This window comes from Leopardus geoffroyi, chromosome B3 (genome assembly GCF_018350155.1).
Source record: "Leopardus geoffroyi isolate Oge1 chromosome B3, O.geoffroyi_Oge1_pat1.0, whole genome shotgun sequence".
NCBI lineage: Eukaryota > Metazoa > Chordata > Mammalia > Carnivora > Felidae > Leopardus > Leopardus geoffroyi.
In genome coordinates this window covers 11598354-11668729 of record NC_059337.1, presented here as the reverse complement: position 1 = coordinate 11668729, position 70376 = coordinate 11598354, and the positions used below count along the sequence as shown (strand labels likewise).

The 70376-nt window shown below is 49.9% G+C and overlaps 1 protein-coding gene and 1 long non-coding RNA gene across 2 annotated transcripts; one reads left to right on the top strand and one right to left on the bottom strand.

The window, feature by feature from the left end:
* The first annotated feature begins 22554 nt into the window (after positions 1-22554).
* Positions 22555-57206, top strand: FAM174B (family with sequence similarity 174 member B). Its single transcript, XM_045448731.1, has 3 exons — positions 22555-23069; positions 45151-45282; positions 56656-57206. Exons 1-3 carry the CDS (start codon positions 22705-22707, stop codon positions 56657-56659), a joined length of 501 nt encoding a protein of 166 aa, XP_045304687.1. The 5' UTR covers positions 22555-22704; the 3' UTR covers positions 56660-57206.
* A 10385-nt stretch (positions 57207-67591) lies between these two features.
* On the bottom strand, positions 67592-68632 carry LOC123582516. The gene is made up of 2 exons (XR_006704418.1): positions 67943-68632; positions 67592-67820 (listed from the first exon to the last, which is right to left on the bottom strand). It is a non-coding gene; the product is annotated as an uncharacterized LOC123582516 (long non-coding RNA).
* Positions 68633-70376: the final 1744 nt, after the last annotated feature.

Here is a 70376-nt window from a genome sequence, read left to right as displayed (position 1 = left end):
GGGTACCTGGGTGGCTCAGTCGGTTAAGTATCCAACTTCAGCTCAGGTCATGATCTCACAGTTCGTGGGTTTGAGCTCTATGTTGGGCTCTGTGCTGACTGCTCAGAGTCTGGAGCCTGCTTCAAATTCTGTGTCTCACTCTCTGTCTGCCCCTCCCCCGCTCACACCATCTCTCAAAAATAAACATTAAAAAAAATAATAAATGTTAATCGCATCTAATACCTTCACAGCAACATCTACACAGATGTATGGCCGAACAGCTGGACGCCATAGCCTAGTCAAGTTGATGCGTAAAAGTAACCATCATGGGGCACCTGGGTGGCTCAGTCAGTTCAGCGTCTGACTTTGGCTCAGGTCATGATCTCACGGTTAGTGAGTTCTAGCCCCGCATCAGGCTCTGTGCTGACAGCTCAGAGCCTGGAGCCTGCTTTGGATTCTGTCTCTCTCTCTCTCTCTCTGCCCCTCCCCTGCTCATGCTCTCTCTCTCTCTCTCAAAAATAAACGCTAACAAATCTTTTTAAAAAGTAATATAGGCTGTTATGCCTATATAATATAGGCATATTATAGGCATATTACTTTTAAAAAGTAATATAGGCTGAGTTGTGTCCCTGCCCCTCCAGCCCCCAACTCATATGTTGAAGTCCTAACCTCCTGTACCTCATTATCTCCAACCGTACTTGGAAAGAATGTCTTTAAAGAGGTAATTTAGTTAAAATGAGGTCTTTAGGGTGGGTCCTAATTCATTATGACCGGTGTTGTTAGGAGAGGATTTGGAAAAGACCTGTGCACGCACAGAGGAACAACTGAACCCCAAAGTGAATACAAAGTGAGGAGGCAGCCATCTGCCAGCGAAGGAGAGCAGCCTCAGAAGAGACCAGGCCTGCTGACACCTTGACCTTGGACTTCTGACCTCCAGACTGTGAGACAGTACATTTCTGCTGTCGAAGCCTCCCACTCTGTGCTACTGTGATACAACAGTGAACTAATATAATATCAGACAGAACTGAGAAGAGCTGATCTTTTATGCAGGATTTCCTGGAGCAGCTAGGAGGAGGTGAGGAGAACAGAAAATGGGGTTTGATATTCCAGACCCACTGGGTCCCCTCAGGGGTCCAGGTGACAGGAACTCTCTGCCAGGGAGGAGGGCTCACATTCTGGGGGTTCTGTGAATCCTGGCTGAATGGGAAGCCCCCTCCCACACACCCACCAGGTACTGGGAACCTGGGCTTGGAAAAACCTGGCGTCTCTGGGCTTAAGGCTGGGGCAGCCTCTTGCTTTCCAGAGTGGGAATTGCCTCTCCTTGCTGGGAGCGTAGGAGCAAGGGGCTTCTCCCCAGCCCAGGGCTGACCTTACGTGGGGAGGGACCCAGTAAATATTGCTCTCCCTGCCCACGTTTCCTGGGTGGGATTGAAGTCCACTAATTAGTTTCACATAGGTAAACAAGCATGGCAGACATGTGTACGTTTGATTAGTCATTTACACCTTACTGAAATAAAAATGCAAATCTAGTTTGCTTAGTTACAACTAGCTAAAAAGTGCACAGGAAAGGAGGGCCTCACCTCCAATGGCCTCGTGATGGGAGAAGTCCCTATTCCTGAGGGGAGCATGCTGTTTCTCTGTGCAGCAACAGGGCCAGCCCTGGGCCCCACCATTCCCCAGCCTCAGCCTGACCCCTCTTGCTCTGTTCCCCAAGGTTCCCCATCTCCCCTTGTGCATCCTGTGGTGAGCTATTCAGAAATCTAGAGAAGATTCAGGATGACCTTATGTGGACGAAAAGAGGTTATGGGCTGAGGTTAAAAACCAAAGCCCAAAAAACGTTCTCCTTCCCGGCTGGCCCAGAGCCCCCTGGGGGGATTTGTGGGAACTCTAATGGCGGCAGGGAATGTTCCCTGAGCAGTCCTCGGGAAGGGGCATGTTCTGTGCCTCCTAGAGAGTTCTCATCTTGTTTAGTCTAAGAAACACCTCATGACAACAGCCTTCTTCTCTCTGTTCTGCATTAAGGAACCTGAAGCTCAGAGAGCTTGTGTTCAAGGTCAGTGCCTGGATCAGAATTCTCAGTCGGGTCTGCCCCCAAACCCTTCTGGGCTTCATCCTCTACCTAGAGTTGTTGTGAGAGGATCACAGAGCCACTGGAAGGTGAGGTCTGGTGGGGATGGGTGGGGAGGGGAGGAGAGAGGGCTCCGTAGTGATGAAGTGACTTGGCCAAGGACCCATAGCCGTTAAGTGACAAAGTAGTCTCTACCTGTGTTGACAAAGCAGACTTCGAGCCCAGGGAGTGTCCCCCACTCCAAACTGCTGTTGCTGACCTCTGTATGACCAGGGCAGGACCTGACAGTGCCCCCAGATGATTCCGATCTATCACCACAAGTTTCCAAACCAGGAAGGAAAAGATCATGGAGGACAGACAACAAAGACTAGAATTATTTTTGTCGTCTCTTAATTAGGTATAAAATAAAACTAGATAAAACTGTTTATGCTTACAGCTCTTATACACCTATAACCTCCCCCACCCCGCTCCAAAGTTATAAATTAAAAGCAAAAGAAAGTGCATAGGCACAACATCTAAATAAACGGTATTATTTTGATGGGATTTATGGTCAGGCTCTACTAAAAATAAATCACGATTGCTGGCTTAATAATGGAAAGATGTAGCCTCGGGTCTAGTTTCTGTATTTCCACTTCATATTCCCAATGCAAAGACTCTCTCTTCTCATAAGAATAAGTCACAAATGGTATCAGTTGCACCCAAGCTGTATTTGCTAGTACTGGACAATCAGACACTGTATAACCACCAGTGAGCCAGTGAGCAATTCTCAATTGCTGATGGTAATGAGGTTTTAATGAAGTGAATCATTTTAATGATCTGTAGATCACTCACGTTCACTAAAAGATATGGTTAGCCTTACTAAAGTCTATTTTATTTTAGAGAGAGAGGGCATGAGCTGGGGAGAGGGGCAGAGAGAGAGAGCATCTTAAGCAGGCTCCCTGCTCAGCTCAGAGCCTGATGTGGGGCTCGATCCCACGACCCTGGGATCATGAACTGAGCCGAAATCAAGAGTCAGATGCTCAACCCACTGAGCCACCCAGAAGCCCTAAAATCTGCTTTAAATGGGAGGGGCGCCTGGGTGGCTCAGTCAGTTAAGCATCTGACTTCGGCTCAGGACATGATCTCACGGTTCATGGGGTTGAGCCCCACGTCAGGCTCTGTGCTGACAGCTCAGAGCCTGGAGCCTGCTTCAGATTCTGTTGTCTCCCTCTCTCTCTGCCCCGCCTCCACTCGTGCTCTGCCTGTCTCTCTCTTAAAAATAAACATTAATGAAAAAATTAAATGGGCTTTCTCTACCTAGGGTTTTGGAATGGGAAAAAAAGTATCCTAAATGTATCTTCAGTGCTAATTAGCCGCTGTGAACATTACGAAAAGCCACACACAAACTGGCTTTGTTTCTACAGCTGATTTGCCACTAAGGCTACTTCCTGGTCACTTTGAGTCTGTTTTGCTTCTACTGCCTGGTGCCATAGCAGGACTCAGTTTTCTGCCTTGCTCCCTCTGTTAAGACTATTCGGAATCTGTACGCGTGCACGGACTTTATGTTACAAAGCACAAACCCGGGCACTCAGTTCCTGCAGTGGGTCTCTTAAGACGGGCCGACCAGAGGATGTGCAGTGGTCACATTTTAGATTATCAGCAAGTCGAAAAAGCCAACGAAGCTTTTCTCACGCCAAACTGGTTGGTCCCTGAGAAGATGTCTGTGGAGCCCCTTTTGAGAAATGCTGGCTGGAAAAGAAAACCATCTGTACCCTTAGGGTAGACACAGATAAAGTGACCTCTTTTCATTTCTTTCTGTTCCTGAGAGATCATGAAGCTGTGAGGAGGCTGAGGGGAAGGGAGCAGCAGGGGCCAGGCCACGGCTTTAGAACCAGGTAGGGTACCAGCCTGGGATGGGTAACAGGAGAGGCCAATGCCTGCTCCCCTCAGGTCAGCTGGAAATTCTCCAGTTCTTGCCCTGAGGACAAGGGAGGGGGACAAAGGGAATTAAGCCCTTTTGGCTGCTGACAACAGCTACATTAGGGATAACTATTTGGAAAGACCCAGCCCAGCAATTAAGAGTTAAAGAGTGAGGAACCTGGTGCCCTAAGGCAGAACTTCTCAACCTGGCCGCCTATTAGAATCTCCAGGGGAGCCCTTTAAAGGGGCTGATGTGCAGATTCATCACTGGAGATTTGAATTAATTGGTAAGGGGTTGGGCATCAGTCTTTGTAAAAGTTCCCTAGGGGGTCCTAATGTGCAGCCAAGGTGGCTGACCACTGTTTTAAGGGCTGCTTTTTTTTTCTGTGGCATAATTACACTTAAGGCCACCTGCATTCATTTATTTAATGGCAGGAAGGGAGCAGCCTTTATTGAACGCACTGTGTTAACTCTTTAAATAATAATACATAGGACAATAGTAATAGCAGTTAGCATTTACTGAAAGCTTGTTATGTGCCGGGAGTTATTTGAACCACTTTACATCCATTTAATCTTTGCAACATCTCTATGAAATGGATATTATTATCTTCCATTGTACAAATGAGCAAACAGAGGCTCAGCGAGACCAAGAAATTTGCCTCGAATCATTTGGGGACAAACAAATAAATATATAAATGAAAGTAATAACTTGCCCAAGGTCATGCAGGAAGGGGGACAGGATTTGAGCCATGGCCAATAGCTCTTCTGCTGCCCCAATTAACTGTTATCTCAGTGAATACGTTTAGCAAATATTTATTGAATATGGACCATAAAATTATAAATGTGCCTGACACTAGTCTAGATGTTGGGGATATGAAGATAAGCAAGACAAAATTTGTGCTCTACAATCTTATCAGAAAGACAGCTAATTCCTAAACAATGTGATCGATGCTACTAGGGTGACCAAACGCCCCATTTGCGTAGGACTCTCTGGTTTTAGCACTAAAAGTCCTGCATTCTTCAAAACCCCTCAGTCCTGGGTGAGCTGGGAAGGTTGATCACCCTAGCTGCCATAGAGGGGTGTAACTGGGCTGTAGTAAGTTTGCATGGGATGGTGGGGGGGGCGTGTGTGAATGAGGGATGAGGAAAAGCTTCACAGAGGAGTCTATGTCTTATTTGTAGAATGATTAGGAGGGGAGAAGGGTAGAGAACATTTCTCCTAGAACTAGAGAATAGCTCAGACAATAGCCTGGAGGGGAGGGACAGCAAGTGGTTTAGTAGAGTTTAGGGTCCATGGGGTTGAGGGTAGATGAAGTTGGCGGTGGGAAAGCTGAGGCCAGACTATGGGATTTGGTCTCTAGAGGCGGAGTTCACCTACAGGGTTTCAGCAAAGGAGTATTATGCTCGATTTTGCATTTGTGAAGATAACTCTGGTTCTGAGAGTAGGGTTGAGGACTCACCTGAGGGGAGGAGTCTGGACTCTGAGGGACCAGTTTGGGAGATGATATGACACAGGTGGGATCTGAAGACAGGAAAGAATGACAACAATCATATCTAACGCCTACTGATGCCTTCACGTGTACCTGGCACCGGGATGAGCTCTTTACATGTGTTTTCTCATTTCATCCTGACAATGAACTCTTGAGTCATCTGCTATTTTTATGCCCGTATTAGAGATCAGGAAATTCAGACTCAGGGTAAGTTAATTCAGTTTAAAAAGTCACACAAAGAGTAAATGGCAGAGCCAAGACTCAAACTCTTGCCTTCTGAATTTAAATAGATATGCTTAACCACCATGTTACCTGACATAAACTCTCAGTCATTATGTATTTGTTCATTCAGTGGAGTGACATTTACTGAATATTCACTCTGTGCCAGGCATATTTCTGTCTGGTGGGGATATAGCTGTGAACAAAACAGTCAGTTCTGATTTGATGGCTATTGCATTTGTGTGTGTGTGTGTGTGTGTTGGAAAGACAGATAAGCAGATGAATGTGGGTGGCTTTGGACTTCATTTTGAGGGAGTAGAGACAGGGTTTGGCAATGTGGCAGTGAGCAGGGGGAAGAGTATGGGAGCCCCCCAGGTTGCCAGTAGAGCTAGGGCGTTCCAGAGGCAGGAGAGGTTGGGGGTGGGAAGATGAGAATCCAATTTTGGACATTTTTGAGGTTTCTGGAATCAGAAGATCTTTTATTTTATTTTTTTAAGTTTAGTTAGTTATTTTGAGAGAGAGGGAGAGAGGGAGCATGAGCGAGGGGGGAGGGGCAGAGAGAGAGGGAGAGAGAGAGAATCTCAAAAAGACTCCACACCATCAGCTCGGAGCCCAACGTGGGACTTGAACTCATGAACTGCGAGATCATGACCTGAGCCCAAATCAAGAGTCAGACCCTTAACAGACTGAGTCACCCAGGTGCCCCTGGAATCAGAAGATCTTAAGAATGGTCATGGGGCACATGGAGAGGGTGGTTTAAAGCCGGGGCCATGGTTGAGGACCCAGGGAGAGGGTGGGGAATGAGGAGAGGTCTCGGGTGGAAGCCCTGAGGACTGAGCTACAGGCAGAGGTGCCGGATGCAGAGAGGGAGACGGAAGGTCACAGGGAAGATGGGACACCTGGAGAGAAAGAGGGCCAGGCCCTCCACGGAGCAGAGACTTCCAAGGCAGGAAGCCCCAGCATCATTAAAGGCCACCTAGAGGTTCGGGGGAGGAATAGCAAGAGATATTGAGGGACGAAGGAGACAAAGCTCAGGGATTTTTTTTTTTTTTTTTCGAAAGCAGGGGTGTCTAGCAGAGGACTGAAGATCCTGGAGAAAGTAGAGGCAGTTGGTGGAACAAAAGCCTTTGAGGACACAGAGGAGACCGGATCTAGGGTCAAGGTGGAGGCGGGCCACAGCCCTGAGACCCCAGGGGAGCCCGGAAAGGTGGAGAAGGATGCGGAGTAGCCCTTCTTGGGAAGCAGGTGGCAAAGTCATTTTGGAGAAAGAAGGGTCCAGAGTGGAGCCGGGGAGGCATCCACAGAGGGCTGCAGGTTGGGAATTCGCAGTGTGGGGTTTGGGAGAGATGCCACCCGGGACCATCTCAAAACTTACCACTTCTCTGCCCCAGTCCTTCAAAGAGCTCTGCCTGGGAATCAAAACATGAACTTTCGCAAACGTGCAACCTAATTCGGGCCTCCGGCGGGAGGCTGATGATGCCAGTTGTGGGAATCACAGCAGGACAGGCCTGGAGGGGTGTCTCTGGACACAGGTGGGCGGGTTGGGGGGGGGGTGGCTCCCACTTGGAAGTGCAGACCCTGAAACACAGAGACAATAGCTGATGTGTTCTCGTCAAGCAGGCTGGAGTTGGCCTCACGATGTTCGCTATTTATTTTACAAACAGCCCCCCAGAGGGTGAGCTGCCCCCCTCCTCACCCTCCACTTGGCTGGAGAAAGAAGTCTGTGGCTTGTTTAGTTCTGCCCAGCTGGTCTTCCCCTCTCAGAATCTTCATTTTGAGAAGAAAGCGAATGGATGTGACCTTGACGTGTATGAGACCAGCACGGCAGTGCAAGACGAGCCGTGGACAGACGGTGCAGCCCGGGCTCAGAGGTGGGGGCCCCCCCACATCATGCCCCCAGGGCTTTGTGTCCTGTTGAAATCCCATAGAAAGTTCCTCACTGCATGGTACCTTCTGCTGCAGGGTGATTGGCCGGGAGGGCGCCATCAGCCAATGTTATGTCATCACCGGTTGTTGGGGGGTCTCCTAGGGGACACTGGAGAAACTTTGATAGAAATATTTCTCTTTGGCAACGGCCCACCGTTTCCATGGTTTGACAGTACTAACCAGATGGAGGCCAGCAAAGGAGAGGCCGGCCTCGGGGAGAGAAGGCCCGCAGGCACTCGTGTCCAGCCCCGGGCAAGTTACATGACCTCATCAGGCCTCTGTTCTCTCTCTCTTTTTTTTACTGTTTATTTTTGAGAGAGAGAGACAGAGAGACAGAGCACGAGTCGGGGAGGGGCAGAGAGAGAGGGAGACACAGATTCTGAAGCAGGCTCCAGGCTCTGAGCTGTCAGCATAGAACCTGACACAGGGCTTGAACTCACAATCTGTGACATCGTGAGCTGAGCCGAAGCCCGACGCTTAACCGACTGAACCACCCAGGCGCCCCTCTAATCTTTGAAATGGAACAACCACGAGAGCCCCACTTACCTTCCGGTGTTGTGAGAGTGAGTATTACAGAAGTTTGCACAATTTTGAGTTCTTTGGGTGAATCATGGTAAAGTCCCTTGGAGTATATATTTTAGGAACTAACGGAATAATAAAGGAAGCAGAACTTAAATGTAATAATGTTAATTTTGCATGGGTCTCGTAAACTATCGTTGGCCGTTTGTAGAGGTCTAACTCATTTTAGTAAAGAGCCCTCTCACCTGATAGTAACAGCACATTTTTAAACATGCTATTAAAACATTTTTATCGCACGTCCTGGTAGCACAGACTGCTGTGTGGGGGAAAGTTGGATGTGAAATAACCTTTGCTTCATTCGTTTCCATAATACTTCATAGATCCAGGCCTATACTTTCATTTTCAAAATGTATCATTTTTATTGTTACAAGGCAATACATACCCATTTCAGAAAGATCAGAAAATGCAGACAAGAAACAAAGATACTTTTTAAAAAAAAATTATGTTTATTTATTTTTGAGAGAGAGAGAGAGAGAGAGAGACAGTGTGAGTGGGGGAAGGGCAGAGAGAGAGAGGGAGACACAGAATCCTAAGCAGGCTCCAGGCTCTGAGCTGTCAGCACAGAGCCCGACGTGGGGCGTGAACCCATGAACCGTGAGATCATGACTTGAGTCGAAGTCGGATGCTTCACTGACTGAGCCACCCAGGCACCCCAGCACTTTAGTATTTTAGATTGTTTTCTGTTTCTTTTTAAATAAAAGTGAGATCAAAACATGCATAGTTTGTAACCTGCTTTTAATATATTTATTATTTAATGTATCCCTTAATATATCAGGAACATATTTCAGGATAAAAGATTCCTCTACAGCATCATTTCGGGCACCTGGCTGGCTTCTGTTGGCAGAGCATGTGAGTCGTGACCTTGGGGTTGTGAGTTCGAGTCCCATTGGGTATAGCAATTACTTAAAAAAATAAAATCCTTAAAATTGTTACATATTATTCTGTCTGGACATTCTATTATTTATGTTCGCAAGCTGCTATTGTTAGATATTTACGTTGTTTCTGTCTTTTTACAATCACTAACAATACTGCCACAGATGTTTTGGTTGCTAAATACCCAAGCTCATTCTTATTTCCTTACCACAAATTCCAAGAGGTGAAATCATGTAACATTTGAGATGTTTCACCTGTCATCAGATTTAGAGACAATGGCTTCAGTAGGTATCCGTCAGCTCAGTTGCTTTTTCGTGGTGCTGTGTTTTAGTCCTACCTAGCTGTGTGGATTAAACTTGATCAATGGAGCATATACCATGGGATGGAGTTTAATGGTTTGTACTCCTTTGGGCAGGCTCGAGAGTATCACCTTGCTGTAAAACACAGGATGGTGATTAGTTCTTAACAAAACATTTTTAACTTATTTTTTGGAACAAGTAATAAACTCACATGGTTCAATATTCCAAATGTGTGTAAGGGTGTATCGTCACCATTTTCTCCCTCGCCCAGGGTCCCAGTGATCCAGAGTCCCTCAGCATAGGTGGGATGTCCAACTGGTTCTGCTTTGCCTGGGACTTTCTGGCTTAGCCCTGAGAGTCCCGCGTTCCAGGAAAACCCTCAGTCACCAACCAAGTTGTTGGTTACCCTGTGTCACAGGCAACCAACATTATGAGTCTTTGTGTGTTCCCCTGAAGATAATATGGCAAGAGTAATCTTAGTATTTGAAAGATCATCACAGGTGGCAAAAATAAAGATCTTGTAAGAGACATGATGTCAAGGGGAAGGGAGGACCCATGGTCACACGGACGCCCAAATCTTATTGTCTGCCAGTTGTTTCTAAGCGTTTCCAACTCTGGAAATGCTGTCTCTGCAAAAGAACTCTCCCTGTCAGCCTTGGGAAAAAGGCTCACGTAAACATTAACAATCTGTGGCCCCATTTTCCATAGCTGTGGCTGACCCTAGACTCCATTATCCTTTTGTTTATGATTTATTTTTTTGTGGAGTTAAAAAAAGCATTTGTGTACCGGGGGCCTGGATTTTATAAATATGCTATTTGCCAAGTTGTCTTTTAGATTTCCCTCTGTGAATGTAACTGATTTGGGAAAGCCCGCATTCAGAGAAAGCATAACACTGCCCTTATCAAGTGTGAACTGAGAAAGACATCGGAAGGCCTTTTCCAGGCTAAAAATAGCCCCAGAACTCGGTGTATTTTAGCTTTGGGACTTTCACAAACTGTCTGGCAAACCAGCACATTATTATTTTATGAATAAGGCACCAACGTTCCTTTTAAATGTTCTGGCTTCAGGCTGTTTAACTTTTCGTGCAAAAAAAAAAGATGAATTATTTATAAAAATAGGCATGAATATCCTATGATAATATCCTCATTTCTAGCAGGGAGTAAAATGAGCTGCAGCTGGTGCTCTGTCAGCTCCCCCGGGAGAGCTGAGTGGGGAGCAAGTCGAGGATGGGGACCGAGTGCCTGCTTCGGAAGGGGTTGCCCAGATGCAGCATGTTCTCCGGGAGGATGATCAAGTCTCCCAACTCACTCCTGCTCTCTCTCTCTTACCCTCCTTCGTCTCTCCATCTTTCTTACATCTGTTCTCCCCCTTCCTTCCCTCTTCTCTTCCCTCCCTTCCTTCTGTCCAAACTTCTTTCCTTTCCTTCCTTCCTCCCTCCTTCCCATCCTTCCTTCTCCCTCCCTCCCTCCATCCCTCCCTCCCTTCCTTCCTTTCCCCTTTCCTTCCTTCCTTCCTTCCTTCCCTCCTTCCTTCCTTCCTTCCTTCCCTCCTTCCTTCCTTCTTTCCCTCCTCCCTTCCTCCCTTCCTTCCTCCCTCCCTTCCTTCCTTCCTTCCTTCCTTCCTTCCTTCCTTCCTCCCTCCTTTCCCTCCTTCCTTCCTTCCTTCCTTCCTTCCTTCCTTCCTTCCTTCCTTCCTCCTTTCCCTCCTCCCTCCCTTCCTCCCTCCCTTCCTCCCTCCCTTCCTCCCTTCCTTCCTTCCTTCCTTCCTTCCTTCCTTCCTTCCTCCCTTCCCTCCTCCCTTCCTTCCTTCCTTCCTTCCTTCCTTCCTCCTTTCCCTCCTCCCTCCCTTCCTCCCTCCCTTCCTCCCTCCCTTCCTCCCTTCCTTCCTTCCTTCCTTCCTTCCTTCCTTCCTTCCTCCCTTCCCTCCTCCCTTCCCTCCTCCCTTCCTTCCTCCCTCCCTTCCTTCCTTCCTTCCTTCCTTCCTTCCTTCCTTCCTCCTTTCCCTCCTCCCTTCCCTCCTCCCTTCCTTCCTCCCTTCCTTCCTTCCTTCCTTCCTTCCTTCCTTCCTTCCTTCCTTCCTCCTTTCCCTCCTCCCTTCCTTCCTCCCTTCCTTCCTCCCTCCCTTCCTCCCTTCCTTCCTTCCTTCCTTCCTTCCTTCCTTCCTTCCTCCTTTCCCTCCTCCCTCCCTTCCTCCCTCCCTTCCTCCCTCCCTTCCTCCCTCCCTCCCTTCCTTCCTTCCTTCCTTCCTTCCTTCCTTCCTTCCTTCCTTCCTTCCTAATGTCCTTCTTGAATCCTTCTTGACTTCCACCCTCCCTCCCTGTCACTCTGGCAAACTTCAGAAAGCAGAGTAAACTTGGTGGGCAGAAGCTGTTTTATGGAGCTATTTGTATATGCGTTGTTTACCTGTCTCAACCTCAGTTTCCTCATCTGTGAAAGGAGGTGATCATTGTAATTTCTCCCTGGTCCTGTGCCGAGGTTTAAATGACACAACTACATTAAGTGCCTGAGCCCGAGGAAACAGTGATGAGGGTGTTAGCTGTTAGCAAAGCCTACCCTCCGGGGACCACACGGAATGGGGCATTCACATGGCTGGGAAAGACAAGAGCAGGAGGTCACATTAGGAGAGGTTGGGTGAGGTGACCAACTTTTCTTGGTTTGTCCGGGACTAGCTTGACTTTAAAAGGCAAAATCCTGCCTGCTGAGTGCTCTCTGAGATGCCGGTGCCCTGGAGAGCTGGCCACCCTCCTGCGTTAGTTCGGATGCCCACTTTTATGTGCCCTCTCTTCTCAGCTGGAGAGTGTGGCAGTGCCAGAGCTGTGGCACGCATGCGGCCACCTGTCCTCCTGGTGACGAGGACACTGACTGCCCTGGCAAATGGAGGGGAAGGGGAGAGCCACCTTGCATGCCCCTCCGTCCCTCCCGGCCACTTGGTTGTGGGGCACAGGGACAGAATGGCTGTGAAGCCAGCTCCCTGTCCCCCAGCAGGCCCTCCAGGCCTCCTAACCCACCCACGAGAAGCGGGAGGAAACCGCAAGAACTCAACGGTGACAGAAGTATGATCCCTTTTATCACATGGGTGACGCAACTGTGCATAAAAGAGCTTATTGTCGACTCTGATTTGAGCGTGACATTTACTGGTATTCCAGGCGTGTGTTTTATACCATTGGCTGAGGCCTGTGCAACAGGGTTCCAGAAGCTTCTCCCACCACACCAGCATTACTCTCCTAAATGCACTCTGATACTCACAGCATGTTGGAGGCTCACAGGACATTTCTAATTGAGTAACAGACATCTGGAGAGGGTCTCAGACTTGATTAGGAGTCGGACAGACCGGGGGTAGGGATCGGGCTCTGCCCCTTGGTACCAACTGGTGTGGCTTCAGACAGTCGTCGGACCCCTCAGGGCTTCAGGTCCCCAGGGGGACCACAGGCCACGGAGGTTGCTGCGGGGACGGAAAGAGGGAGTGTGTGAAGTGGGTCTGGCACACAGCTAGCACTCTGTAAATGAGTTTCCTGTCCAAACTTCCCTAGCAGTGATTGTGTAGTACAGCCAAAACCTATTTATCGACTCTCCCTGACCCCTTTCTCTGAGGTCTGGAAACTTTGTTCACTAGTGATTAGATTAGTGGCTGATAGGTCTTGTCTGTGAATCGGAATGGCTTTCATTAAGGCCAAAGGCCACGTGTCACATGCTTCTTTGCTCCCTGCAGCGCCTAGCTCATAACAGCAGCACACGCAAAAAAGTCCATTGCCATGGAAAGAAGCTTCCAGATGACATGAGCTCTGCTGATGGAATAAGGAAAAATGAAAGACTGGCCGAGACAGCGTGGACTGCTCCCCTGGGTTTCTGGCCGAGGAGCGCCAGGCCTTCTCCAGTCCTTTGCTATGAGTGCCCTTCAGGAGGGTAGCTGGTCGCTGCTTCCCCAGCCTACAGGGGACCCCTCACCAGGCCAGACCTTTCTCCTACTGCCCGAGCACATGTGTCCCTCTTGAGTCCCTAAATTGAGAAGGCAGATGAGCCCCGGGTTCTTCATCTGTAAAACAGGGGTGCCGATGCTTATTTACCCCTGGGGTTGGATGGTTCGGTGCAGTCATGCATGCAAAGCTCAATGAACAGTGGCCATTATTATCTGGAACTCCTTTCTCCTCATGAAGTCTTTTGTTAAAAATTATTTTCAGTGGGCCTGGGTGGCTCAGTCTGTTAAGCATCTGACGTCGGCTCAGGTTGTGATCTCGTGGTTCGTGAGTTCGAGCCCCACGTCAGGCTGTCTGCTGTCAGCATAGAGCCCGCTTCTGATCCTCCGTCCGCCCCTTCCTTGTCCCTCCCCTGCTCTCGCTCTTTCTCTCTCTCAAACATAAACATTAAAAAAAATTATTTTCACTAACAGGCACCTGGCTGGCTCAGTCGGTGGAGCATGTGACTCTTAATCTCAGGGTTGTAAATTCAAGGCCCGTGTTGGGTATAGAGATTACCTAAAATAAAACCTTGAAAAAAGCGAGAGAAAAATTATTTTCACTAAAGAGTGTTGGGGGTTGAGCAGCCCTGTGGTTCCCAAGCCCACCTTTCACGTTTTCCTCATACACACACTCTGAAGTGTGATCTCAGGTCATCTGCATACACGTGTTCCCAAAGTCATATTAAAAAGAATGATCGAGGGGCACCTGGGTGGCTCCGTTGCTTAAGCCTCCGACTTCAGCTCAGGTCACGATCTCACGGTTTGTGAGTTCGAGCCCCGTGCTGGGCTCTGTGCTGACAGCTGGGAGCCTGGAGCCTGCTTTGGATTCTGTGACTCTCTTTCTCTCTGCCCCTCCCCTGCTCATGCTCTGTCTATCTCTGTCTCTCAAAAAATAAATAAACGTTAAAAAAAAAAAGAGTGATGTCATGATCAGTTTTAGACAAAATCATTAAAATATATAGTGTATATTTTAAATGTAATAAATAATATGTGAATACATAATTATATATTATTACACATAAAGATAACAAAATTAATATGTATTTATTTTAGAGACTAGAAAATTCTGGTAAGGAAAGGAAGAAAATACAAACGCCCCATGACAACACCCTTAGGGATAGTTACTATTAATATGTTGGTTAAAAATTATATAGATGTATATTTTCCTTCAAACTTTTCTCTCTGGTGGCCTGAGGACTGAGATCTGTCTTCTGAAGGTTTAGGGTACTTGCCTGAGACTCACTGCCTCTGGGCTGATAGGGAAATAGGTGAGAGCAAATAGGTGAGACACGTCCAGAAGTTGTCTTGCTCTGAGGTCAAAGGTGGCATCCATGCTGTTACCTAAGGTAACTAGTTTTGCTTCTCAGCTCCTGACCCTGGAGGTGTCCCCAGCAGGAAATCAGAAACTCCCCTCCTTGGCTATTGGTGAGCCTTGAAGGTTGAGAAAACAATTTTCAGTTAAATATATTCTGCCATGTCAGCGCGCCTGGGTGGCTCAGTCGGTTAAGGGTCTGACTCTTGATTTCGTCTCAGGTAATGATCTCGAGGTTCCTGAGTTTGAACCCCACGTCAGGCTCTATACTGACAGTGTGGAGCCTTGGGATTCTCTCTCTCCCCCTCTCTCTGCCCCTTCCCTCTCTCTAAATAAATAAATAAACTTAAAAATTTAAAAATATTTTCTGCCATGTCAATGTTCCTTCTTCACTGCTCTGGTATTAATAATGAACATTTCTAGACATTGTGCTAAGCATGTTACAAATACTTTAGTCTCTGCAATATTCTCATGAGGTAGGTTTTCTTATTATCCCTGTATTACAGATAGCAAACAGAGACATAGCAGGTTTAAGCAAGGGCACACAGCTAGTAAACAGTATACTGGAATTAAATGACTTCTCTTGTGCTTGATATGAATAAATAAGTAAGTAAATAAGCCTAGCTTTGTATGTATATATAAAGTATGTGTATATAAATTTTTTTTAACGTTTATTTATTTTTGAGACAGAGACAGAGCATGAACAGGGGAGGGACAGAGAGAGAGGGAGACACCGAATCCGAAACAGGCTCCAGGCTCTGAGCCGTCAGCACAGAGCCCGACGCGGGGCTCGAACTCACGGACCGTGAGATCATGACCTGAGCCGAAGTCGGATGCTCAACCGACTGAGCCACCCAGGCGCCCCAAAGTATGTGTATATAAGAATCTCATCCGTGTCTGTCTGTCTGTCTCTCTATCCATCATCTATCTACCTATCTATCTATCCTTGTTTGATCTGAGTTATTTCTGAAAAATCTTCATCTGTTCAAAGGGAGTACTTGTCATTTTTGGCCACCTGCATCCAGATGTCCTTATTTGGGTGGCTTTCCTCCAGGGCTGTGAGTCTTGGTGGAAGGGCCACGCCTCTCCCGTGGGAGCTGAAGGGGGTGGGACATGCCCTCTCCTGCTCCTGACAGTGACATGTGGCTTAGGTAAACCAGTCTGATGCTCCAGCCTGGGACTTTGGATTCAAGTGATGCAATTCAAGGTCACTTTTGCAGCGGTGGTAATGGCAGTGGCATCTATGGTCCAGTGACAAAGGAGACAGTAGTTGTGGTGGAACCAGCAGAACATCTGCTGGACAGAGCCATTGGTTACTAGCTTGCTAGCTGGATCCTTCCTGGGGTCTGATTTTGACCTTGGCACTAGCAGCCCAGCCAGACTCACGTCTCTGTTTTCCTGCCCGTTGGAATGAGAGTTGCAGCCTATGTGGCATCTCCTTCTTCCCTTCCTCCTCTCTTAAGAACCTTCCCTCTCCTTTAGTTTTCCTCAAGGGGCTGCCCAGGCCTCAGCTCCAAGGCAGGTCCAGTCAGATCAGTGCATGGCATTCCCCTGGTGGGTGCTAACTCATGAAGGACTGGTCAGACCAACAGGAGGGTTTATATTCCGTGGGCAGCAGAAGGTTTTCTCTTTCTTGTTTCTTCTCTGCTGTATGTGGACAAGAAGACATGCCACTCTGATTGTCACTGTCATGATCTTGTGACCACCTTCCTAGGGTTGAAGCCAAAGCTGTGGGCAGCAGAGCAGAGGAGTGGAAGGGTCCAGGGTCCTTGATGTGATGTAGCTGCTGAGTCAGCTAACCTTGGAGCAGCCCCATCTGGGACTTTCTTCATGTAAGAGAAGAGATTTCCTTTTCCTTTAAATCAGTTCAAATTGAGTTTCTTTTCTTTAATGCTTATTTATTTTTGAGAGAGAGAGAGAGAGAGAGAGAGAGAGAGAGAGAGAGAGAGAAAGGGTATGATTGGGGGAGGGGCAGAGAGAGGGAGACAATACGAAGCAGGCTTTAGGCTCTCTCACTCTGATGCGGGGCTCAAACTCATGAACCGGGAGATCGTGACCTGAGCCAAAGTCAGACACTTAACCAACTGAGCCACCCAGGTGCCCCCAAATGGAGTTTTCGGTTTCCCATAGCAGAAAGTATCCTAACTGATTCGCTTCTTTTCTCCTCCAGACCTGATTCTCTAAGCTCAGCATTTCTCAAATAGAGTTTTAGTCTCTGAATGTTTTGGTTCCTTCTTGATTTCTAGTCTTAATAAAGATGAAGGACCTTAGAGAGTCTTTGTTCATGTAGGTTGTACCTATTGATATTTACTGTATTAGAAGTTTATTGTTTAAACATTTTTAAGCAATTTGTTTTATGTTAAGTAATTTCAACCCCCAGCCTGGGGCTCGAACTCATGACCCGGAGACCAAGAATTGTACGCTCCACTGAGTGAGCCAGTCACATACCACGTTAGAAATTTAAAATGGAGAAAACTTAAAAATACTTATTAATTCATTTAAAAAATTTTAAAGTTTATTTATTTATTTTGAGAGAGACAGCACAAGTGGGGGAGGGCCAGAGAGAGGGAGAGAGAAAGAATCCCATACAGGCTCTGTCCTGTCAGTGCAGAGCCTGATCTGGGGCTTGAACCCACGAAGCCGTGAAATCATGACATGAGCCAAAACCAAGAGTTGGACAGTTAACTGACTGAGCCACCCAAGTGCCCCTATTAACTCATTTTAAAAACAAAATTACAAATACATCAATATGTTAACATTGATAACATTGTTATGGAAAAATAACTGTTTTCTCAAAAGTTTTCTCAAAAAATAGAAGAGTGGCATTGTTTAACTTTTTGTTTTTGTTTTTAAATTTTTTTAATGTTTATTTTCAAAGGAGAGAGAGAGAGAGAGACAGAGCGTGAGCAGAGGAGGGGCAGAGAGAGGGAGAGAAAGAATCCAAAGCAGGCTCCAGGCTCTGAGCTGGCAGCACAGAGCCTGATGCGGGCCTTGAACTCACAAACTGTGAGATCATGACCTGAGCCGAAGTCGGACGCTTAACCCACTAAGCCACCTAGGCGCCCCAACCTTTTTATTTTTGTAGATATTTTTAATATCTGACTTAATAGAAGATAAATGGATCTTTATATTTGCTTTTGCTTTCAATCTGTTGCGAATCTGAAGAATATGAAGGAAATCCAGCCTTACCCAGATCTACGTGCTCAGACAAGGGAGGAGAATTTTAATAGTCTTCAAATAGTATAGACATTCTTTTTTGATACTGCATCCGAACTTGCAACTAGTAGTTTTTTTTTTTTTAATGTTTATTTATTTACTTAGAGAGAGAGAGAGAGAGAGAGAGCGCGTGTGTGCGCATGAGTGGGGGAGGGGCAGAAAGAGGGAGAGAGAACCCAAGCAGGCTGCACGCTGTCAGCACAGAGCCTGATGCTGGGCTCGATCTCACAAACCTCGAGGTCATGACCTGAGCTAACACCAAGAGTTGGACTCTCCACCGACTGAGCCACCCAGGCTCCCCACAACTAGTCGTTCTTAAACATCAGTTACAATGTGAAATCTAAAACCATGACAATGGACTGCTGCACTTTGTTTCCTCAAAATCTGTTTGTTTACCTTGCACTTCAAATGGATCTGTTACCCACACATGATTCCCCCACCCCGACCCCCACCCCATGCATGATTTTGTAACATTGCACATTGGCCGTTTAGAAAAATTGGTTTGCTGATTTATGCAGAGCTTCTAAATGTTGACATATATCATTATATAACATCTAAATTCGAAAGCTAATGAGAAAACTCTTGAAGGATTGGGAAGCGGTCTAGCTCACTGCAGAGAGCATCCTAATTGACAAGTTTTCTAAGAATTCAAATTTTCACTCGAAGGTTTGAATTTTATCATTGGCTACAATGCAGTCAGTTATTATCTGTGAAGTGACAGGCTCATCTCGTCCATTTTTGAGAAAATGCCTGCCAAAAACCAGGTTAAAAGCACTCTTTTGATTGGAAATGGTATTCCGTGAAAAAAGTGGCTTGTTCAGTTTGCAACTCTAAGAATGGCACATGTGCTTTTTCTTAAGACAAACATGATGCTTCAGTGTGCAGCAGAAGTGACTTATTCATACTTTCCATTTCATCACATGTAATATTAAAATGTTCTGTTCCCAAGGGTGAAGATTGAATAATTTCATGGCTATAGCTTTTTTTTTTTTCCCCTATCGCGCATGGTTGTGAAGAATTCAATTACTATGGGTATAGTTTGTGTTGATACATGATAAGACACCATCAGTTGTCTTTTTTTTTTAAGTTTTAATTTTAGTTCCTTGATGTGCAGTGTTCTGTTAGTGTTATGTGTACAATGTAGTGATTCAACAATTCCATACATTACTCCATGCTCATCATAATCAAAGTACTCTTAACCTCACTTATTTTACCCTCCCCCCACCCACCTCCCTCTGGTAACCATCAGTTTGTTCCCTAGAGTTTTTTTTGGTTTGTCTCTTTTTTTTCCCCTTTGTTCATTTGTTTTGTTCCTTAAGTTTCACATATGAGTGAAATCATACGGTATTTGTCTTTGACTTATCTCACTTAGCATTGTACTCTCGAGCTCCATCCACGTCCTTGAAAATGGCAAGATTTCATTCCTTTTAATGGCTGAATAACATTTCACATCATATATATATAAAACATTCCATTATAATATTATATATATCACATCTTCTTTTATATATATATCACATCATCTTATATATATCACATCTTCTTGTGTGTGTGTGTGTGTATATATATATATACATAACATATATGTATGTAACATATATACACACACACACACACACCTCACATCTTCTTTATCCATTCATCAATTGATGGACATTTGGGCTGCTTCCATATCTTGGCTGTTATAGATAATGCTGCTATAAACATACGGGTCCATGTATCCCTTTAGTTATTGTTTTTGTATTCTTTGGGTTAAAAAAAATAGTGCAATTGCTGAATCGTAGGGTAATTCTGTTTTTAACTTTTTGAGGAAACTCCACACTATTTTCCACAGTGGCTGAATTCCCACCAACAGTGCTCAAGGGTTCCTCTCTCTCCACATCCTCACCAATGCTTGTCATTTCTTGTGTTGTTGACTTTAGCCATTCTGACCGGTGTGGAGTGATACCTCATAGTAGTTTTGATTTGCATTTCCCTGATAAGTGAGGATGAGCATCTTTTTGTGTGTCTGTTGGCCATCTGGATGTCTTCTTTGGGGCAGTGAGACACCATCGGTTTTTATCACCATTGTTTTTGCAATATTAGTGCAAATGTTAACTCAGTGAAAAAGTCAAATACTATTTTAGTATTATTATGGCATTAATCTTCACTCCATCAGTGAAATTCCTTGAAAGGATCTCAGAGACTTGAGGGGTCCACAGACCACACTTTTAGAACTTCTGCTCTAGTTACCAGTTGATTCTAGAAGCAACCCAACATGCTTCCAATAAACTCCCCTTTTCTGAAATCAGCCAGAGTTTTCTGTTGCCGGTCGTCTGTGTTCCATGTTAAAAATGTCACTGTCTATGGATGGTTTAATCTAAATGTTTAAGGAACTCTAATTTAGGGCAATTTATAAATAAGTCCTTTGTTATGATGATTTGTGCAGCAAATAGGAGGAATGAAAGATTCTAAAGTGTCACTTTACTAAAAATATCTAACATTTGTACTTTTTACATCCTTGGTGGTAAGTCAATGTTAAATAATCAAAATAAGTCTACACAGGTCCAGGAATTATAGCAAAAGAAGGATAAGGTACTAATATTTTCTCCTTTCTTATGGATACTTCCAGTGACCTTACTGAGCTAAGTATTATTGTCTTTATTGTAGACATTAAAAATAACTTGGATTTGATGGTTAAACACCTTGATCGAGGCCACTCTGTGCTTAAACCTCTCATCCTGGCTGAGAGACTCCAGAGCTCAGGACCTCTCTGCTCCACTACACAGGAATTTCGGATAAGGACAAAAATATGAACCTGTGATGTCTAAGGTTTATGCCCTTGAACGCTGTGCTATAAAGTCATGGGTGTCAGAGTAAGCTCTTTAAGGAACTTCTTTTTATAAATTCCGTCATGCTGATATGATAATGTTGGCTTTCTACCAAAGCAACATTTCTGACATGCCATAACGTGGCATTTTAGAGATGGAAGGGACCTGAATCATGTGATCTGTCCAAATTTATCACCACTGGGGCACGCTAAAATACTCAACTTACATTTCAAATAGTATTTGCTGGGTGATAACCCGATTACTGTTCATCCCACTGAATCCAAATGTATCACATACAGTGGCAGGCATCTTCATGGATGGCCTCGATAATCCCTGCTTCCTGACTTTCACACCCGTGTGTAATCTCTTCCTCCTGAGTGTGGACAAGATTGGTAACTTGCCTGTAACCAACAGAATACAGCAAAGGTGCTGGGATGTTGCTTCTATGATAAGGTTTCATAAGATAGTGACTTCTGCCTTGGTAGTAGACTCCCATTGGCTTCCAAGCTTGTACATTTTGATGAAGCAAGCTGCCATACTGGAAGGGCCCACATGGTAAGGAACTGAGGGCAGCCTCAGGCCATTGTCAGTAGGGAACTGAGGCTGTCAGTCCAACAGTCTGTGAAGAGTTGCTTCTGGCCAACAACCACTGATGGAGCTTGGAAGAAGGTGCCTCTCCACTTGAGCCTTCAGATAAGACCCCAGCACCTGCTAACCTGCATATACCCCTGAGAGATCCTAAAACAGAGGTCTCTGTTAAGCTATGCTCAGATTCCTAGCCTACACAGACTGTGAGATAATACATGTGTGCTGTTTTAAGCCTCCAAGTTTTTTTTTTTTTTTAATTTTTTTTTTCAACGTTTATTTTATTTTTGGGACAGAGAGAGACAGAGCATGAACGGGGGAGGGGCAGAGAGAGAGGGAGACACAGAATCGGAAACAGGCTCCAGGCTCTGAGCCATCAGCCCAGAGCTCGACGCGGGGCTCAAACTCACGGACCGTGAGATCGTGACCTGGCTGAAGTCGGACGCTTAACCGACTGCGCCACCCAGGCGCCCCAGGAGAGAGCTGTTTAAGGTCAGTGAATCCTTGTCCTGTGTCCTTACCTGTTCAACTGCCATTAGAGAGTTTACTGCCACGTTCGGTCCTCAAAGTGAAAGGTGGCAGGTCTTCAGTGTAGTTTCTAATGCTCCAGGAAAGCCCTCAGTTCCCACCTTTGGGCCTCACACTGGACCCTCCACAATGATCTTTCTCCACTTCCGCATCACGTAGCTTCCAAACCAGAGGCAGCCAATTACTTTTGGAGCCTAAAACTTTGGTCTCGGAGGAAGCCTGTCAATGCCCCCAACTACTGTTCCACAGCAAAGTTTTCAAGGCAGGAACGCACTTCCCAATCCAGTTCATAAGCAGAGGTGCAAAATGTCTGAAAACTGACAACATAAGAAAGGAGACACAGAGGGAAATTGGGGAGATACTAAAATATACTGCAAGGCATAGGGCATGGGGCAAACCCTTCACTCTGGAGGTCTGTTTCCTCATCTGTAAAATGGGGGTTTACCTCTACGTCCCATAGGCTTTGGTTCTTAGTCTGACAGAATCTGGGTTACTGTGAGCTGGCTCTCTGGGTCCTAAATCAACGATTAAATGAGGATAGAGAATTACCTGCCTCCTAAAAGGGCTTTAAGATTAAATGAAATAAATAAAACGTAAACTCCGAAGCACAGAGCCGGCGCAATAGTGAGCCTGACCGTGATTGCTTCCACGCAGGGGTCCCGGGCTCCCCGGGGTGGGGATGGCGGGGGGGATTGAAGCCGCCGGTGAGCGGGGCGCAGCCCGCACCGGGGCCCGGGTGGCCTGCTCCGCCCACGTGGGGCCGCGGCCCGTCGAATGACTCCGTGCAACGTGTTGGTGGCAGCGGCGGCGGCTGCGGCTCGGGCTCTTCCGGGCGCCGCAGCTTCCTGCCGAGCACCGCGCAGCCGCCTCCGCCGCGGAAGCCCCGGGTGCAGGCCTCGGCGCCGGTGCGGGACCGGGGCTCCGCCGCGCGCGCGCCCCGCGGGGCCCGGCGCCGCCCGACCGCACGATGCGCGCCGCGCCGCCGCCCGCGCCGCTCCTGCCGCTGCTGCTGCTGCTGCTCGCGCTCCTGGCCGCGCCCTCCGCCCGCGCCCGCAGAGCCGAGTCCGCCCCGGCGCCGCAGCCCCAAGCCGAGCGCCAGCCGCGGCCGTCGCCCGGCCCGGGGCCCGGCAACGCCACCCGGACGGGGTCTGGGGCCGCGGCGGCGGCGGCGGCGGCGGCGGGCGGCGGCGGCAGCTCCAACAGCAGCGGCGACGCCCTGGTGACCCGCATCTCCAGCCTGCTCCGCGACCTGCCCACCCTGAAGGCGGCCGTGATAGTGGCGTGCGCCTTCACCGCGCTGCTCATCGCCTGCCTGCTGCTGCGCGTCTTCAGGTGGGTCCGCACGCTCGCTCTCGTTCCCCCGCGGGCCAACCTGCCCCGCCAACCTGCTGTCACCGCGCGCCCGCCACCCCCGCGCGCACGGCTGCTCCGGGCGCGCGGCTCCGCTCGGGGCCTCGGTGCGCTCCAGCCAGCCCAGCCGAGCGTCTCCGGCCCTACCCGGCGGGCGTGCGCTCTGCCGACCGCCCCGCACCCCCCAAACGTTTTATAAATTTTCTCCCCCCTTTAACGATAGCTGTCGTGAATACTAGATTCCTTTGAACTCTCTGCTAGCGCTTAAGCTAACAGTAGCGCTACCAATTCTGGTAATTAATTCAGTATTTATTTTTACACGGAATTTATTTTTACACCCATTTCACAGATGGGGGAAAAAACCTCCAGAAAAGCGGGCTGGTTTATCCAAGTAAACTCAGTGGTGGAGGTAGAATTTGAGCCCAAGTCCGTCTGCCTTCAACTTTACCCATCTTGCTGTTTTTTCCTTTTTTTGCTTCGGAGGTTCCCCAGTGCCCCACCTGCCCTTTTCCTTTTCCTTCCTTGTGCTACCAAAAACAACAACAACAACAACAACAACAACAACAACAACAACAACAACAAAAGCATCGAGGATGGAATGCGCCCAGGGCGTGTGTTGGAGGTGACTTTGCACCAGGAATTGGAGCTGGGCACCAGGGTGGGTGCTTGGCGACCCTTGGTGGTCTGAGGGACTTTCTGTTGGGGGATACAAATGGCTCTCCTGTGCTCCTGCCTGACGGGGCTGCCCCAGTGAAGACTTACTAGGGCATGAGGGTCTGGGGGAGGCTTTTGTAGGTTGCTCAAGTTCAGGGGGAAAGTGTATGGGAAATAAGGAAGGAGGACCCTGGGTCCTTGGAGCAGAGATGGAGAAGACCACAGGGAATGCAAGGGGGACATTTTCTCTGAATGCCTGGGAAATCCTGTTTTTGCAGGAAATGAAGCAAATGTGTCCTGTTGCTCAGGCGTGCCACCTGGAAATCTGTGTGTGTGTGTGTGTGTGTGTGTGTGTGTGTGTGTGTGTTATTCCGTGCCCACCCCACCCCCCTTCTAAGTGTACACAGTGTGCTTTGCTGTTTGATCAGCTGTTGGAGGGTTGGGGCCAGGGGCTGGCTCTCCTCGGGGGAGCATTTTCAGCACAGGAGTGGAAACCAGACCTGGAAAGGCAGGGTCGGGCTGTCTCTTGAGGTTTGCTGTTGGTGCTGTGCAACTCTGCGTCAAAATGTTTCCTTGCGGGTCTGTAGGATTACATGCCAGTGGTCCTGAGAAAATGGAGAAAGGGGAATAGTGTTCCCACATCCATCCCCCACTCTGTCCCCTGCCCTGGTCCCAGCCATGTTGTTCCTCACTGTGCTAGTCCCCTTGATGTACTTTGGTCATTGAATTGCCCCTCTTCACCCCATCCTTTCCACTGCCTTCGCCCCTCTGCTCGCAAACTTCGGTGGCTCCCTGTACTGCTACCTGGGTGTGGCCTTCAGGGCTCTTACAGACTGGCCCCAGCCCACCCGGTGGCCATCAGCCAGCCCTTCTGAGCTTCTCTCTGTCCCTTGCTTATTTCCTTATGCTCCATGGTTGGCCTGTGTCTTCCCACTGCTGGGCCAGCTCCTGCGGCACACCTTCCAGGTCTGCATCAAGCTCCCGTGCTCCTTCCTCTGAGTAGTTTTCTGGACATTCGAGTGAGGTCCACTTCCTTTTCTGGCTTCCCCCAGCGCTAGCCTTGCGCATCCTCTGTACAAGCCTTCTTGCGCAGGGCTGGGTGGCTGGGTTTGCTGTCAAGCTCCCATTCTGAGCAGACAGGCCTGGGAGACAGGGATGTCCAGTCCTCCCTTGTATCTCAGTGCCGGATGCTGGCCTGGCATCCAGCGGATGCACCAGAGTCCTTCACTGACTCCCTGATCGTTCAGCTGGAGTGAGCTGTTGATGCTTAGACTGGCTCTGAGCACAGAGGTTTGAAACATTTTGCTCAAAATAGGCCTCTGAGCCTACAAGGCAGTGTGCTTTTTAAGAAGGCATTTGAACTATTTTGCTAGTCTGCTCCTTATTACCAAGGGGTGGGGGAGAAAGGCAGTCAGCATGTGGCCAGATGTGAGCTGCCTGTTGCTCAGGCCTCGTCTGCTTGTTTGCTTCGTGTTGGAAGAAGGTTCTGATTTTATAGAAGCTGGTCATATATGACTTGCCTCTTCGTCCATGGAAGGTGTCTTTCTTGGGGTGAGTTTGCAGGTGGACCACTGGCATCCCGGTTTCTGATGCCGACAGGAGCTTAAAGCATTTTACAGCTGGGAAGGGCCTTAGTGGTACACAGTCCCCATGTGGTCCTTTGCAGACGAGAAAGTCACATTCCAGGGAGTAGAGTGAGTTGCCCACTAGATTCTAGAATGTGCTATAAATCTGTGGCTGAGGCAGCGCCAGCGCCCCATCTTGCTCGTGGTCTCTATACCGTGAGCTTTCCTCCTCTCCACAGCCCTTGGCAGGCTCGGTTCGTAGGGCCTCCCCGACCACCTGCTGTCCCGGCCGGGGGTCATGCTTTATGTGCTCCCTCTCTCAGATCCTTAGCGTGTAGTCGCGGAGTCCTGGCCATTCCACCCTTCGAGTGACCCTGAGGCTATCTCGCCTGTGCCCACATCCCTTCTTCCCCCATGGAGGCTTCTCCACCTGCCAGTACTTCTCCTACTTCTCCTTCTCCTTCTCCTTCTCCTTCTCCTTCTCCTTCTCTTCCTTCTTCTTCTCCTTTTTTTAATGTTTATTTTTGAGAGAGAGAACGAGAGAGAGAGAGACAGAGCAAGCGGGGTAAGGGCAGAGAGAGGGGGACAAAGGATCCAAAGCAGGTTCTGTGCTGACAGCAGACAGCCCGATGTGGGGATTGAACTCACCAACTGTGAGATTATGACCTGAGCTTCATGACCTCAAGTCTAACGCTTAACCGACTGAGTCACCCAGGCGCCCCTTCCTGCCAGCACTTCTGCTGGGCTTGCCTCCCTACCTTGTCTCTAAGTCACAGCAGTAGCCTTCACACTGGTGCCCCTGCTGCCAGCCTTGTCCCCGCCCCGTCCATCCTCCCTCTCTGGTCTTGTCCTTCCTCTGCCCACCTGTTCCCCCCCCTCCCCCCTAAACTAGCTCCTTAGGCTGCAGACTATGTTGGCTCTTCATGAACAGGGCCCTGCCTCTCTCTCGAGTCCCTGTGTCAGCTCTGCCCACCGCTCCAGCCCCGCGGGGCTCCCACAGGTTCTCCAGAGGTGCCACGTGGCCTGGGACCTGCATGCCTTGCTCCACTCTGACCCTCTGCCTGGAGTCCCTTCTGCCACCGAGACTACACGGCCAGCTCATGGCTCTTTGCCCTCCTCTGTTGCCTCCTCTGAGAAACCTCCTCCAACAGGGCCCTCCAGGGCTCCCTGAGCACCTCTGGAGTTTGGAAATTCCTACATGGAGTCGAGACAGTCACTGAACGTGACCCTCTGCTTTCCAGCCTGGGGACTCCCAAGAGCAAGGCTGGCCCTTGATCGTCTGTGCCTCTCTGGCACCAGGTAGCCTCCAAGCACAAGCTGGCATCTAATGAAGATGTTGTTAGCAAATGAATGTTGAACTCCTCTAAGTATTTTTTATTACTGCTGTTTCTCAAAATGTCCTCTGTGCCCAGATGCCTGGCTCATGCCAGAAGCCTGTGAGGTAGGAATATATTTGGATGGAGACTCTCCATTTCCTTAACAACGCAGACAAGGGAGGAAGAGTATAGTCAGGGTATTGCTTACCAAGCAGCAATGCTAGCCCCTTTGTGTGTTTTCCCTGAAGGAGCCACCTGGCCAGACAGCAGGAAAAATGTGGAGCCAAGGAAACTGTTAACATGGAAAGCACAGAGGGGCACCTGGGTGGCTCAGTCTATTAAGCATCTGACTTCAGCTCAGGTCACGATCTCATGGTTCGTGAGTTCGAGCCCTGCCTCGGGCTCTGTGCTGACAGCTCAGAGTCTGGAGCCTGCTTCGGGTTCTGTGTCTCCCTCTCTCTCTGCCCCTCCCCTGCTTACTTATGCTGTCTCTCAAAAATGAGTAAACATTAAAAAAAATTTAAAAAAAGAAAAGGAAAGCACAGAATGTATATTGTAGTGAAATATATAGATACCTTTAATGAAGCGATTCCATTCCCAGGGTACACACATTTTTCACTGTGATCCACTTTCTTCCAATTTTATTAATTAGAAGAAGCAGCAAAGGTCCATGGGCAGGAAGGTTCAGAGCAGTTCTGTTTGGTAGTAAAAGGATTTAAATAACCTCAGTATTTAACAACTGGGTCTTGGTTAAATAACTTATGGAACATGTGGAATACGGTACAGCTGTTAAAAGTGATGGCATTGATCTAATAGCTATTATTGAGTGGGACGGGTTACAAAATAGAATGGATAGTACGATGGCATTTAAATCATAAATTATATACATACAATGTGCAAAGAAATCTGTGTGTGTGCACATTTATGGATGTGGGTGATTATTATTTTTCAGGTTATGTTTTTACATAACCTGAAAAATAAAAATTTTGACATGCTCTGAGTTTCCTTACAACAGACATACGTTCTTTTCAGCTGTCCCTTGTCTGAGCACTCAGCTCGTTGCTGTGGCTTGGGACATGTCTTCTCGAGGACCTGTGTGGGGGCATCTCGGGTGTGCACGTGGGGTTTCTGGGCCCCAGGGTGACTCATACATGATTCTCTGGAGTATGTACCAGTTTGCCCTTCGCCTGTAGTGCCTGAGGGTTCTGCCCTCCTATCGAGTATTAGTACTATTTGGCTTTCTCACTGTTCCAATTAGGTGGGTGTAATTGGAATCTCATTGGTTTGTTTTGCATTTTTCCATTTTCTACTGAGGTTGAACAGCTCCCTCTTCCCGGACTTATGAATTGAGCTGATCCTGCCATCTGCAGAATCATTGACACCTCGTTCATGTGTTTGAATCATTAAGGAACACTGTTTTAAGATGAGACAAAATTGGAAGGAGAGAAAGGCAGTGTGGATGCAGGGTACCTTCACTCTGTGTGTGTGTGTGTGTGTGTGTGTGTGTGCAGTTCTGCCCAGCTGGTAGTGGGGCTGCCTCCCCAGGTCTCTTACTTGATCTGTTTCTGAGAGCTAGAAGAGAAGCAACAAGGAGGCTGTCTAGGAAGTAGAAAACGGCAATTCCTCTAACTTGTGGATGTTTGGAAAGATCTGGTGGGTTGCATGGAGTCAGGGATAACACAACTTAAGCCAGTGTTGTGCCCCACATGCTCTCTCAGGTCTGACATTTACCCTTTGCAACCTGGGAGGAATCCGGCTCTCCTCTCCGGTGTCTTATGACCGGGGTGGGGACGAGGCAGAGAAACTACCACCTCAGCCACGACTTTCCTGTCCTCATGGGGATCCTTTCCCCATCTTGGCGAGTCTCCGAGCTCCACTGCCCAGGCCACATTTCTCCCAGATCTCTGCTGGCTGCATTCCCAGCCATTTCTTATTTCAAAAGCTTTGCAAAATCCTCTTATGTTGGAAGGAGGGTTTTGGTGCTTCCTGGAGGACGGGGGAGGAAGATGAATCCTCGGTGGTCTGACACTGCCTGGCTGTCACATTTGCCACAGTGGCAGAGGTGCGTGCTGCCATGTCCTGAAGACGTTGGGACCCCAGAAGCTCCGTGAATTTACTAACCCAGGTAGGGGTGCCTGGGTGGCTTAGTCGGTTGAGGGTCCAACTTCAGCTCACGTCATGATCTCACAGTTTGTGGGTTCAAGCCTCGCATCAGGCTCTGTGCTGGCAGCTGGGAGCCTGGAGCCTGCTTCGGATTCTGTGTCCCGCCACACCCCCCTCCCCGCCCCCCCGCCGCAATCACACACACTCTCTCTCAAAAATAAATAAACATTAAAAAATTAAAAAAAAATCTAACCCAGGTCTTTGAAAAGGAATGAAGACTTTTCTGCTTACCCCAGATTCCCCAAATTTCCCATCATCTGTGTATTTACATTTATAATAAGAACAAATGTTATTTAAGAGAAAACATAACAGCTTCATACTTTTGGGATTTGGGGAAACTTAACCGTTCTGATATGTTTTTAGTTATTGCTCGTTAGCGTAGGAATATTCTTTTAATAAATGGGCTGTAGGCAGAGCATGGTTAGAAAGTTAAGCCCCTTTTTATGACTTTGAGAGAGATCATGCAGTTTGTTTTGCATCAGGTAATTTTTGATTGTTTGACCAAAGTTTTTGAATTGGGGGGAAAAGCAATAGAAGTGAAACATATTTATCCTAATTTAATCTTAATTTTTTACTGGATTTTCTGTTTCCTTTTCAGTTTCATTGTGATAAAATCGACATACAGCACTGTAAGCTGAGGGTATACAGCCGAATGGTTTGGATTACGTATATTGTGAAACGATTAGCTCAATAAGTTTACTTACTATTTATCACCTCATACAGATACCAAACAAAAAAAAAAAAAGAAAAAAAATGTTTTTGTTTTCTTCTTTATGACGAGAACTTTTGGGATCTACTCGCTTAGCCATTCTCAGATGCACTGTACCATAGTGTGAGCCACGGTCATCATCAGGTTAACATTATACCTTCCAGAACTTGTCTTCTAACTGGAAGTTTGCATCCTTGGGCCATTTTCATCCAATCCCCCGCTCCCCCCTTCTCCCGTTTAATTTTATATACCACAGTGAAGAAAGAGTGCTAAATAATACAGCAAAAATTCAGATTAAATTTTTTAAATGTTTATTTATTTTTGAGAGAGACACAGAGAGAGAGAGAGAGAGAGAGAGAGAGATAGTGTGAGCGGGGGAGGAGCAGAGAGAGAGGGAGACACAGACTCTGAAGCAGGCTCCAGGCTCTGAGCTGTCAGCACAGAGCCTGATGCGGGGCTTGAACCCATGAACCGTGAGATCATGAGCTGAGCTGAAGTCTGGCACTTAACCATCTGAGCCACCCAGGTGCCCCTGGAGATATTTATGATTGTCATGACTTGGGGAGAGGGATGCTAGTGTCCTGTGGTATTTCGAGTCCAAGGATGTCCCAGAATCCTCCTATAGCACAGGACAGCCCCTTAACAAAGGATAGCCTGAGACGTCAGTAGTGCTGAGATTCCCTGACAGTCTAGGCTGGGAGGCTGTTGGTCGCCTCACGTGAGCGGTTTACTGGGCCTTTCTGGGCATTCATTGGAGTACACGCCTCCAAGGCCTGTGGGGATATTTAGAATGACATCAAGTCGACCAAGTGCCTGGCTCCCCTTTCAATAGCAAAGTATCCTCTTGTATTTAAAAATCCGATTCTGAAAACAGATGTAATTTATATCCAACCTTTTGGTCCTGCTTCTGCCTGTAAATGAGGACACAGCCATATGGCCAAAGTAATCAGGCAGGTGCATCTGCCTCGGAGAGCCTCTTTCAGATGTGATTGGTGACTCTAACGTGCGTGAGCCTTCCTGGACACACAAGACCCTGAGTGGAGGAAGTGTCTCATGGCTGCTTATCCAATGTGTCTGTGAGGACTGGGCACCTGCCAATGATTTCTTCTCTCAAATCCGAAAGGGAGAAAAATCCCTCTTTAATTTAACCCTGAGCCCTTTGCCTTATATAACTTTACCAATAAACTTTCATGCGCACGTATGCATTGGTTGGGGGGGTGGGCTTTGCAAACTCAGGTCCCTCCTGACACATGAGGCACGTCCAGGGGTGGGGTCTCCAGTGTTAGTGTCTGTGTAGCACCCTCCTAGCTTTAAGCAGAGAACGCTTGAGGGGTTGAGCTGGTATTTTAGTTTTGTGGCTGATGCTTTGGTGCTAACTATTTGCAGAGGTAATTTCTGCAACCATGCATTTGGAATCATGTTGTCATGGTTTCACTTAAAAAAATCCATACTTAATCTAAGGGTGATCTGCCAGGAACCCAGACTTTATTTTCCTCAGGGTGCAGGGGACAGGAAATCCACATTTATTGGCAGGTGGGGCGCAGGGGAGAGGCTGTGGCAACAGAGAGCTCCCTTGACCTCCCTCCCTTCATACGGATGAGAAAACTGAGGGCCACAAGAGGGGAGGGTTTATTGAGGTCATCCAGTGAGTCTGTAGGAAAAACAGAACTTAAGTGCAAGGAGTTCTGATGCCCAGCTTGGTCCTTTCTGGGCCTCCAATCTGTGGTGGGCTGGGTTTTGGTCTGGTCCCGCTGTGTCTCCCCAGCATATTCGGCCAAGGGCCCAGGAGAAACCATGGTTGAATGGACGGAGCATTCTTCTTCCCAGTGTATTTACCGAGGCCCACTGTCAGCATAGGGGGGACGGTGCTGTCCGAGGAGCTTCTAGTGCAATCTAGGAGATAGGCTGATGCCCCTGGATGATTCTACTGGGTAGAGAAGAAAGAATCCAGTTCAACTGAGGAATGATATAACAAAAGCCACACTCACAAGCAAAAACATACACTGCAGAAGGTTGGCCCCAGGGGCTTTGGCCCCAGACCGAATGGTCTGGGAAGGCAAGTGGGGAGGAAGAGGATTTTGCCATGGGGGGGGGGGTGTGAGAAAACAATCACTTGAAATCATGATGATGACAATAATAGTAGCAACTAATATCCATGAAGCCCTCCCTGTGTGCCAGGCTCTGTGCTAAACATTTTCTGTTTCCTCATTGCTCCGATTGGTGTGCAGCCGGAGCGCCCAGTTTCCAGATGAGTAAATCAAGGCACAGGGGCGCCTGGGTGGCGCAGTCGGTTAAGCGTCCGACTTCAGCCAGGTCACGATCTCGCGGTCCGTGAGTTCGAGCCCCGCGTCGGGCTCTGGGCTGACAGCTCAGAGCCTGGAGCCTGTTTCCGATTCTGTGTCTCCCTCTCTCTCTGCCCCTCCCCCGTTCATGCTCTGTCTCTCTCTGTCCCAAAAATAAATAAACGTTAAAAAAAAAAATTAAAAAAAAAAAATCAAGGCACAGAGTGATGTAGTGTTGCTCACGGCCATGCCGCTGGTGAAGGGCTGGAATCTGACTTCCGAGCCAGGGTTCTCTGCCCTTCCCTTCTCGCAGCCGGATTTTGGAAGACACCAATTCTAGCTGGAGGATTTGGGGAATTGTAGTGGATGGGAGAATCGTATGGAATGAAATAAAGTGCTGCTTTAATGCTGACCCATGCTAGGTGCTTAGTATTTGCTGAGTGACTGAGTGAATAGTGATGTGGCTACAGTGGGGACTCAGGATGGTTGTGGAGACCTGTGGAAGGGGCTGGAAGGACCAGTAGGGAGGGCTGGAGGTCTGAGCCTATGAAGAGGAAGAGGGGGAGGAGAGTGTCAGGAGGCCCTGAAGGACCTGGAGAAAGGGGTCACGGCAGGGTCAGGCAGGGGAGAAGGGGAGAAAGAAGATGATGCAGGGGCACCTGGGTGGCTCAGTCGGTTAAGCACTTGACTGTTGATTTCCGGCTCAGGTCATGGTCTCATGGTTTGTGGGTTTGAACCCTGTGTGGGGCTTTGCACTGTGTCAGTGTGGAGCCTGCTTGGAACTCTCTTTCCCTCTCTCTCTGCCCCTACCCTACTTGCACACACACACACACACACTCTTTCTCTCAAATAAACAAACTTTAAAAAAAAAAAAAAAGAAGGTGCCGTATAGGTGACACTTGCTCACAGAAATTCCATCCCACACATCTGGACATCTGGGCTGAGCTTCTGTGAGAAGTGACTGCCCCTGAAGTGAGGTGCAGGTGGCAAGGAGTGACATTCCCACGCCTCCCCTACCACGTGGCAGGGACACGTGGGTGCTGAAAGGGTCACTCATGACATGTGTCCCAAAGCACAGTGACTTCACAGTTTCCAGGCTGTAGTTGGGTCCGCTGGGTCCATCAAAAGAGTCCCTCTCCGTCATCTCGCCACTGCCCTTGAAACCCATGGAGCCGCCCCTGGAGGCCGCCTGCGTCGCATTTGTGCCTCGCCTCCCTCACCTGGTACCTCGTATAAAAACAAGGTGGACCTAGGGGCACCTGGGTGGCTCAGTCGGCTAAGCAACTGACTTCGGCTCAGGTCATGATTTCACGGCTCATGGGTTCGAGCCCCGCATTGGGCTCTGTGCTGACAGCTCCGAGCCTGGAGCCTGCTTCAGATTCTGTGTCTCCCCCTCTCTCTCTTCCTCCCCTGCTCATTCCCTGTCTCTCTCTGTCTCTCAAAAATAAATAAACGTTAAAAAAAAATTTAAAAAAACAAGGCGGACCCAACCCTTTGCAAACACACCTGGCAGCTGGAGGAACAGGTCTTGCTTGGTGCGTTGGCTGTTGCTGTACCGCACGTGACTCCTCCAACTGGTTAAAGCCGGTGGTGTGCTTATTTTTTGTCTTGGAAGAATGAAAGTTGGAGACAGTCCCCAGGGAGCGACAGACAAACAAGTGTGGAGAGCAGACGGAGGCCAGAAGCTGTGGTGTTACGAAGAAAAGCCCTAAGGCTTGTGATCAAGCTCTTTGGGGTCCTGTGGCCCGTTTTGTATGATCCGTGTTTATATGAACCGTACGCACCCCCGGGGCACAGCGCGCATTGTGTGCCGGATGTAGGCATTGGGCTCCATCAGAAATGACACCACTTCCGTAAACCCCAAGGGGATGGTGCCCAAGAGGGAGGGAGGCAGCTAGGCTGTGTGAATAACAACTGAACTGCTGGGGAGCAGGTATGAGGAAGGCCTTGGTTGAACATGCGAGTCATTCCATCTTTCTGGGCTCATGATTTTTTCGTTGAGTTGTTGAGTATCACTCCTGCTTGGCATCCATGACCATGGCCAGGAGCTAGAGGTTGCAAACTGATGGTCCGCAGATACGTTTTTTTGTTTTGTTTTGTTTTGATCTGCACAGTGTTTTTGACAACTGAGATGGTTGAGGACACTTACAAATTGGAAGTCTTCATGTAAGATTCGAGGTCTGCTCTTCTCGACAGACGAGAATCCCTGGAAACATAGGGCCTCTGTTTCAGGTGACAGTCGAGGGTAGGCGCTGGGTCGCAGCCATCGCTCTCGGCCGGGGCTGTGAACACCTTGCGTCTCTGAGCCAAAGAGCGTTGGTCGCCGTTTGTCATCCCGTTCGTTCCGATGTTCGTGTCGCACCAGGCCTGCTTCACTGGCTTCCTGTGCCTGCGGGGCTCTGTGGCATTTGCGTTTTTGACGCGGTGCTTTGAGTCACTGCACTTGACCGGGAGCCGGGTGCCGGAGCCGGGGAGCCCTGGCATGGTGGGGAGGGTGCAGCCCAAGGACAGAGAAAGGCGTGGAGGTGCTTGCTTCTGGGTGCATCTGGAAGGCTCTCGAACACCAGTGTTCGGGAGGGCCTGACTGGAGCCACGGTAGAGCTGGGCCGCTGGAGACCTTGAAGCTCACACTGTGCTGGAGGAAAAGCTTTGTCTCATGGACCTGACCATCAGTCCCCAGGTGCCCACCCGGAGCTTAGCGCGATGAGGTTCCTGTTGGAGCTTAGCGTGTTTACCTCCTTCAGTGGCTTGTTTCAACTGCTTTAAGAGGAAGGTTTTGGGTGGGGTGCAGGGGCCGGGCCCCAGGAAGGAGGGTTGTACTTGGGAATTGTATCCTGGCCACCGGCCTTGGTGAGCAGTGGCGCTGGCCTTGCCTCCTGAGCTGGGGGCTAATCCTAGACCTATTCTCCAGGGACAGCACTGTTGTTCCTTCCTGCAGGGAGGCTTGAAGGTGGGTTTTGGAATTGGGTTCTTTCTTCAGATTTACTTAGTTTTCTTTTTTTTTTAATTTTTAAAAATGTTTTTATTTATTTTTGAGAGAGAGAGAGAGAGAGAGCACGTGTACGTTCGCGAGCGGGGGAGGGGCAGAGAGAGAGGGAGACACAGAATCCGAAGCAGGTTCCAGGCTCTGAGCTGTCAGCACAGAGCCCGACGTGGGGCTTGAACTCGTGAACTGCAAGATCAAGACCTGAGCCAAAGTTGGAGGCTTAATCACCTGAGCCACCCAGGCGCCTTACTTTTCTTTATTTTAATAAAAAAAAAAAATTATTTATTTATTTATTTATTTATTTATTTATTTATTTATTTATTTTGAGAGAGAGAGAGAAGGGGAGAGGGGCAGAGAGAACCTTCCTGATGCAGGACTTGATCCCATGACCCTGGAATCATGACCTGAACCGAAATCAAGAGTCAGACGCTCAACTGAGCCACCTAGGCACCCCGAGGTTACTTAGTTTTCTAGGGAAGCCTCAGTAGTTATGTCTTATGCTCTGAGGTTGGAGGTGCAGGGTCAAGGTCAGAGGGAAAAATGGGAAAAGCCCCTGACCCCAGAGCAGAAGCCCCACCAGGCATTAAGGCTGTGTGACATCTCAGCCAGCTCCCAGCAGCTTCTTGGTTCTGTCCCCCACCCCATTTTGTTCTTATTTTCTTTATTAATTTTTTTTGTTTTTAAATATTTTATTTTTATTGAGGGAGAGAGGGCGCAGGTGGGCGAGGGTGGAGAGAGAGAGAGAGAATCCTACGATGGCTGGGGAGGGGGAGTAGAGAGAGAGGGAGAGAGGGAGGGAGAGAGGGAGAGAGAAGTGGAGGTCACCCAAAGTGGGGCTTGAGCTCACCTGAGGCGGGGCTCGTGCCCACTCCATGTGGGACTTGAAACCATGAACCGTGAGATCATGACCCGAGCCAAAGTTGGATGCTCAACAGCTGAGCCACCCAGGGGCCCCTGTTAATTTTTCTAAATGTCAGAGGTGACATGCTCTTTGTGACAAGTAGTGTGGTTTCTGCAGCAAGCTGGTCCTCGAGCTACAGACCTACTTTAATGGGCTTAAAAATGAAATCAGCCAGGGCGGAGGAAAGGTTCGGTTGCTGGGTTTGGCTCCTAAAGTCCCCAGATGAGGGGAGGTGACATGAGGCCTCTGGGCGGAGCAGAGGGGCCCCTGGGCCAGCTCCAAGAGGAGAGCAGGCCTGATGCATTTAAAGTATTTTTTTAATTACTGACTTTGAATTTTACTTCCTCGTTTGTTCCTTTTACAAATAGATCGTATGTTCACATGGTTCAAAATTCCTGAGGAGCCAAAGAATATATTGTGAATAATGTCCTTGTTACCTCTTGTCCCCTCAGCCACCACGCTTTCTTCTCTGCTTGCCATCAATTTCCTGTGTCTCTTTCCCGAGAGGTTTTAAAAGTGGAGAAATGAGCGTGATGTTTGTACAGACACATATAAATAAATACATATCTTTCCCTATTTTTTAAAAATGTTTATTTGTTTTTTGAGAGAGAGAGGGTGTGTGTGTGCGGTGGGGGAGGGACAGAGAGAGAGAGAGGGAGAGAGAGAATCCCAAGCGGGCTCCGTGCTGTCAGCTCAGAGCCTGATGTGGGGCTCAAACCCACAATCTGTGAGATCAAGACCTGAGCTGAAATCAGCAGTCAGATGCTTAACTGACTGACCCACCCAGGCACCCCATATTTATGTTAAAAAAATTTTTTTTAATGTTTGTTTATTTTTGAGAGAGACAGAGAGTGTGCGAACCAGGGAGGGGCAGAGAGAGAGGGAGACACAGAATCTGAAGCAGGCTCCAGGCTCTTAGCTGTCAGCACAGAGCCCGACGCGGGGCTTGAACTCATGAACCGCAAGATTATAACCTGAGCCGAAGTCAGACTCTTAACCAACTGAGCCACCCAGGTGCCCCTGTCTTTCCCTGTTGTTAGTAACAGCTTTATAAGAGAATTCTCATATCCCACAATTCACCCATTTAAAGTGTCCAATTCATGGTTTTTAGTGCATGCACAGACTTGCGCACCATTACCCCAATCAATTTAGAAGATTTTCATCACCCCAGAAAGAAACTCTGAGCCCATTAGCAGCACCCCCATCTCCCTCCCAACCCCCAGGCTTAGGTAAACCCTATTTAGGATCAGGTTCCCTTCAAACTCCTCTTTTCCAGAATTTTCCTAGCTATTCTTGTTATCCATTTTTTCCCCCTTCTCTGAGCTTTGGGACTAACTCGTCTAAATCCCCCAACAAAAATCTGTCCATATTTTATTGGACTTCGTTAAACTTGTAGATTAATATGAGAGGCATGACATTGGCGTGGACACTTGGTAGTCGGAAGCACGGCGCGCCCTCCCTTTGCTGGCACGGTCCTCCGTCGGTTGTTTTTCGGTGGTGGAGGAGGCAGGGGGCGACCACAAGAATTTGCAATTGCATTCTTGCTGTCTGACATTGTGGGGATCCCCGGTGTCCCCGGTGCGTCTCCTGCTCTCTGTTGGAGTGTGAAGAGCCTGGGTTCTGGAATGTGGTAGACGTAGCCTTGAGCCCCACTTGTGGGGCAGGTCGCTCAGTGCCTCCTGGCTTTTGTTTCCTTGGCTCCACGATGGCCGGAGGCTCCACTAGGAGTACGCGGGTGATGCCTGGCACTGAGTGTTGCCCCGTTGTGGTGGCTGCTGTTACCGTCACCCCAGCGGAACGGTGATGCAAGAGGGCCACACGTGGTTCGGAGTCACATGCGGATGGTGCCCCACAGCGGGGGCAGTGTCTGCGAGTGGAGATCACAGAAATCTGAGGCAGCAGGAAACCTGACCTCTGTGGGGTGTCCTGGGAAGGTCTCGTGGGGGAAACGGGCGTGCTGTGGCCCATGGAGTGGGTGAGGCGGGAGGCACCATGAGGCTCCATCACAAGAACCCCAACTGAACCTGGCCAGCGGTACCAATGGACATGAGATTAAGATTCAGGGGCGCCTGCGTGGCTCAGTCAGTAAAGCATCTGACTTCGGCTCAGGTCATGATCTCTCCGTTCATGAGTTCGAGCCCCGCGTCGGGCTCTGTGCTGACGGCCCGGAGCCTGGAGCCTGCTGTGGATTCCGTGTCTCCCTCTCTCTCTGCCCCTCTCCTGCTTGCACTCTGTTTCTCTCTGTCTCCCCAGAATAAATAAACATTAAAGTTAAAAATTTTTTTTTTTAAGATTCAGGGGAGTGAGTCATCCGGAGGCACATAACAGAGGAATTGGGGAGCCGAGGTCCAAACCCCATCTCTGGATGTGCAGTCTATGGATCTGACTGCTGCACCCCCAGCTGGATTTCTCATAACAAACTAACCCTTAAGGGTTGGTTTAGTTTTGTTCCTCCTCGCGGGGAAGGGCAGGGACGGAAGGCCCCCCTCCACGTTGGCCCGCTGAGCCCCGATGCTCTGCTCCCCGGCCTCTGTGTTTGCATAAGCGGAACAGCCCCCCCTCACTGGGAAACCCGCTTCTGGGCAGCTGCTGACAGGGCCTCTGCGTAAACAAATCCCCTGGCTTTAGGATCACATTTCAGAGTAAAAGAATCTTGAACTTCTCCTCTGCCTTGTTAGAAATGTGTGTTTTGGCTCCCGTGGAAGGATCCTTTGTCTCTTAGAACTTCTCTGGTCTTGCCTCTTCCTGTGAAACACAATGTGAACATTTACTTAAAGCCTCTTCGTTGAGGCCATCTGGTTCAAAGGGACCTTGTTCCACGGGCGCCTGCGTGGCTTAGTCAGTTAAGTGTCGAACTCCTGATTTCGGCCCAGGTCATGATCTCATGGTTCCAAGCCTCGGGTCGGGCTCTGCACTGACAGCACGGAGCCTGCTTGGGATTTTCTCTCCCCGCCCCCTCTCTGCCCCTCCTCCAAGCACTCTGTCTCTCTCTCTCTTTCTCTCTCAAAAAATGGATAAATAAAAAAATCAAGGGACCTCATTCACTGAAGAGAAATGGTGTCAACGGGGCCATGCTGTAGAGCACAGGCCAGCTATATCTTTTCCCTTCTTTGATTCTCGAATCTTCTTTAGCTGGAAGCTGTATGCCTGACAGTTTTGGCAGGCTCCTCCCCTGCCCCCCCCCCGCCCCGCCCCCGTGTATGACTGTGGAAACAGGCCTATGTACAGAATTGCTGGGTTACGAACTCAGATCTGACTCTGCACCTGGGCTCTAGAGCCAGGTGTCTAGAACTTTCTTCCTCAGGTTGGTGACCGAGATGAGGGCTGTGCCCACAAGCTGACACACTGTCCCCTGGAGAGACTCAGGGGACTTCAGAGTCTTTGTGGCCATGTGGCCTTGGCCTTTTTCGCAGGCCAGTGTGCTTATAAAACATCCCTGTGGGAAGGAGTCACCAGGATGTTTGTGTTCTTGGAAAACCTGTTCCCCGGTGGCTCTAAGCAGAAATGTTTAGGATGTTGTCACTGAGGCACTTTGTATGTATGGGTTCTTTCTTTCTAGAGCAGGGATGAGTCCTGGGGTTTTGAAGGGTTAGACGAAATAAAATTGTATGTACATGTGGAAGTTTTACCGTTAGCAGGTAGGAAAATCCCAAGATGGTTTGTATTGTTACAGCGATGGTTTCACTTCATGCTGTGCCTGCCTTCGTTCCGTCAGGATCCTGTGACTGTTTGGATTCTCCATGTGGTGTGTGACAGAAACCTCAGCCCAGGCTGGCTTTGGTAGCTGTCAAGGAGGGCTGGCTTTATTTTTTTTATTTATTCATTTATTTTTAATTTTTTTAATGTGTATTTTTGAGAGAGAGATGGAGAGAGAGACAGAGAGAGAGAGAGAGAGCACAAGTGGGGGAGGGCCAGAGAGAGAGGGAGACACAGAATCTAAAGCAAGCTCCAGGCTCTGAGCTGTCAGCACAGAGTCCGACGTGGGGCTCGAACTCATGAATGGTGAGATTGTTACTTGAGCTGAAGTTAGACGCTCAACCAACTGACCCACCCAGGCGCCCCAAGGAGGGCTGGCTTTATAGTAGATTTGGAACTTGATCTCTCTCCCTCCCAATCTGCCTTCTGCCATATGGGCTTTATTTTCCATTTCTTTTTTTTTTTTCTTTTTAAGTTTATTTGTTTATTTTGAGAGAGAGACAGAAAAAGAGCATGAATGGGGGAGGGGCAGAGAGAGAGAGAGAGAGAGAGAGAGAGAGAATGCCAAGCAGTCTCTACACTCTAAGTACAGATCCTGACGTGGGGCTTGACCCCTGAATTGTGAGATCATGACCTGAGCCAAACTCTGACGCTTAACCAACTGAGCTGCCCAGGCACCCCTTTACTCTCCATTTCCAGAAGGTGGCAAGATGGCTTGCTTCATTTGGGTCTCAAGACCAGTGGATGGAGCATTTACTGCCCCCGGTCCAGCCTTCCCAGCAAAAGGCCATTGGCTCTGATTGGTCCCCAGTCCCGCCCCTCTTGCCGTGGCCTGGGGATTGCAACACACTGATTGGCTCGGGCTTCAGTCCCACAGCTACTCCTGGAACTGGGGGTGTGGTAGGTGACCAGGTCCCCTCAACCGCGGGGACTACGTGGGAAGGGGACTCACCCAGGCCCCTGAAGATGTAGACGCCGAAAGGAGGGAGGAAATGGAAACTGGCCTGCTTTGAACTGACTCACATCCCGAGGGTCCACGATTTAGAGTGAGTTCATTAGAAGTGTGTGCAGATCAATTTGGAGTAGGAATGTGCGAGCTCTGTTAAGTGGCAGGTTCTAGAAGGGCAGAGAGCGTCTTGGTGTTAATGTGGAGTGGGGGTGGAGTCTGGTGGGGGTGCGGAGTGGGCTTGCGTTTGAGAGTCAGCAGGAAGTATCTAGAGACAGCTGGCGCCTTGCCTCTTGGCAGGCACGGGTGGTTCAAGGTGACCGCCAGGGAGCTTTGTTCTGGGGCAGCCTTTAGCCTTGGCCGTGGGAACATCAGCCTCTCTGAGCCCCCTTTTCCTCAGTTGTGAGGCAGGCGGCGGCACCTTATAGAGTGCTTGATGAGCTGTGACACGTGATTGTATGTGTAAATGACTTAGCCCAGCAAGAGCTCACCTGTCGTAGACTGGTATTAATTAGAAAAGACACGTTAGAGTGTCCACACTCAGAGAAGACAGAGCAGGACTGGGTGAAGTTATTCGGGCTGGAGAACTATCCGTTTTCTGTTTTCTCCCGTTCTCCCTCCTTGAAGCAGGATGACACTGTTCTCCAGCCCCAGGACCCTTGGAGTCTGCGGGAAATGCTCACTGACTGTTCACGCGTTTCCCTGCTTCTGACTTGGGCACTGCTAGGAAAGGAGGGGTTAGCCTCCTCTTGTGACAAATATGCGGGGAGCCTCCCATCCCGCCCCACCTGAACGCGTGCATAGCTTGTGCATTGACTGTGACCGCCCCCCTCCACCGAAGGCACTTGTCCCTGGAGGCCGCTGTCCATGCGTCTGGGTCTCTTCAACCTCTCACTGGGTCCCAGTTTCCCTGTTAACACATCCAGCCGTGGAACAGTGACATCGCTCCTTGTTTGTGATGTTTCTGTGTCTCAGAGAGCTGATCATTTGAAATGTAATTTCTTCAGCTCATTACGTCAGAACTGGCATTTAAAGCATGCACGAGGGCCCTTGTTAGTGGCCTCTTGTCCCTAGTCAGGGTCCTCCTAGTGAAACAGGACCAAGAGGGTCGATGGATGGATGGATGGATCGATCTATCTTTCTAAGAGCCATGGAACATATATCAATATGTAACACCTGAATTATATTATTAAAACATTAATCACTTGTATATAATCAGTCAATAGATTTATATATATATATGTATATATACATGTATTTTTTTTTTTTTAAGTAATTGGCTTACAAGATTAAGGAGGCTGACAAGTTCCAAGATTTGCAAGGAGAACGTGCAATCTAGAAACCCAAGAGCTTGCAATGGTGTAAGTTCCCATCCCAAGGATGGCAAGCCTGAAACCCAAGAAAAGCTAGCTTTTCAGCTTAATTGTCAACATAGGGAAGAAACAAACAAAAAACAATGTCCCAGCTCAAAGGCAGTCAGGCAGGGAGGTCAGTCTTTATGTTCTGGTCAGACCTTCAGCTGATTGGATGAGGCCCACCACACCGAGGAGAGCAGTCTGTTACTTAGTCTGTCAATTCAGATATTAATCTTGCCCAGAAATACCCTCACAGAAACACCCAGAAGTAATGTTTGATGAAATGCCTGAACGCCTTGTGGCAGTTGACATACAGAATTAACATATAGAATTAACCATTACACCTTTGGTGTAATCTTGGGGTTTAAAATTATTTGCTGAGGTCACATGGTTGGAATGGGTGGCATTAAACCAAGTAGGCTGTGACATTCTAGAAGCTGGTGGTGTTTTCCAGTTTCTCCCTTGGGTAACTGTTCAAGGGTCTTACTTTAAACTAGCTAAGTTAATTTTCTCATGATGAGACTCTATAAACCATCAGGAAGAAGGAGGTGATTTTAGGGGTGATAGGGATCCACTCCCATGAAGCAGAGCTAAAGTCAGAGCCTCCAGAACCTTCTTCCAGAGTCAGCAGTCAGTCCTGCTCCAGGGCCAATGACTAAATTAGGTTTCAAGTTCCGAGCGTACAACGAGGTTTTCAGATCAGATTTCGCATTTTCTAGGCTTCCTTGTACCCGAAAAAGAGCTACAAACAGCACTGTGATTCCTCAGCCTGAAACCATCAGGCTGTCAGTCTCTTTGGGCAAAAACCTTTGCAAAGCCAGGCTTTGCAGAGAGCTCTGAACAGCTGTGAGTCATCTGGGTGGAGATGTGGGGCTGTTTTCCTGACACAGGTGTGGTGTGAGGGTCTGCGTAGATGGGGATGTTGACCCGTCTTCAGGGCTTGGGGATGGGTGGTTCCTTGTGCCTTTGTCTTGGGTGGCTTGTGGCATCTGGAGCTGTTTCTAATCTCCCCTGTCCAGTATCAGAGATGGAGTTGGTCAAGGATTATGAATCAGCTAGGGCAGAAGACAGAGACTTCTTTTACTCCTGGGGGGAGGTGGATAGAAAAGAAGAGTCTGTTGAGGGTTGAGAATGTAGGACTAGTGGTGTTTACAAGGTTAGTGTTTATACTCCTGCATAAAGCCTCCTTCTAAAATGCCATTGTCCAGGACCGCTGGGGAGGCGACTGGCTGTGCCCCTCTTACCCCCCCAAGCTTGGTACTGGTACCATGCCTCATCTCACGTTTAAAATACAAGCAATCACACCCATGCCTCTGTGTGTGTGTGTGTGTGTGTCTGTCCAGGGAGGGCAGATAGCTTTATGGTAGGGTGTGGTGATCAGCAGACTTTCTATTTTTAATGTTTCATATCTTTTTGAGAGAAGGCAAATGGGGGAGGGGCAGAGAGGGGTGGGGACAGAGGATTCAAAGTGGGCTCTGTGCTGACAGGCTGACAGCAGTGAGCCCGATGTGGGACTCAAACTCATGAACCTCGAGATCATGACCTGAGCCAAAGTCGGATGCTTAACCGACTGAGCCACCCAGGTGCCCCAATCATCAGAATTTGTAGCTGGTTTCTCCCTGTCTCTCGAAGTCTCTCCCTGAAAAACCATAAGGAGCAGGTACTAGAGGTTGTATAGGGTGCTTTATGCCGAAGATACAGGTACACGTACAGGTAAACATATACTTTTTCTACGTAAGTGACACTTTCATGTTTTTGGTAAATCATACCAGGTAAGACAATAACAATTTTCTGTTGCTAAGAAATTATGAGAAACCTGACAGTTGGGGCGCCTGGGGGGTTCAGTCAGTTAAGCATCTGACTTCGGCTCAGGTCATGATCTCATGGTTCGTGGGTTCGAGCCTCGCGTCGGGCTCTGTGCTGACCACTGACAGCCTGGAGCCTGCTTCGGATTTTGTGTCTCCCTCTCTCTCTATTGCCCCTCCCCTGCTCGTGCTCTGTCTCTCTCAGTAATAAAGAAATAAACTTAAAAAATTATATACAAAAAAGAAACCTTAAAGTGAATTTCTTATTTCATCATTTTACAAACTGAGCAAAGAATTTCTGCATGTGGGGGACAAAGAGGTCTTGCGTGTATCCTGGATGTGGTCACCACCTGGGAAGAGCTGACAGTCTGCAGGAGGAATGTGCAGAGTGTACGATTCTTCAGTGCCCCATTTATGATTATTTGCAGGGAGGAGGTTGTCTGGCTTCTCATAGACAGTATCAAATGTAGTCAAAACAGAGAGACACCGTAGAATACAAGGCATTTGGGAAAATAGTCAAGATAGTGGAGAAATAAATGCAAAGAGCATCAGTAGTCATGATAATAGTATTATTCCCAGTGGCATTATAAACTTTCAGCCCTGCCCTGATAAATGTAGCATCCTTCGTGCAGAGTGACTAACGCCAGAGACCGAAGGATGTGTCTTAGCACTTTCCCGGTGGCTCGCGGTGACCCTTTACCATCCCAGAGGTAAAAGCTTCGTGTTATAACTCACTGTCCCCATAAATCCTCATGCTGGAAATGATATTGACTTGTTTTTTTTACAAGCCCTTGTCATCTGAGAGAGGCTATAGCACTTCTGTTTGTTTATTATTTTTACTAACAGTAATTTTTGCTGAGAGCCTCCTGTGTGTAGGCTCCTTGCATTGACCATCTCATTTAATTCTCTCTTGCCTGTGAGGGGCAAATACTGTCCGTATCCTATTTTTTTTTTCAACGTTTATTTATTTTTGGGACAGAGAGAGACAGAGCATGAATGGGGGAGGGGCAGAGAGAGAGGGAGACACAGAATCGGAAACAGGCTCCAGGCTCTGAGCCATCAGCCCAGAGCCTGACGCAGGGCTCGAACTCCCGGACCGCGAGATCGTGACCTGGCTGAAGTCAGACGCTTAACCGACTGCGCCACCCAGGCGCCCCTGTCCGTATCCTATTTTATTTAGGAGGAAACTGAGGCTTAGGGAGATTAACCGACTTGCCTGAGATCACACAGGTGGAGAGTGCCTGAGCCTTGACCCAGATCCCACCTGGTTGGCCTGTCGGTGCCACCTGTGACATCTATGCTTGGGGAGGTGGGGGGAGGGGGCAAGGGGACAGATGTGTTACGCCCATGCAAACCCAGGGCTGGATCCTGTCTTCATTGAACATTTTCATCTTTGGCTCATCGCAGATTTTCTTTGCATTAACTTTGCCCTTTTAAAAATATTGCATTGGGGTACTATTTATTTGCTCACTGGGCTTTTCAGTGCTCAGGGCAGGCATGCTCATCTCCACTTTGCAGGTGAGGACCAAGAGGATTGGCGAGGTCCAGAATCTGTAAGAGTTCCCACGGCCGAAAGGGAGGGAGCTGGGACGTCTGCCAGGGCTGCCCGGAGCAAGCGGGAAGGGGCAACGTCACTTACCTCTGGGCGTCATAGAGTTCTCAGGAACGTGCCTCCCTTCCTCCAGGTCGGGAAAGAGGTTGAAGAAGACCCGCAAGTATGACATCATCACTACTCCAGCCGAGCGAGTGGAAATGGCCCCGCTGAACGAAGAAGATGATGAGGACGAGGACTCCACAGTATTTGACATCAAATACAGGTACGGGGGTTGGGGGGGCGCAGCAGCTTCCTCCGTGGGCCCTCGGGTGTTGGGGTGGTGGGACGGTTCACCTTGGAGAGCAACGCAAGGCCAGGTGTGGCGTCCATGTGTCCTTGTTCTTTGGTTATGTGTTTGACCTTGGGGCGTTCTGCTTATGGGGGGAACCGCTTTGATCCCTTCCTAGAATGCACAGCACCCAGAAAGCTGGCAGAGAAATGGTTATTCCCACTTTCCCCAAATGCGAACGCTGGAGGAATCAGCTTTGCGTGAAGAAAAGGGGGGGGGGGGACTGAATATCAGACAACGAGCTTGTCGCGCGCTGCCTGCGGGGATCTGGTTCTGGCAGCTGCCTGTGCCACAGACTGCCCACAAATGGACACTTCTCTTTCAGCCACTCTAAAACTGATGGCTGAGAGCGTGGAGTGGGGCAAGAATTTACCGATGAGAAAGGGAGCCTGTAGGAAAGTCAGAATGACTTTGTGACTTCAGGATTGTAGTTTGTGTTTTGGATTCTTTTGGAGTGTGCTCTTTGGATGTATGAGATTCTCAATGTAAGGACGGGGGTGAGTGTAGATTAGAGATGAGGGCTCAAAGCCTCAGAGAAGAGGAAGTTGTTTGCTTAAGTTTCCAGTTATTGCCGACAAAGGGGAACTACAGTTCCAGGCTGGACCCAATCCTGAGTTTTCCCTGGACAGCTCTCCAGAGAAACAGAACCAATAGGATATGTACCTACATAAAGAAAGATTTATTATAAAGGTCCAAGTCTGAAGGTCTGAGAACCAGGAGAGCCAGGGATGTAAGTCCTATTCCAAGTGAGGGACGAGACCAGTGGCCCAGCTTGAAAACAGTTAGCAGGGAGAGTGAATTCCCTCTTACCTGCCTTTTGTTCTATTCCGGCCTCCAACTGATTGGACGAGGCCCACCCACATCAGACAAGGCAATCTACTTCATTTGGTCTACTGATAAAATTGTTAATCTCTAGAAACACCCTCACAGACACACTCAGAATGTTTTACCAAATGTCAGGGCACCTTGTGACTCTTGTCAAGTTGACATGTCAGATTAACCAGCACATGCAGCGTTTCCATTCCTGAGAAGGCCAGTCTTCCACAACCTCTCCTGACTTGTCCTTTGTCAGCACAGCTGTTCTTGGCCCTTCTTTATAAATCAGTTGTCAGATTCAACAAAAGCATGTTTGGGATTTTGACTCCATGCATCAGTTTAGGGGGAAATCAGCCCCTTTGTGAGAATCCTTCCAATCCATGAATATGGGATGACTTTCCATTTACTTAGGTATTTAAAAAAAAATATCTTTCAGTACTTTCAAAAATGTCTCCATAAATGTTTTATAAGTTTCTGTTACGTATATTGCCAGGTGTTTTACATATGTATGTATGTATTTTAACTTAAAAAAATGCTATTTTCTTGGGGGTGCCTGGGTGGCTCAGCCGGTTTCTTAACTTTGGTTCTGACTTTGGCTCGGGTCACGATATCATGGTTTGTGAGTTTGACCCCTGCATCCGGCTGTCTGCCGTCAGCATGGATCCTGCTTCAGATCCTGTCTCCCCTTTTCTTTCTGCCCCTCCCCCACTCATGCTCACATTTCCCACCCCCCCAAATAAATAAACATTAAAAAAAAATCACACCTACATTTTATTTTATTTTTTTTAATTTATTTTTTTTTTTCAACGTTTATTTATTTTTGGGACAGAGAGAGACAGAGCATGAACGGGGGAGGGGCAGAGAGAGAGGGAGACACAGAATCGGAAACAGGCTCCAGGCTCTGAGCCATCAGCCCAGAGCCCGATGCGGGGCTCGAACTCACGGACCGCGAGATCCTGGCTGAAGTCGGACGCTTAACCGACTGTGCCACCCAGGTGCCCCACACCTACATTTTATTAAGAATACACAAACATTAAAGCATGGATTGATTATAGTAGATAGCAGAGCAAAACCATTAGCTATAATTTGCATGTTAGGTAAATAGTAGCCCTTTGAGTAGAATGGGAACAATCAGTGATATTCATCCATACTATCACATAATATACACGTAAGAAAGTTCGTGGTCGTACTGGTTTTATTGCTTAGCTATTTCATCTGTCTCATGTTCAATGCACAGAAATAAAACATAACGTGAAGAAAACTCTGTCCTCGTTATTAGCCACAATGAAGAGGGTTTGCTGTGTCCTGCAGGCCTGGAAGTATTATACAGTAGGGAGCCCTTGTGGGCTTACGGGGCTCAATATACTGTTTTGATGCTGAGACACTTAAATAGAATCTCATCCATACTTCATGACTGAACTAGCTGTGGAAGCCTTGCATCTCACTAAATAGGAAAAGACCCTAACAAAGAAATATATCAATCTGTGCAGATAGTCTATCTTTAGGCTTGTACTTTAGTGTAAGGTAGGAAAAGGGGCCCTTTCTTTCTTTTATTTTTTTTTTAACATTTTTTTAAATGTTTATTTTCAGAGAGAGAGAGAAGGAGAGGGTGAGCGGGGGAGGGGCAGAGAGAGAAGGAGAGACAGAGAATCCCAAGCAGGCTCTGCATTCTTAAGCGCAGAGCCCAGTGTGGGGCTCGAACCCATGAACTGTGACATCATGACCTGAGCTGAAACCAAGAGTAGGATGCTTAACCACTGAGCCACCCAGGCATCCCCAGAGGGGCCCTTTCCTGGGCACATGGACACAAGTATTATTGTGGCTTAAAGACGGCGGGATTGGTATTGTGTCTGGTATCATGAAAAGAAGTATTGAAACCACTGTCAGATTAAGAAAATTCCACGGCTCATCTTAGTACTTCAGACAATGGAGCAAGTGCCTCTTCTCGGCTGACCGTACGTGCTGAATTGACACTGGTACTTTGTTAGCAATTTCCAGGTACACCATAAGGCAGTGTTAGCCACAGCTATCCCCAGTACGTATTATCTCTTAACTGGATGCTTGCACCTTTTGACCATCTTCACCCGAGTCCCCCAACCCCAACCCTCCACCTCTGCCAACTACAAATCTGGTCTCTCTTTCTTATGAGTATGGTGTGTTGTTTTTGAGATTCTACATACGAGTAAGATCATGTTGTATTCGTCTTTCGCTGTCTGGCATATTTCACTTAGCATAATGCCCTCAAGGTCCATCCATGTTGTTGCAAATGGCAGGATTTCCTTCTTTTTTATGCTGAATAATATTCCATTACATATATATATATACCCACTACATTTTCTTTATCTTTTCATCTGTCGATGGACACTTTGGTTGTTTCCATGTCTTGGCTGTCATAAATAATGCTGCAGTAAACATAGGAAGGCAGGTATGTCTTCGGCATAGTGATTTTGTTTCTAAAAGCAGATGATTAAATTGAACCCCCTGGTAGGTGTTAGGTAACAGATAATACATTTTTTTTTAATGTTTATTTTTGAGAGAAAGAGCACGTGTGAGCAGGGGAGAGGGGCAGAGAGAGAGACACACACACAACTTGAAGCAGACTCCAGGCTCCAAGCTGTGTGCACAGAGCCCGACGCGAGGTTCGAACTCAAGAACTATGAGATCATGACCTGAGCCGAAGTCGGATGCTCAACCGACTGAGCCACCCGGGAGCCTCACGTTTGCTTTTATGAAAGTCTGAGTATGCTCCCTGGTTTGTTTCAAGGGCAAGAACAGGTAAAAAACTGGGTCTGAGGGGCTCCTGGATGGCTCAGTCGGTTGAGCATCCGACTTCGGCTCAGGTCATGATCTCCTTGTTCCTGAGCTCAAGCCCCATGTTGGGCTCTGTGCTGACAGCTCGGAGCCTGGAGCCTGCTTCGGATTCTGTGTCTCCCTCTCTCTTTCTGCCCCTCCCCAGCTCGTGCTCTCTCTCTCTCTCTCAAAAATAAACAAACATAAAAATAATTAAAAAAAAAAAAAAGAAACAGGGTCTCAGAGCATATGCTCTGGAGTAGGTCATTGGCCACTTTCATAGTGGGTGGCTCCAGCTCCACATGACACAGCAGTACATGGGGCCCCTCAACACTTGGTGACTTTTTAAAAAGATATTTCTTTATTTATTTTGAGACAGAGAGCATGAGCAGGGGAGGGGCAGAGAGAGAGAGAGAGGGAGAGAGAGAATCCCAAGCACAGACCCCACTCGGGGCTTGGTCTCCTGAACTGTGAGATCACGACCTGAGCCAAAATCAAGAGTCAGACGCTTAACGGACTGAGCCACCCAGGCGCCTCTGCCTCTAAATCATTGTTAAATAGAAGCGATAGACATTCTGCCTTATTCTTGACCTTAAAGCGTGTGCTTTCCATGCTGACCACTAAGAGTGGTGGTGGCTGTAGGGTTTCATAGAATTTCTTTCCTACAAAGGTTCCCTCTGTCCCTAGTTTGCTAATGTCAAATTTTATTTTAATGCCTTTTCTAGCTCTGTTGAGAGGGTCAGTCATACTGTTTATTAACCTTCCATCTGTTAAGGTGGTGAAATTGTGTTAGATTTTTCTGATATTAAACCAACTTTGCGTCTGTGCAACAAAAGGAGCGTGATTGTCATTGTGTTATCCTGTCATGCACGTCGCTGCCTCTACTTTGATGATAGTTATTTAGGGCTTTCTTTGGTTGTCTGAGTGACCAAGATTGCTTTGTCCTTTTCCTACTTTGTGATATCTTTGTCAGGCTTTGGTAAATGTTTTACCAGTAAGACATGTTTTCCTTATAAAGCAAGGTAGGGTAGGTTCCTTATTTGCTGTGTCTCTGGAACAGTTTGTATCAGATTAGAATTACTTGTTTCCTAAATGTTTAGTAGAACATGCTGAAACTCACCGGATCCTGATGTTTTCTGTGTGCAAAGAGTAAAAAAAAAAAAAACAAAAAACAAAAAAAAACTATTGATGTTCAGTCCTTTGAACAATGATAGGACTACATAGTCTTTGTTTCCTCTTGGGTTAGTTTTGATATGGGTCGTATTTCTGGGATTTTTTCCACTTCATCCAAGTTTTCAAATTATTGTCCTAACGTTGCTCACAGCATTCTCTTACTATCTTTTTAATCTTTGAATCGTGTAGACATGGTCCCCTTTTCATTCTTTTCTTTCTTTCTTTTTTTTGTGTTTTTCAGCCCAACATGGGGCTTGAACACATGACCCTGAGATCAAGATCTTAGCTGAGATCAAGAGTCAGACATGCAACCAACTGAGCCACCCCGGCGCCCCAGTGTTTATTCTGTAACAATCTTCTTTAGCTGCCTCCCACAGGCTTTCCTCATCACCAGGCACTATCCTCCTTGTGTCGAACTTCAAGCAGCTCCTGGTTGTGTTGTTTGTGGTTGAAATGAAACCAGGATGTGAGTGAACTTGGAGCTGGGTCACCAGACACAAGACTGCTCTAGCCCTCAGGCCCAGAGATGACCGACCATTTAGGAAGACTGAGAGTGACAGCTTTCCTTATAACAGATGTCATGTATGCTATAGACATTACAGAGAAGAGAAAGGAAAAATCAAATTGCTGTAATCTCACTACTTAACGGTAACCACTAGAGTGTGTGTGAGTACATATCTGTGAATTTTCTTTTTTTGTAGAAGTAGGACCGTGTTACACGTGCTGCTTTGGAACAGTTTTCCACCTGGACGGAATGTTACAAACAACTTTATAGGTCAATAAGTTTGAAAGAACACGAATTTTAAGACCAGTTTTATGTTCGGGTTAGTGTTTTTTGAGAACTTCTCTGTCTGCCCCTGATAATCTCTTCACAGGTACTTGTCTTTCCTGTTTAGACCTAGCTCAGCGAAATATTGGGGTTCCCTCTGGGAAACAGACTGCATTTAAATCGATGCAGCTGAATTATGACCTTGGGTTATTTTATGAGTGACTGCAAAGAGGAAAATCGTGTTTTCGGTGCCCAGGGCAGTGAGGCAGTAACTTGGTCCATACTATTACACGTGCTGTTCTTTGATGACATTTTGGGACGCAGAGCCTGGCCGCATCAGCCAGGCAGGAAATGGAGAGAAGGTGGCCAGGGCTTCCTGACTTCTGTGCGTAGCCCTCTTTTTAGGCTCCTGGGCAACTGGGATGTTCAAATCCATGAGATGAGACCTCCAACGTTTAGGGCCAGATGGGGCGGGGGCGTGGAGGGAAACAAAGTCTGTGGAAATGTGTTCCCCGTTCTGTCCTTAAAAAGGCTAATTAGAGGAAATAAATGACGGCTAACAGGAGTACAGAGAACCCTGGGGTTTTGGAATGGTTCCATGTTTCCAAAGGCGTTTGAACCCCGGCTGTTTGTGCTTTGAGCTTGGTTGGCCTGGCGTGCGGCTGTGGCTGATGTTCTGGGTCTTTGTGCATCCCCACTTTCCTACAGGAGACCCCTGTGACACCCGTTGGGCATGTCCCCCGGTGGCGAGGCAGGTGCCACCCTTCCTCCTGGTTGTCTGTGGCGGCTGGGACACGTGGGGTGCAAAGGTGGGTGCTGGGAGCTGGGGAGACCCACTGCTCCTCCTGCCCAAGCTTGCATGCTACGTCCCTCTGCTTCTTAGGTTTGGAAAAGATGTGGCCTGTGGGAATCCAGGCATGCATTCTACAAGTGCCCGCCTCCCACCCTCTTGTGAATAGAGCTTCCTGTGGGAATCTCATTAGAAAGCCATGAGCTTTCCGCTGGGATGCCAGGCGCTGTGCCTGGCATCTTGTCTTTGGAACAAAGGGCATTAGGTGGCTGTTTGCAGCAAGAGGCCCCTGGAGGCAAGGCTGGGAGCAGGAGAAAGCAGATTGACTTACTTGTGCTAGACTGAGCCCGGGGCTCAGAGTCCTGGGCACCTTATGGAAGTTGCTAAGCACAGAGTAGTGACTTAAAAAAAATGTTTTTTTTTTTTAATGTTTACTTATTTTTGAGAGAGAGAGAGAGTTGGGGAAGGGCAGAGAGAGGGAGGGAGACAGAATCTGAAGCAGGCCCCAGGCTCCTAGCTGTCAGCACAGAGCCCGATGCGGGGCTTAAACTCATGGACCGTAAGATCATGGCCTGAGCCAAAGTCAGATGCTTAATGGACTGAACCACCCAGGTGCCCCAGAGCAGTGACTTCTTGAAGGTTGGGCTCAAATGGCCCTTCTGTTCCCTGCTTCCTCGTCTTCTGGAACGAAGGTTCTAGAGTGAGGAATGAAGCTGTTAGGAGCATCAACATGTGGGCAGCTGTGGGGGCAATGGGGTATGGTGAGCTTCTGAGGCCGGGAAGGAATCAGCGACCCACAGGTTCCCCTCAGGATGAGTAACCTACCTGGACCTCAGACAACAGCAGGGGGTCACCCCCCTACCTGCTTGGACGATGCTCTGCCAACCCTCTTCTGTACAGGCTGAGCCTCTGTCTGAAAGACGGGCATGTCAGGGGACGTTTCTGTTTCTTTGAAGAGCAGTATTGGCCATCTGGGGGCAGTCCTCCGCTAAGGTATCATGCACCGTAAAACTATTTGAGTTTTAGGTCTCTGAGCAGAGAACCTATACCAACAGGAATTTGCGTGGCGATGAAAATTTACCACTAAGTGAATGTGACTTGTCTCCTGCCTACACACATGTGCACACACACACACACACACACACACACCAGAGCTTATAGGGCTACAGAAGAATCAAGTGAAAAGAACAAAGGGAAAAAAAACCCCACGAAACAACCCAAAACCTAGCACAAATAATCTTAGCAATGCTTTTGCAAAAGCTGGCCACGTTGTTTGGTTGCTCCTTACTGTGGTTGGTGCCCTGGATGAAAGCGGGAGCACGGTTGACATGCAGTGGTGGTCCTCGCCTCACCTCCCTGAGGTGTCCTGGACCACTGTGCGGAGAGGTCGGCTGCTAGGCTCACAGGTACAGAGATGCAACACCCTGTGTGTTGAGGGCTCTTCTTTCTTAAAATGTTATTTATTCTTGAGGGGGGGGGCAGTGAGAGAGGGAGACACAGAGTCCGAAGCAGGCTCCAGGCCCTGAGCTGTCAGCACGGAGCCCCATGCGGGACTCGAACCCACAAACCCTGAGATCATGACCTGAGCCGGAAGTCGGATGCTTCACTGGCTGAGCCACCCAGGTGCCCCGAGGGCTTTTTTCTGCTGACAGACAAAGCACGGGACACAGACAGGTTGGGACACGCCCTTCTCCTTCTCCGGGATAGTTATAGCCCAGTGTCGTTGCACAGGACGCTTGGAGGTTTGAAAGGAATAAGCATGGGGTATGGAGGCCAAATGTGTCTTCACTTCTCAGGGAGCTGCCAGGGAGAGCGGGGGGCTCAGCTCTGAGACTCTCTCGGGTTTCTCTTCTTGATGAAGCAGGAGTATTGTTAGCAGTTTGGCTGTTCTGGGGGAGAGAAAGAGGCTGAGAGAGTCTTTCTAGAAATGTCTGCGCATCCCCCACCTCTGTGTGTACGGCTCGCGAGCCTGCTAATTCCATTCACTGTGAGTGAGGTTGGGTGAACCTGGCCTGTGTCCCGGGAGCTTGTGCTGAGACCGGGGCAGGGGTTGGGGAGGGACAGCCAGAAACCTGGGAACCGCTGGGAGGAAAGAACGGGGTGCTGTGGACAGCCAGGAGGGTTACCTCGCCGGGGCAGGAAGCTCTTTCCAGAGGAGGTGAAGCTCATGGTGGGTTTGAAAGGAAGCACCCCAAGGCGGACTGAGGGGCGGGGAGGAGTGAGGGGGAGAGTCGACAGCATGTGTGATGTGTGCGGGTTTGAGCGAGTGGAGGGAGAGCCGGGGGAGCTGCAGCCGTGAGCCTGTCCCCCACCCCACGGGGCCCTCCGGGGGAGAACCCCAAATCTGCATGGCCTTGGGGAGGCAGGGAGATGAAACAGAGAGCCCTAGTGTCCGTGTCCACGGTCCCCTGGAGCTTCCTGAGTCACAGCATCACCGGAGAGTCTGAAGCCAACCCCACGGCCCAGACTTGTGATGGGGCTCGTCTCCTTCTGGAGAGCTGGTGACCCCCCTGAGGACAATCGCAGGCACCCAGGGTGACTGCTCCCCTCTGGAGGTGTGTGTAAACTCTTGTTTCCTTTCCCCCCTGTCCCACTGTGCTGTGGAGGAGCTGAGTAGTTGTGCAGAGCGTGGTGATTCATGGGGGGCCCCCTGCGCCCGCCCTGTCCCACTCCGTCCTTCGAGCACATTTATTCTATAAGCACAGGGGTGTTCGCGGCTGCCCGGGGGCGTGGGCACAGACAGGGGCCTGGCGGACGACCCTGGGTGTGGTCTCGCGGCATCCCTGAGATGTATGTCCCCGGATCAGAAGGTGAGTCTCCGGCCTGTGTGCCCTACGTGAAGTCCGTGCCTCTGTGACTCCTCATGCTCTGCCCCTCCCAGATTCAGCAGGCCAGCGCCCAAGTCTGCTCCCCTTCCTAGGCACGGCCTCTTCGGTGGAGCCATTGGGAATCCAGTCCCTTCACTCAGGTCCCTTTCTTGGTCTTTGGAAGCTTTGAAAGCTCGGTCCCCAGTCCCTCGGTCCCCCTACATTGAACCCGCAGTGGATGTAGCCTGACTCTTGTGGGAGGGGGGGCAGCCCTGGTGGGAGTCTTTACATCTGAGGTCCTCAGGCTGCGTCTGTAGAGTGGGGGTGAGCATCTGGGCTCCGTGGATGTCAGCTGGGGGAGATTAGCCCCCACTCCCCAGCCCAAGGGAGGAGGGCGCATGTGGATGCTGGAAAAAAGCCACCCTGCACAGATTGGACATGGCTGTGGCACCTTGTCTTTTCCGCCCACCAGTCTGCTGCGTAGGGTATCCTAGTGGCCAATATGAGTGTATCTTTGTGTTTTTTTTCTTTTTTTAAAAGTGTATTTTTTATTTGAGAGAGACAGTGGGGGTGAGGTAGAGAGAGAGAGGAGAGGGAGAATCCCAAGCAGGCTCCGTGCTGTCAGCACAGAGCCCAGTGTGGGGCTCAAAGTCGTGAACTGTGAGATCACAACCTGAGCTGAAATCAAGACTCAGATGCTTAACCAACTTAGCCACCCAGGAGCCCCTGCTTTTTTTTTTTTTTTTCTTGAAAGTTTTTGTTAAATAATTTCAAGCCTAAAAGAAGTTGCAAAAACAAAAATAGCATACTCTTTTTTAAAACATTTTTTTTGCTAATGTTTATTTTGGAGAGAGAGACAGAACTCAAGTGGGGGAGGGGCAGAGCGCAAGGGAGACAGAGAATCTGAAGCAGGCTCCAGGCTCTGAGCTGTCAGCACAGAGCCCAATGCAGGACTTGAAGTCTCTGTGAGATCATGACCAGAGCCGAAGTCGGATGCTCAACCGACTGAGCCACCCAGGTGCTCCCCAAAATAGTATACTCTTTACCCGAATTTTCCTGGTATAATGTTTCACCTCAGTCGCCTTATGATGGCTCTGTGTGTGTGTACATACAGATTTTTTTTTTCCTGAACCATTTGAGGGTAAGTTACATATATCATGTTCCTTTCTGGCAAATACTTAAGTGTGTATTTCCTAAAAATAGGATGTTTGTTATCTTTTAGAAAATAGTTACCTGGATGATGATGATAATATTTATATTTGGGGTCATGTAACATTATGAAAAGAAATTCATTATTTTGTAAATTCTCCTAAATCCCCACTATTTTTACATGTATGATTTTTTGATGCCCATGATCAAACATGAGCAGAGGACATTGGTGGCTCTGACCTCACAGATTTTCCCTCCTCTCCTGAGTCTCTTTGGATGATGTCTTGAGTGGATTTAGGTTCCAGGCTTTCTTTCACTCCTGGTACTCTGGTTGGTGCCGGGGGCTTAAAGGTGAGTGAGCTCAGACATGGGTCTTGCCTACAAGGAGCCCACAGCCTAAGCAAGAGCCAGACATGAATCAGATAATTGCATAAACCAGGGATTTGCAAACTATGGCCCATGGGCTAAATATGGCTATCTGCCTGGTTTTGGTACAGCTCGTGAGCCAAGAATGATTTTTACTGGTTGAAAAAGAATTAAAAGAAGGCTGCCGTTTCATGACCTGTAAAAATTTGCAAATAAAATCTCAGTGTCCACAAATAAAGTTTTATTGGAACACAGCCATGCTCAAGCATCTTCCTATTATCCACAGTGGCTTTTGTTCCACAGGGGTGGAGTTGAGTAGTTGCCACAGAGAATGTAGGGCCCACAAAGTTGAAAATGTTTACTGTCTGGACTTCGACAGAAAAATTTTGTGGAGCCCTGGAGTAAACACCAGTAGCACTGCTAGGAAGGAGAAGTACAAGGAGAAAAGCAGCTCTGTACTAGGGGGTCTGCATGGGGAGCTAGGATCCTGAGCGAGGAGCTGAAGGGACAGAAGGAGTTACCTTCCAGATAGTATGTTCAAAGGTCCTGTGGTTGGGTGAGTGTGGCCTATCGGATGGAGACTGTGAGGGTCAGAATGGATGCAGGGTTCTGCCGAGGGCATTGACTGGTTCTTCTTTTTCTTTTAGGTAAAATCTATATCCAGCATGTTAGCATCCTGTGGAACGTTGGTCAGCTGCAGCCTGGGATGTGAAGGATCTGGAAGCTGTCTTGTCTGAGATGTTGAAACCAAAACAAACACTATGAAACTCTGGCACAGTTGTGTGTGTCGCACATCAGCTCAGAATATCACTGCAGGAGAGTCGCCTCTACTACCCTCTGGATGCCCCTTTAAAATGTCACCCTGTCTTCCTCAAGAGGGTTTTGGCCTTGCTACGGGGCAAGGGATAGAAACATTTTGACTTAAAAAAAGTAACTTTAAGGCAACTGTTCACAAAAGTAAAGAGATCAGAAGTTAACAGGAACCTAAAAAAAAAAAAAAAAAAAAAGCCTAGAGGATATTCAGCTTCTAATATCTGATATTCTGCTCTCCTGGATCTACGACATTCTAGACGTCTGACCCTTCAGTGGTCTTTTGGGCTTGGCCAAGTTCTGGCCTTTGGTGACAGCTATGTGAAAGTTCAAAGTTGAAATGTTTAGAGCCAGCCAGCCCTTGCAGAAATATACTGGTGTTTGTGGCTCCTTTTCTCTCCTTTTTCAAAAAAAGGGTCCAGCAGAATTAGACATAGCTAGTTCACAAAGAATTTTGTGTATCAGGGAAAAACCTATATGTATGTGCGTGTATGCGTACATGTGTGTGCACACGCGTGTGCACATGTGAAATAACTTCTCCCTTTCTGGGAGGAAAAGACAGCACGAGGCAGCCTTTGGTTAGTAACATCCTCCGTGTGTTTCTCTGCCCTGTTCTACACTGTTGGGGCTTGGAAATGTAATTTTAGAAAATCACCGTGGTGATTCAGAGGGACGGGGATTTGGTTGCCTGAAAAAGGCACAGTGTCGGGGACCACGTTTGAAGTTGTTCTAGGCCAGGCTGGACTGGACACCCACCGGGACCCAGGAGGTGACAGCAGGAAGGCCTCTCCTGAAGGTGTGGATCAGGGGTTTTGGGGGGGCTGGCTCGTTTCAGAGCTGTGTGCCCAGACATGTGCTGGCTTCCGGAAACAGGGCCTTGGGCTGACCTCTCCGGTGGATGGAGACCTTCCGTCTTGCTCTTTTCCCGAGGTTGAGATTAGCTGCTTGAGCAGTGCCTTTGGGGCTCTGGGATTCGGTTCTCTCTGGAGAGGGGTTTTGCGTTTTCTATCCCCTCTTTTCTGGCATTCTGCAGGGTTCGTGCACTTTGCCTGCTTATGGCCCGTGCCACCGCTGTGGGTGAAAACTCCGTAGCCGTTTCTGACTCGCCTGTTCTCAGGTTATTCAGTTTCCGGAGAAGGGCCGTCAGTGCTGCGGGGTCCACGGGTTCCCCAGGCCCTGGCTGTCGGGACGGTGCGATGGCCTCTGCAGGAGAGAGGGGGGTGTCTGGGGAGACTGCTGGGGCAAGGGCGTGGTGCAGAGCCTGCCCGTACAACCAGCTGTGCCTCTGTTCCCTCTTTCGCACATCCTTTGTTGACTTTCCTCTTGCTCTTCTCCGCCCTGTTTGTCCCTGGGGCGGGCCTGCTTTACCTCTCCCCCCACAGGGTACTCGAGGGCCAGAGTGGTGACTCAGTGGGACCGACGCCTAGCAGCTGTGTGCCCTCTGAACCTTGGGACTGGAACCCTGTGCGGGGAAGCCGGATTCTTCCGCCTTACACAGAAACCCCGGTGCTGCCTTCCAGATGCCTTCCACCGGGCCTGGCAGGCGTGGCCGCCAGGAATGACCTTCCAGATTCCAGAGCTGCAGCGCTGCGGGCTCTTAAATAAAAAAAAAAAAATTAAAAACAAACAAACAAACAAAAAAAAAACGACCCTTTTGGCATGACCCATGCATGCGTCGGTTTGGATGTTTTCTAAGCCGGAGGCCAGCGAGGTGCCTTCTGGTGATCAGGGGCGCGGGCACAAGGTCTGGAGGAGGGCAGAGGCGGGGGGGGCTGAGGGGGAGGCACCTGGTCCTGGTGGTTTAGGGAAAAGCTGAGAACGGGAATGGTGCTGGGGGAGAGGCGGGCGTGCGGTGTTTGTGCACGTACGTGTAGGCACGTCTGGTCATTTCCTGGGAGCTGCCGCGGGGATTTTGGAGAATCTTGGGGGTGTCTCCAGGGAAGAGAGTGTCAGAACGTGCTGGCTTGTTATTGCCTCCTACCTACCTGGCTTGGAGGGGCAGGAACGGGCCAAGTCCAGGCTGGGTCCGCCCGCCTGAGTGAGCGCCGGGAAGGAAAGCTGGCTATTTGCTTCCGTCCTCACGTGGTGTCCTTGCACGTTCTGGAGAAGCTGGGGGGGGGGGGGGGGGGGGCGGTCTGCCCTGCTCTTCACGCCTCTTGCGGCTGCAGTCGTCTGGGGCGGTTCTTTCTCCCAGCAGGGCTGCAGGGAAGGTGCCGTGGCGGAGGGTCTCCTGTGGGGTAGGGTCCTGTGGGCACCCAGGGAGGGGCCGGGCTGGGGGTGCGGAGAGGAGGCGTGTTCCAGAGTCGGCAGGAGGCCCCCAGGGTTGGCCTGACACCTCACCTAACCTTCTATTTTGGGGGATTCAGTTGGGGATCAACCCCCGCAGTGCGCCCCCTTCTACACAAAGAAAACCCGCCCTTCCCGGTGTGCCGTCGGTACCTACAGAAAGCATGAAGGGAGGGGAGACTCATAATTATCAGCCCCTTCCCTCTACCGCCCATGTGTGCTGTCCTGAACGTAGTCATTATATGGCTGTTCTCACGTTGTGGCCGGGGCGGGGGCGGGGGGGTGCGGGAAAGTTTGGGGCGTTGTTGCAAAATGACGTGTTGTAAGGAATTGGCACATTGTCCCTGAAAGTCTTGTCTCCCCTCCCTGCCCTGAAGTGTGATCAGGGGGAGAGGATCCAGAAGAGCAAGATGCGAGGGAATAGGATGCGCCCATGCCCCAGACCTGCCGGTGAGACTGTGGCAACCATGTCAGCAGAGTGGACATTGGTGGTGTCATTTCCTGAAGAGGGAAGGGGAGGGGAGGAGAGAAGGGGAGGGAAAGGAGTTGGAGAAAAGGGGAGGGCAGGGGAGGGGACTCGGCATCGGGCAGTCCTCCCTGATAGAGCCACCTGCAGCCACTTCCCCCCTGCACACCTCTTCCCAGGGCCCCGGAACCGTGAATTTGCAGGACCCAGTATTCCGTACATTTCTCCCCACTGACAGTTCCGTGGGTCTTCTGAGGGCTCGGGGTTAGGTCTTGTCTTAGGCAATTAGGTGGTTTCATCCTGTGAAACCACCAGGGTCAGGGGTGAGTGAGCTCTGGGGCCTGGGGAGGTGTCTGCTGCAGCCCCCCCCCTTCACCCAGTGCAGACAAAGGGTCTCCCCCAGGAAGCCCCCCAGATGGCTCCTGCTGAGACAGGTGGGGGCCAGGGCTGACCTTGGGCCTGGTGGTGCTGGCATCTTGAAACGTTCTTGTGATTTTATGAGTGAATTCAAGAGCACTTGATGTGGACTCAAGGGCACACACACACAGTAGTGAAAACAGGGTCTATTTTGCATGATTTTGGGGAACCAGACAGACTCAGGTGGTTGTGAGCCATACCCTATATTGTTACCCGAGTCTCTGGTCCACCAAGTAGCTGGCTGTGGGTCTCCTTGTAAAGTATACTCAAAATGTGCGCCTGGTGAGGTGAAGGGCGCCCGGGTGGCTCGGTCGGTTAAACATCAGACTCTTGGTTTTGGCTCAGGTCATGATCTCACAGGTTCACGGGTTCGAGCCCCGCGTCTGGCTCTGCACTGACAGTGTGGAGCCTGCTTGGGACTCTCTCTCTCCTCTCTCTCTGCCCTCCCCCACTCGCGTGGTCTCCGTATCTCTCAAAATAAATAAACTTAAAAAAAACGTGCTGAGGTGAGACACTGTTGGGTCTTTTCTGGGTGTGGTTGGTTGGCTTATCTGCAAGCTCCGTCCTCCTGGGGATGGGCTTTCCAGGAGCTTTGCACACAGGACAGGAGCACAGAGAGCTCTAGGGTGTTGGCAAAGCAGGGGGCCTGGAGTCTTGGCCGCGTTGTTTAACCTCCAGCCTGTCCTGGGAGCTGGGGGCAGGTAGGCGTGTGGGGGGTTCTCCTCAGAGTCTGCAGGAAGACCAGCTGAGGCGTTGAGCGTGGTGTGGCGGGGGGTGGGGACTGGGAAGGAGGATTGGGAGGCAGATGGACGGACCCGAGTTCGATTCCTGGCCTGGCTGCTGACCAGCTGGGGGATCCTGGCCTCACTCCTCCCAACGGCCATATGAGAGCAAAGCTCCTCTGATTGTTGTGATCAAAGGAATGATCCAGCAAAGCGCACGCTGCAGGTGCCTGGCACAGAGTCACTCAAGACAATGTCGCTGCTGCCAGCCACGTCACCAGAGGCGTTCGAGTCCCTCCTGTGGGCCAGGTGTGTTTGCATCCACTCTCTTGTTCAGTTCTTTGGAGAGTCCTTTCTGCAGGTGTACTTCCTGGAACCCACTTGGGGTTCCGCTGTCCTTCCCACGGACCCTGGGCTGTTCCCATCCAGAGCCACACCTCCTCCTCCCGGGATCCCCGTTGGAAAACAAGTCTCCTGTTGGCCTAGTGCCTTAACAGCCTGGGAGTGCGGCCGACCACGTGGGGAGCCTGGGGATGGTCTTGGTCTTCTAGAGGACCAGGATCAGGAAGGTCTTGTCACTGCGGGGTCTGCTGGTTAAAGGGGACAGATCTTGGGCTGTGAGTCTCCTGGGCTCTCTAGCACTTTCCCCTGAGGGAAGGAGGCAGGGAGCTTCTCTTCAGAGGCCATTGCAGCTTACTCGCGGGATGGCCTAAGACGTCTGAGCTCTGGGTCGAGAACACTGAAAGGCACACGTCCCAATAGGCACCCCACACTCTGGAAGGCCCCCTTCTGTCTGTGGCCTCTTCACGGGCCCATGACCTTCCCTTTTCAGATCTCACGGTTGAATTCTCTGCCTGAATGTCCCTGGCTTCCGGGCATCCTGCCTGGGCCCCTGGTGTGCCTACACCTTGGCTGAGCAGCTAGGGATGGGGGTGTGCAGGCTGCAGTGTCCACAGGTGTGCACAGGGCCCCTCACGATGCGGACCAGGTGGGGGTGCAAGAGAAGGGGAACAGGCTGCAGGCCGGGACCCTCTGCTGAAATCCCGACCTGGACGCAGCAGATGTCGGCAGCGGGTGGGCCCGGTCTGGGGGACTGACACCGGCTGCCCATCGGGGAAAACTGTGTGTGTGGTCTCCATCCTTGTTGTGAGCGTTGTTGTGCAACGTGAGAACCAATGGCGGGGAGACCAGCGGACGCCCACACGTGATGACGAGCCCGCTCTGGGTGTCCCTGCTGTTAGGATGGACCGTTTGCTAGATTGGAGTCGGGTTCACAAGGGATCTTCCCAGTCCCCTTTTTTTTTTTTTTTTTTTTTTTGGAAATCAAAGATGTAGTAGGGTTGTGCTTTGACATTGCCACTGTTTTGAGATAGCGTTGTTTTTCTTTATAATGACTCTCTCACTATAAGATGTGAGACCGTTATTGATTCAGCTGGCCTTGACATCAGCCCTTGTTTTCTCATGCCCTCACTCTCCCTCCCAAGTCCCTCGAGGTCTTGGAGGGCAGCTGTGTACTTTTCTCTCCTTATTTTACTTGGAATCACTATCCGTGGAAATAATTGCTGGGCACGTTCTGGAATAAAAAGTGAAGAACAACGGAATTGTATGCTATAGAAATGGGATCATCTCATTTTCATTTGAAAGCTACCCCAGGGGCACATTGCTCTGCCTCGAGAATCCCTCCACGTTCACCCCACGCTCGTGGAGAGGCTGCAAGGTCAGGCAGGCCAGCCTGGGGATGCCCAGCACTTAGCTTGGACCCTTTCGCTGAGGCAGTTCTCAGCTGCCCACACCGTGTGTGTGTGTGTGTGTGTGTGTGTGTGTGTGTGTGTGTGTGAGGGGTGGGGGAGGGAGGGAGAGAGAGATTTGAATGAGATAAGGTGCATGTGCTGGGTGCCTGATAAATGTGTCATTGTATTACCTGTGCAACAGGTGTTCAGGGAGCCACAAGGCACGATGGGGGGTCTGCTGGGCCACGGAGGTGAACGGTCCAGACATGCTTCTGTCTTGGAAGGCTGGTAGAGTAGAAGGAAGCGGTTGGCACACAGAGCCCCACCTTGGCCACCCTCTGCTTTACGAAGACATCTGCAACACCAGAGCATCAGCTACTATTGGTCGTGCTTTAAACAGCTTCTAGACGCCGTCTTGCGAGCTCAGGCTCTGGAGCCAGACTCGAGTCCTGGTTCTAGTATTTACCAGCCACGGGACCTCGGGGGCACTGCTCTGACCTCCCCACGAGCCCCTCTGCTCATCTGTAAAAGGGGCACAGTAGCACCCGCCTCATCGGGGCGCTGCAGAGTGGGCGTGTCATCAGCACTAACGTGTTCATGTGTCTGGCACCACTCAAGTAGCTTCTGGTATCCTTTCTGCTCTACAAGCTAGGAACCCGAAGTATGGTAGTGGACGTGCCCAGGCCCAAAGCCCCGAGTGCTGTGCACAGTGCTGCGTCGCTACCCGGTGCTGGGTCTCGGTCCCAGCCCGGGAGGCCACGTTCCAACCAGGGCCTGCTGCCTGGAGGTCCCGCTGCAGCCACACGGTTCCAGAGGCCCCAGAGAGGGTGCGGGCCCCTAGGGCTCTCCTGAGGCCGCTTTCTTTCCCCCTGGGCAGGGCGTTCGTGGCCACAGGTGCTCGTGCTTGGGACAGTGGGGTCCACAGGTGTAGCACCTGGGCAGAGGGGAGAAGGGAGGGTGGGGTGGGGACTGGAGGGTCTGTCTTTACTTGGAAAATCCAGCTCCTCCTCTGGGATGAGAGTGATTTCCTAAAAGCAGAATGAGTTCAGCCTTGGGGACGCAAAGTAGGTTGGAAGGAAGATCGGACCCGGGTAGGGTGTCTTCTTCCTTAACGTCTCCCTCTTTCCATCCTTGCCATGGGCCTTTCAGAGCAGCCGACCTCAGGGTGAGACTGGCCCATCGTCCCAAGGGATCCCACAGCCCCCAGGGGTACTACTTTCTTTCTCGAGGGGCATGCCTATTCCTCAGATGTGGGGGTCTTGCCCAGAATCCAGCTCCTCCGTTCCATATCTTTTCTGAGCATTTGGGAACTTGTGGATCATGTGTTCCAGTATTGGCTCTGGAACATGTGGCCGCCATATAGACATCACCTAGCGCCAGTGTCTTCTCGACTCACCTAAAATAGGACTTGGAATGTTATGAGAAAACATTTCAGAACGACTTAAATAGAATTTTGATAAAAAGTGGATTTATTATAAAAGTGATTTAAAAAAAAATTGGTGACATTTTGGAAGACAGGTAATTGAAAAGGAGGCAAAATAAGTTAGCCAGAGAATAGTAACCCTCGACATTTTGGTTGTGTTTTCCTCTTAATTTACCCGTCTCCTCCCCTCCCCCACTTCTTCCCTTCTCTCTTTCCCTTCCCTTCCTTCCCTTCTCTCTTTCCCTTCCCTTCCTTCCCTTCTCTCTTTCCCTTCCCTTCCTTCCCTTCCTCTACCCTCCTCTTCATTCCTTTCTGGCTCCTCCTCTCCCCTCCCTCCCTCCTCACTCCCCTCTTCCCTTTCCCTTCCTTCCTTCCTTCCTTCCATCCATCATTTATCCACTCATCATTTGCAAACATTTATTGAATGCCCACTTATGCCAGGCTCTGTGTTAGTTGGGAGGTTCAAGAAGTTGAGTCTAGAGAAAGACCAGATGTAGGACTTCCGGGATGATGGAGAAGAAAGGGCTGTGACAGGCACTGGGGGCTGGGGTGGGGACTCAGAAGCCCTGACAAGGGAGGGACCAGCTCTGCTTGGATGATGAGTGACCTCTGGACTTGTGTGGGGGTGACCTTCACATTCTTCTTTACAACATTGTGGCATAGCACTGGATTTTTGCACTCAGTATTATGAGCATTTTTGGTGCTGCTATTATGAGCATTTCTGGCATCTGTAAATATTTAAGACAATTATTAAAAAAATGCTAATGTTTATTTTTGAGAGAGAGAGCGAGCATGTGCACAAGGATGGGAGAGGGGCAGAGAGAGAGAGGGAGACATAGAATCTGAAGCAGCTCCAGGTTCCGAGCTGTCAGCACAGAGCCCGATGCAGGGCTTGAATTCACTTGACCGTGAGATCGTGACCTGAGCTGAAGTTGGACGCTCAACGGACTGAGCCACCCAGGCGCCCCTAGACTCAATATGAAGAGTGTTTCCGATGCGTCCGTAAATAGTTAAGACAATTCTTTAAATGGGAGCCTTAGAATTGGATTTTGTAGGATTGCCACCGAGTGACCCTGTCCCTAACCTCCATTGGCTGAGGAGGGGAAGAGGCCCCAGCACCAGGTACAGGGAGCGAGGCCTCTGGGGTCTGCACTGGCCCCCAAGTGGAGCCCAGATAATGGCTAGTTTCCTTTCCTCCTCCTCTTTCCTCCCCTTTATGCCCCTTCCAACTATTTCAGCCTGGCCAAGAGGAGGCTGAAGCCTGTGTGAGCGTGAAACTTGGCCCACTGCTGTCCGTCCTTACCTCTGCGTGACCAGGGGGCTTCGGCTCGCTGCCAGGCCCACAGTCACCACTGGGTTGTGTGTGGTCCTGACCCTCTTCTGTCCTTCCCCTGGTGGACGGCCACTCAGTGGCCATCTGTGCCTCATTGACCGGAGCCCGTGGAGGGTCAGCTGCCGGCCACGTGGAGCCTGCCCAGGGAGGGCTCTGTGGCCAAAGTGAGCTGAAGCCCCCCAACCCCTCAGAGCTCCGCCAGCCTTGTCCCCCTATAGGTATCGCCCCATGAGGAGCGCCCGGTGGTTCTGATGTGCACGCTGGGTTCAGAACCACCAGTCTTCTTGGGCTCTGCCTGGCCCTGAAAACAGCTGTTGTGTGAGGTTGGGATTCCATCTTACCTGTTTTCCATCTAGTTGTCCCTCAGCCACTGACTTGAGACAGTCACCTCTGTGGTAGTATATACTAAGTTCTATGTCAAAGTTTTCTGTTGAAAGCTTTTGCTTAGCTTAGCTCTATGGTGTTGGTAATTGTCCTGGTACTAGGTCCTAGGTCCCACCTGAAGTCTGTGCTAGAGGGTCCCGCACTGAGGAACAGGAGGACATGGGGGGATTTGTCACTTGGGGTCATGGAGTCCAGTGTCCTCGTGCTACATACACTTGAGGAGACTTGGGGTCCTAGAGTTTATGGGAATTCCAACTCTTGCCTCCACAGGAGGGCAAGCTCCCTCTGAGGCCCGGCTACCTGCACCCAGAGCCCTAAGCAAGACTCAGCAGGAGGCCCCGCCTCTTCTTCCAGTTCTTTCTTCTACACCTGTGCCTCATTGTTTTCCCACCCTGTCCAGGCAAGGGTGCCAGGGTGTGTGTGTTGGGGGGGGGGGGCGGTCACAGTACACCTGACCCGTGTCCCGACTGGGAAGGGTGTGGCCACTGCACTCGGGGCAGAGAGTGGATATGGGCCCATCTATAAAGAACCTCAGATTCACAATGTGGGGCTACCAAAGGGAAGCACCGTAAGGTGCTTTCTGAAAGCAGCTCGGTGACCCAAGGGACTCAGGAGTCTGAAAGCCTTGAACTTTGTCCTCAGGGGGACAGAGAAGGACTGGGGGAGAGTGGTGGCCCCACCTCACTGGCTGTGGCCAACCATGGCTGTGGCTGCTGGGGCTTGGCGGTATATCTCTCAGTCTGGGGGCTGTGCCGGAACGTGCCTGCCCTGGGAGGAGGCAGTGCTGGAGCTGGGTGCTCTGTGTGGGGGTGCCAGAGTCCCCAGAGCGGGGAGATGGCAGCCGGGCCCTGGACTGCCAACAGCCAGGCCAGCGGGCCCCACAGGAGGCCCACTTGGGGACCACTGTGAGGTCCACCAAGGCCAAGGCCACACAGCCTTGAAGACGCGTGAGAACTCGCAGGCCTGTGGCCTGACTCTGCATTTCCCATAAGCTCCCCGGGGGGGCCGGAGATACCGGTCCAGGCAACCACATCCTGAAGAGCAAGGCTTTAGCTTGCTTTTTTCCTGTACCCTGCTTCATTGTCACTCGTCGACTTTCTGAGGTCACCTCTGACCTGCCCCCTCTTCCACAATGGTCCCCAGAGACAGTGATGCCCTCTGTATTAGAATCTCACGGAGGTCCTAGCCAGACGGTCCCACGTGCCGACTCCACAGACCATCCCTGATACGGAGGCCCGGCGCCCTGCAGGAGGGCCGGGAGCAGGGACTTGAATGGGGTGATGGCTTCCTTCCCACACCCACGCGGGCCACCTTGTTTGGAGGAACGGGGTTTCCAGGATGGAAACCATCCTGGATGGCTGGTGCCAGGAAGATGGCCCTGATGTCTGAGAAGCAGCCCAGTGGGAGGGTTGGTTGCCAAAGCACATGAACATGTGGCTTTTTTTCGTGAGCAGAAAAGACTTAAGAAACAAAACAAAGCCACTATACTACAGTTTCCTTTCCTTCTCAGCAACCTACAAGTGAAAAAAAAAAAAAAAAAGCTCCCATTCGGAAGCGAGAAGGTCTAAGCCCTTGAGAGCCCATTGGACACTAAAGGCTGGGTTGTCACAGAGAAGATCCCACCTTGGCGTCCCAGCCGGGTCCCAGCACCCTGCCAAGTGTGACACAGGCAGGTGTCAGGCAAAATGGGCCACGGCTGGGACCTGCAGTCATCGGGTATGGCAGGGACAGATCAGCGCTTTTGGGGGGGGGGGAATCTGTCAGCGCTGGGGGGGAGGCTGGGCTGGGGGCAGGGGAGGATTCAAACGTAAAAAGACGTTGCCAGACGCTCGCTCGCCTGGGTGGCCGAAGAGCTCACTTTTGGGAGAGAAAGATGGCGAATGGGGCAGTTTCCCGCTGTCCAGGGAAATGATGAGCATGGGGAGGAGGAATAGAGCAGAGTATTTGGAAACTAACCAGGCGGTGACACAAAGTGGCCCGAGGAAGAAATAGATGCAGAGGAAAGAGAAAGAGAAAGTGCCCGGAAAACTTCAGTCGCAGGAGATGAAAGGTTACAGGTTCGAACTTTGCAAGTGGAGGTAGAGGGTCAGGAGGCTCGTGCCAGAGGCTGGCAAACTTGTCTCTTTGGGAGATCTTCAACATTTTCAGCGTTTTGGGTGGGGGGGGGGTGGTGGTGGTGAGAATTTCAGACGTTTGCCCCTGGAGTACTGCAGATATATATGTTCAGGGCTTCCTTTGCGCCTGAGTGTCAGAGAAAAGGCAAATGGGCAGACAGTGGGGTCAGGAGGACAGCAGGGTGGCGGGCCCCCGGCCTGACCCCCAGAAGAAGTGAGCGACGAGGAGGGGACGGCTGCCTGTTTCACCTGCCGGGGCTGCAGGCTGGGTGTGTGAGTGTGCCCAGTGGGCATTTTGGGGCAGCGCATGTCCAGTGAGACGCAGATGCCTTTCCTAGGGCAGGAAGATGGCCTGAAGCCTCTGTGCACTTGAGAAGACAGAGAACGTGTTATGGAAGTCTGCATTTGAGAAAAGCAGTGTGAGTCAAGGTTTCCTTGCCTCCCTCCCTCCCTCCCGTGTGTGCTCACCTGGAGCATTTGCCAGCCGGTGCTCCCCAAGCCCCACCTGCATCTCGCCAGGGTCCCCCGGGGTTCCAGACCTCTCCCCAGCATCAAGGTCGTCTGCATCATCTTTGATTCAATGTCTGCCCTCCTCCCCTCCTCTTCCCTCCCTGCCTCCGACCAGCTGCTCCCTGTGGGTTCTCGGGTTCTCGTCACTTCCTCACCTCCCCTGCCATTGTTGGCCTTGGTGGCCCTCCTCCCCTCCAGGCCCTCCTTCCCACAGTCTGAGCTCCTGTGGAGTCTCCTAGCGGCTCTCTGAGAGACCCTGGGGCAGAGCCTGGGGGGCTGAAGCCCAAACACCACCCTTGGGGGGTGGTCTCAAGCACTCTCTGACCCAAGTGCTTCTGTGGTCAATAAAGCTTCACTGCCTCCCCATTGCCAACAGATTAAAAGTCCAAACTCTTTAACTTAGCTTAGGAGTCTCTCCGAAGGCTGCTCCGTCTTCTACCGCGACCCCCCTTGCCCCCGCCCCCTGCCTGTCCCTGAACAGCCCTTTGGTCAGTGCCCGTGTGCAGCTGTGTCCTCAGCGGTTCCGCGCCATGTCACCTGCACCGCCCTGCCCCCCAGTCAAGGTCCAGTTCCAGCCCCACTTTTACGCGGTGCCGTGGCCTACCAACCCACGGCCCTGTCTCCCCAGAGCTTTATTCTCTGAGGTGTCCAGGCCCCGGTGAGATTTAAGATCTAAGGAGCTCAGGCAGGCACAATCCCACCGTCGTGGGCTTTCTTTGGAGGCCTGGGGGCCTGTGACCATGGGGTCGTCTTTGCCTCCTGATTTTTGCCTTCTGTGCATCTGCGCTCCCCTCGCCACATCACCCTGGGTGTCAGGTGCAATCAAAACTCTATCACATAAGAGACGTGGAGGCAGCGTTTGGGTTTTCTGGAGGACGTGGGCAAGTTCCTGAGAGGCCTTGCCTTGTGCACCGCAAACACATGCACACACTTTTACAAGGGTGCCTTGGACGTTCCTGCCTGTAAGTGTTCTTTCTGTCCCCCATCCCTGCCACTGGAATGTTCCCTTGGCCCCAGGCCAGCGGCGTCCAGCCTCCTACTCTTGCCAACGACACTCTTTTTACTTGCCCTCTTGCCTCGCCCTGCTTACTCCTCCCATCCCATCACCCCCCCCCCACAACCCCCAACCAAAAAATCCCAAATCCCCCTGCTTGTCCCGTGCAGTAGTGGGTTCACCCCGTTCCCTGTGCCCTCAGGCTCTGGGGCCCTCACCTTCTACCACAAGGACTGATCAAACCCTTTCCCACGTGCCCCTCCCCCCGCCCATATTGTTACTTCTCTAGGAAGGTGTCACAGCTATTCCTGCCCTCCTCCCCCCTCTTCCCTCCCCAGGCACTTGTTGATGTATCTGTGACATCATCAGAGAACACTCACTGGCCCAGCCTTCCCCGTGAGGCTCCCTCCAGCTTCCAGGCAGACACAGACTGTTAATTCTCTTTGTGCTCAGTACGGGGTCTCCCACTGGGACCAGTGAGGCAGTGACCACTTTTGATAGCGACAATGACGGTAGTATGAGGACGTTGCCGGGAAATGAATTTGGGAGTGTTTTTAAAATGGAAAAGAGTCGAGCAGCACTGTCCTAGAAGAGCCTACTCTAAAAGCGCCGGAGGACACAGGCGCCTGAAAAGTCTCGTACAAAAGGAGGAGACAAAAGAAGAGGAAAATGAAGGGAGATAAGGAGAAGGGCTCCCAGTGTTCCTGGAGGAGGAGGAAGCCCGTCACTGAAGCAAAGGCCGGGGGAAGGCCTGTAGCTGGCTGTTCAGACTCTCTGGGCTTCACAGGAAATGCTGTGATTTCATTCATTTGCTTGGGGAAAAAATTAAAATAAAAAAACCCCACCAAAACAACAACAAAAAACCAAACGGCTGAGCCCTCCTCTGTGCTAGGCAGTGTTCTGGGAACTGTGAACACCCTCGTGGACATAACAGTCTTGGCTTTGGTGTCTGTGGAATTCGTACTAAGCAAAGTCAGACGTCAAGCGGATGAAAGTCCCCCGTTGTTGGGAGAGTTCTAAGGGGTGGGAGCGGTGGCGGGGCCCTCAACTGGATCCGAAGGGACAGGAAGGGATGGGGATGGGACAAGGGAGGCCTGGGAGTGAGCCTCAGGAGAAATGGCCAAGGGGTGGGATGTGTCCTGAGCCCATCGAAGAGGGGTACTTTCCTCTCAAAGAGGC

Coding starts and splice junctions, on each gene's coding strand:
- FAM174B (XM_045448731.1), top strand. CDS start 22,705: ATGCGCGCCGCGCCGCCGCCCGCGCCGCTCCTGCCGCTGCTGCTGCTG. Junction 23,070..45,150: donor CTGCTGCTGCGCGTCTTCAG/GTGGGTCCGCAC, acceptor CCCTTCCTCCAG/GTCGGGAAAGAGGTTGAAGA.